Below are 72,089 nucleotides of genomic sequence, written 5' to 3' on the forward strand. Positions count from 1 at the left end.
ACACGAACTTGATTCGTTAAGAGGGCCTCGTCGCAGGTTTTGCTCGTTAAGAAGGCCTTTCCTCTACCTCGACAGCAGTTGGCTTCTTTACTTTTCTCGGTTTGTTAAGGGCTCTTTCCCCCGTTGGCTCCTAAAGTGGGTCTCTTTTTCCACCTCAAAGTGCATTCGGTCGATTGTAGGGCCTCTTCCCGTCGTACCAGAGATACATCCGAGTCCACGGTGGGCGAGGGACCCGACTCTTGGAACGGTCCAGGCCGACGAGTGCCGCTCAGCGGGGCGTCGGTTTAATGTCGTTAAAATGTAAATGTTTGTCCATTTTGTTTATTATAATTAAATAATTTGGCTCCGATAAATGTGACTGATGAATTATTTGAAGTATAAAACAGAATTGCTAGCTAGTGTCAATTAATCGATAATATTAAGGTTATTGTAATTATGATTAGTTTTCAGAACGTTTAATTGCAATCTAGTGCTTGATGTTTACAATTATTCTTTGCGTCGCCACAAAGACCATGATGAGAGAGTAAAATTTCGTCATTAAATGATAGAAATTACCAATTGTTAGAACTTGTGCACCACTAATTTCTGTGCTTATAAAAATGCACAGAAATTATCAGTGCACTAATTGAAATTAGAAAAATTTTGGTGCATGGTTATCTGATGATTAATATCCAATTTCTATGATGTGCAAATCCGTCTCAAAAATAATGTGAATAAGGAATGTAAATTGTTGCATTTCTTGTGGCCTCGCTGCACGGATCTTCATTTTTTAACTTACATTGCAATTAAATGCATACTTTTAACGTGGCGTCCCTGCCCCGTGGGAATTGAGATGGCCTTTTTTCACATTAGGGTGGCGAGGGATGGGCCCAATATCTTTGGAATGGGTTTTCCGAAAAAGTCTGGGTCGTTCGCTCGGATCGATTACGTGCCCCGAGCGGTAAGCCGAGGCCTTCACCGCCTCGCACGGTTATTGTTTTGTTTGGGATCGCTCCTATCTAAATACTTTTAAGTATTTAATAGTGTTTATTGTTTCTATTTTGGGACGAAGTTCCACTTTTTGTCACACACAAAATACAAAGATCTAAAAATTATACTTCATGGTAAGAAAATACAAAAGTTTAAGTGTTAAAATACAAAATACTCCATCGTTATCGATTCCATTGATTCTACCGTCGACCTTTTGTAATTATCTCTTATCGCTCTGCCGTTATCTAATTTATCGTTAAAGGACGATAAGGCATGGAAATGTAATTAGATACGAGTTAAGCGAAGCATTGCGCAACTAAGCTTTGTTATTATTTATTAAAAATATTATATTAATTTCGGTTGCGCGAAAACGAATATTTAAAATGTTGATAAGTGGAATGAAATTTATGAATCGAGCGCAAGGAACTTAAGCACCATTAACGACCCTTTGTATAAATATGTATAATGGTAATGAGTGACGAGTTGTTATGTCTATTGTTACTTTATGAAAATTTTGTCCCGATAATGCTATATTTAGCATTGAATTCTGTCACAATTAGAAATAAAAAAAGAAGGCGAGTTACTATTTTGTTAAAGTTCCAATTGAACGGCATCCAACTTCGTGCTTTATGATGACGAACGACTCTTTCTAATGGGTCTATAGTCAGAGGATTGTTACGCTTAAAACTATTTAATCGTCCCTGCTCTTCTTTTTTTTTTTTTGTTTAGAAAATTATGTTTTGCCGTTATAAATAACTTCAATGGTGGAAACGGACACTCTTGATTACGCTGGCGAGACTGCGGCTGGTATGAATCGTTATGTGACACTGAGTCAGTTGGGTGATGGAACGTACGGAAGCGTCGTGTTGGGTCAGCGACTGGACACCGGAGAGAAGGTCGCCATCAAAAGGTGAGGCGGGTGTTCCGGACTTTATTCCCTGCGCGTTCGGATTTTTGCATTTAAAAATTTATGAGACGATAATTGAAGATACCTCTCGAGCTATTTAGGTTACGGCTAAAAAAATCTTCGGGCGATTCGTGCCGATTATTCGTTATTGATTAAATGACGAATAACTTTGCATTGGAAAGGATTATCGTGTGACGTGTTTAACAAATGTGATCGGTCGACGGAGTGTAATTACTGTTTGTCTTACCGGTTAAATTACCCTTTATGACTAATGAGCTCGTAAGAATGCAAATTAAAACCAAAAATTCTGCGAAAGTAGAGCAGACGTCGACAAAATATCTTCAATTTCGTCTCGTAAAAGCATTAGTCCAAAAATTTTATATTTTATTGATTGTTTGCAATCTATTAAACAATATTTTTTTGGTAAATTTTGCGTGCTGGGCTCGTCGGATGCACGGCCAAAAAACGGTAGAAAAGCTTGAAGTAGTTTGCTTTTAAAATATTGTTAAGTAGATTGGAAGATATTATATAGTTAAATTTTTATATAAGCCGTTTCTTTTGCTCGTCTTCCTGCACTTCATCTCAGGTTGTGATTGCACTGTCTTTCCCAATGCACGTCGGCATCCGTTCTATGCACTGCGTGTACGGCACTATCTGACCCGCATGATATCGTCATGAATCAGTACAAGTTTCTGCAACAGATAGGTGACGGTACCTACGGTAGCGTCATTCTGGCGCAGTCTCTGACGAACGGAGAGAAGGTTGCCATTAAAAGGTAATGCCAGTTTCGTTTGCACTAGTGTATGTCGCTATAAATTTGCATATAGTTTTTAATATTCTGTGTTTGAGAATAAAATATGCTTTCAATTTCTAATTAGCCCGAACTTGGAATTGTAAATCAGAGTTATAACAGTTGGTTCTCGCTTACGACAGATTGATGACATTCTCGTTAAGGTCGCCGCAAACTAGATAATGTTGTTGCTTTCAACGTGACATCAGACGCAATTTTTATGGTCACGCGACCATTTTCTTTCAACAATTGGGCAATGTTCCCTTTTGTGATATCACTCCTGTGTAGTTCTACAAAACCAATGAACATTTTGTTTACTCCTCTATGAACTATTGCTTGTTAGTTTGTTTTATAAACGGAACGACAGTTTGCTCCTGTTAGCTTCAGCTGTCTGTTTGGCAAAATTTAATAAATAAATGAAAACAAAATGAGGGACCTGATAGATTTATAAATTTCAATAAAATCAATGAAATAATTTACAGTGATACCTCGGTTTTCGTCGATAATTTATCCGAAAACAATCAACGAAAATCGAGACAATTATTCCCATATGAATCAATGTAAATCCAATTAATTTGTTCTAGACACTCCAAAATACATACCAAAAGCATATTTTATAGAGCATAAATATTGTGTTTAATACTAAAAACAATAAGTAATTAATATAAAATGAATATAAAAGACTAATGTAAAGAATAAATGAACGTTAACGTAGCATTTAACATGGCATTCAAAGGGCTGCTGGCTCTGGAAACTTTCTTTGATTTCATGATGGAGCTAAAAGGAAAGGATGGAATTGTTTTGCTAGACATGCTGGTCAATGCCACACTGAACGGGAAAATGCGTGGGCCGTCCTATGTTTTTGCAAAATTAGCAGGAGGTCACGTAGACATGCCGACGAAATCCGGGGCACGTAGACGAAACCGAGACAGATTTTCCCTGAAAAAAATTGACAAAAACCAAAATCGACAATAACCGAGGTATTACTGTATATTTTTACATTATGAAAATCTATCAAACAGCTTTGTTTCATAATCTCAGCATAAGGAAGACATAGCTGAAACACAACAAAGATCACTGCACAAACATATGCCTTCTTTCTGGCCTATGGCGCATGCTCCTTTATCACAAACTTTCAAATGCATACGAGTGTTAATGATTGTCGCCCAAAAATCCAACTTCTTGGATCCGAGAGACATTAGACCATTCTACTTTCCGTCAAAGGGTACGACATAAAATGACATTCGATTGACGATCGAGCAGTCGATGGTCAACTGAGTGACAATCGAATGAATTTCGTCATTTGACATCACCTTTGACCAGTTTGCTTTAATATTGCCTAGTTTGCAGTGGCCTTTAGATGTGACATTCAGTGGTGTGATGTGCCTCGGTATGTGGTGCATTCTGGGAAGGCCGGATGACTCGACAAACGACACTTTTGCATTTGTCAATACTTTTTCTTCTTGTCATCGTGGTAAAAGTCTAGCTCGACTCAACTTGTAAATGTGTTCCACTTCTGCTACAGTTCGATGTATGTAACCACTATATCGTGGCTATGCCGTTCACTGTAGCAGATTCCGTCATAGCGAGAACCGGTCTTAACAATACATGTGCTGACATCATGCAATTGAAATTCATATGGCAAGACTGACAAGTAAGTTCATAAGCAACATCCTTGAATAATTTGGAGATCGAGTGCCGAAGTACGGCATCGAAACAGAAGGCTTTTAAGGACTCAGACTTAATTTAATCTCATTAGACAATGTATAAACTAAAGTCGGCAATGCTTATCGTTTTTTATATTGTCTGTTTTCGTGCATGGCCTTGTTACTTTATGTGCTAGATAAACAAACGTATCGTAACGCAAGTTAAATGATACAGCACCTTACCAATTTTTGTTTCTGTCGACAGAATGAAAAAAAAGTATTATTCCTGGGACGAGTGCATGAACTTAAGAGAAGTGAAGGTATTTGTTCACCATTCATTGTTTCACGTTAAATAATTTGTCCTTTAAAATTAAGAGAGATTTCTTTTATTTTCAGTCACTGCAAAAACTGAGTCATGCGAATCTAGTCAAATTAAAAGAAGTAATTCGCGAAGACAATACTTTATACTTTGTCTTTGAATATTTAAAGGAGAATCTCTATCAGCTTATCAAAGACAGGTAATACACGAAATGCACCCGTCACAAAACACGAAGTGTCCGTTGCAATTGTTTAATCGTATTAATGCTTACATTGACAGGGATAAGCCATTTGCAGAGCCGGTCATTAGAAATATACTGTATCAGATACTTCAGGGTTTGGCATTTATGCACAAGCATGGTTTCTTCCATCGGGACATCAAACCCGAAAACGTACTCTGCATGGGTCCGGATCTGGTAAAGATCGCAGATTTCGGTCTTGCCAGGGAGATCCGTTCCCGGCCGCCTTATACAGATTACGTATCCACAAGATGGTGAGGGAGAATTTTGTATTTGAGATGTTTCGGCATTAAAAACTCGAGCACGATTGATAAAGAATTGTTAATTTTAAAGGTATCGAGCTCCCGAAGTTTTGTTGAGGTCGACGAATTACAGTTCTCCCATCGATATCTGGGCAGTCGGTTGCATAATGGCAGAACTGTATACGTTGCAGCCGCTTTTTCCAGGAAGGAGCGAGATCGATCAAATATTCAGAATATGTTCCGTTCTTGGAACACCGGATAAGGTAGTTGAGATTTTTATTTTATATTTTTTTAAGGATTATTAGTTTTTTAACTATTCATATTTTTCTTTAGAGAGATTGGCCAGAAGGATATCAGTTGGCCACGGCCATGAACTTCAGATTTCCCCAGTTTTCGGAAATGCCGATGAGTAACATAATACGGAAAATAAGCAAAGAAGGTCTGATACTGTTGAAGGACATGCTGAGATGGAATCCTGCTCAGAGACCAAACACGATTCAGGTATGCAGAAAGTGCGACAGCCGGACCGATTAAAAACGATTCTGACAATTTGTTTATCTTGCAGTCGCTCCGTTATCCGTATTTTCAAGTAGGCCAGAAATTGGGTATTCAGGGAACTCACATCGTTTCTCAGCAACAAAAGCAATCTTACCACGACAATCAGCCGAGGCCTCTGGTTGAAAAGGAAAGAAATTTGCAAAACTTCATTACTAAGGTAAGTTAATTTGTAATTTTTGGATTTTTTAAGGCCAGTTTATAATCCAAACATAATGGAACTCTGCTGTCGTAGCACTACACCGTGAACTGATTCTTACGGAAGCAGGCTTAGTCTAAAGGCTAAAACAGTGTGTTAAAGAGCCTTTTTCATGTCCATTATAAATTTATCCTAAGCTTCAGTTAATGAGGGTTAGACCATTTGCATGTGACATGGCAATAACTGACAATGGCTATTGCCAATATACTAGCATCATGTGTAGATTTAAACCCCACTCCGTGACCGATCCTACTTCTAAGCATTATATATACGAATATCTGTCCATTTCAGGAAGATAAGCAGCCGCTACGAAAACGATGGGGACAACAAGCCTCCATAGAAGACTTTTCCGAAATGGGAAATCAGAACATATTAAAGCAAAGTAAACAGACCGAAGACAGGTAATGCATGTATAGTATATGTATATAAAAAGGAAACATTCACCGTATTAAAATTAAAAATCAAATTTTCATCTGCAGGATTTCGGAAAATCACTATGCAAGTAGGGTGGACGGCATACAAATGGAAATGCCGATGACGAGATCGAGAATGTCTGCCAAACAGCATTATTTAACGAAAGCTCGTTACATAGCCGGTCAGAATACGCGTAACGTCAATTATCAGGATACGAAGAAGGAAGATTTCAGTCTCGTTGGTAAAAGTATAGGTTAGTTTAGTTTAGTTTTGAGTTAGAAAAAAGGAAATTATCCTTTGGTATATTATCGAAAATAATAGCAAACACAATACTTGGCGATAAAATATGCTGTATGTAGTGTATTATGGATATCATTATGCATTCCTTTGTGACTTATTTTCTAATTTGCGTAAGTTGTGTGCTCACTTAATAGTATAAAACATTGCCAGTCTGCCACTTTGGATAGTTTTGGAAACACCGCATACAATGTGACTGTGTATAAATGCTGTCACGTCCGACACTTTGATAATACGCCAAAGGGTAATCGAAATAACATTGTTACATCATAATCTGTTTATACTTTAAAGGAAATTATGGCGGTTACATTCCGTCAATGTACGACAAACACAACCAGAGAAACCAGAACGCAGGAAACTTCGAAGGAGGACTGAATCAGAGACTTTCGGCCAGTCTACAGGGACGCGGCGGAAATCCCGGTTTCACTTTCCCCGGGAAAACCGACTGGGCTGCCAAGTACGTATTCTAAACTCTTTTTATACATTTGGAAAAGTTTCAGAGAAAACTGAACCAAATTTTTATTTTAGGTACCTTAAATAATCCAAAATATCTTCGGGAATTTTAAAAAAGTAAGAAAGAAAAACTCAAATTTTTAGATTTATAAAAACAACACTGAAAGGAGAAAGTTATTTTAACAAGAAACAAAGAAAAAAAAAAATACAAAAAATTTTCATTCTGTCCATTGACTAAAAAATCTCGTGCAACAATTTGGAAATCCATTCGAGAAAGCAAAAAAAAAAAAAACACATGACATTTTGTATCGAGACAGATATTTTCTAATCGGAAAGGTGCTAAAATAAATACTCGTGCCGTCCCTTTAAAAGGACTCGCCCAAACAAAATAAAGGACGTGGATTTGTATGCCATGAGAAGTACATTTTGGACACTTGCAACATGACGACTGCAGTGCCTTATCACTTTAATAGGACGTAGTATTTATTTTTTGCAAGAACCGGGATGGAAGACCGGAAGAAAGTTTGTGCGCTCGTCGTATTTACGACGTTTTTCCGCATCCGTCCATTTTTATTTACCGTCTAGGGTCATGCACAATTTTGTTTTACAGTTTATTTTAAATGTTTCTTTTTTTCCCAGATCTGTTTAAAGTTATTGTTTACTGTGTTATATATACACTATTTAATAATATAGAAGTTTACCGGATCGGAATTTGATATTCCGCTAAGGAAGATCTGATTTGTTTTACGACAAGGAATGAATTATTAAATATGTATTTTGAATGTTTTCGTATAAATAAAACGTGTAAATATTTAATGACTTCTACGTGAATTATCTTTTAATTGGAGTTAAGTATGTAATTTACACTTAGAACATGACCATCTACCGTGACCGATTGTCGTAGATTGTCGATCGAATTCCTTGCATTTATAATTACAAATACTTTTGCTTAACACTTTGTAGCTTGTTTAGATAAATGCTGTGTTTGTACACTGCGGCTAAGAGGCCGTTTTCGTTTCTGACATTGTCCTGGGCTCCGTACTGGAGTTCCTCGCCTCCCAGCGTTGTCATTCTTCCGCCAATTGCATTCAGGAGGGCATTTCCGGCGCACACGTCCCACTTCTTGATCAAGGTAATATGAATGTAAGCAGTTGCATTGCCTTGTATTACTTGTAGGGTTTTATAACCTGCAAATTCCATTTTTGAATACTAATTATAATAATTAGTCTCGTAAAACGTACGTATTACCTGCTCCTCCGGCGGAAATTACTTCCGTTCCTTCGCCAAATGCCTGAACGGCCACGTCCTTTACCTTCCCGGCATGTGACTGGGACACTATTATGACTGGCTTGTCCCTTTCTTGTTTTGATGCCACATACAAATTAGGGGATATGCTGTGTCCTACCCAAGCCCAAACTGTAATTAAAAAGATAAGTTTTTGAAATATAAAAATTGGGTATGAAAATTTGGTACAGTTGGGTATAAAAATTTAAATGATTTATGCAAATTTCTATACATTTAAATTCGCTGAGGGTCTGCTCGGAATGCTTACCAGTTTGACTGCCAAGACAGAGTGTAGTTCAAAAACATTACCCATAAAGATTCCAGTAATTTATCGGTCACTAAAGGACTCTGTCCGATCTTTGAGGATGGATTAACGAGTGCCATAATCATCATCTGCTGCCACCAACCACTGAGCATTTCCAAACAGACCATAAGAAGATACCTGGACTTAAAAAATAAGAGCAGAAATAAAGAATACAAATAAAACTTTGTCATAAATTAAGATCAGAAATCAAATTTTCTGATCATCTCCTCCGACAAAACTCGGAGGTACAGAAACACGAAGACATTTCAAAAGAACGAACTAACTTCTGCTTGCCCGAGACTGTCCGAAAATTGCGGCACAAAGTAGTAGTCAACTTTCTGTACAGGTACGCAGTAAATTTTAAAGCTAAAAGCAATTGCTTCCTTTTCAAAGACAGATGGGTATGTGATACATTAGAATAAAGCTAAAATTATCAGGTTGTCCAATATATGCAATTATTATGGAGTGAGTGAAACAGAAAATTGTCCAAATGCCACAGACTATAAAATATTGAATATCACTATGAATTGAAGATTCTCAAACATTGGTCATTACAAGAAACGAAACAAAAATTAAAAATGATCTCAATAGGCAGTTAGTTCAAAATACTCGACAAGTGAGAGTTGGAATATGACCAAATCACTATAACAAAACTGTATAGTGTATTGCCGATTGTACAGGTGGAGGCAAAATTCTAAAGCACCTTGACCTAAATGATCCGTTGTTCAGTGCGTGAGAGATTGTTTAAAAGAGATCAAAGATGTCACCTATCAGTAAAAGAAACTATTTGTTTTACATTATAATACTAAACATAGGAGGCCTCTTTGTGTCTGGAGCCCAAACAAATGTCCTCGTTAGCACTCCATTCATTTATATTTGTAATTTTATATTGTTTACAACGTAACTTAAAATTTTTCCTGTTTCAATTATCCAATATATAAGAGTCAGAATTAAAATTTGCCATTTATACATTAAATTAACTTAATTTACCCTTTCTATAAAAAGATGGATTTAGATGAACGAGCTTGCCGGTACGGTCGAGTTGTTAACGTGATATTTCAAAGTCGTCTATATTAAATATTGATAAGGAGAGAGATAATTCGGTATTTCCTAAATTGGATTTATACGAGCACCGAGCACCGTCGACTGAAATTTTATACAAATTAAACAATGTACTTATATTAATCGGTAGCTATGTTACAGAATATAGATTATATATAGACTTTGGACATCAAATATGAAATTTTAGATTATATATCAGCTTTAATAATGAATGTTTCTTCAAGCCGGCACATTCAAACATCTAATAAAACCTTATATGATGTATTTTATACAGTTTTAATAAAAACATAGTGATATTTTGAACAGTATTGGTGCAGACTGATCTTAAAGCATCGATAGTAAGTTAACTGAGAATAAAATTTTTATTATGTACTATAATGGCATAAATTATGCAACCAAATGGGTTCATTTTCCAATAATGCAGCTTTAACACAGCTAGATGAGATTAGTCTTTAGGGGCTGTTTATATATATATCACACTAAGGAAACAGGCAGGTATGAGAACCGTTTTCAGGAGGAGACATTCCTGCTGCAAAGCCAATTTATGTTTGCAGTGGACAAACATTTTCACTCCTTTTTGAATTAAAGTATTTAATCTAATATTTCGTTAACTTGTATTTGTTGTAATAGGAGATACATCGTAAGCTTCACTCGTAACCAATGTGCGAGACCTCGAATGGAACTGCAGTACCTGACAAATGCAAATATGCACCATTGTTTTTGTGAGAGTTTGCTACCGTGTTGAAAAGCTAGTTTTAATATTGTGCCATACGAAACCTTTTCACTATGTAAAGAATCTTTTGAACAGCCAAAAATGTAGCCCTTAGTGTTTGCTGATAATATGCCAGCAAGGAAGTACAATGGTGTTCAAACAGGTGCATTAGACAAAGAGAATTCAAGATTCTGATTAAGAATTTAGTAGCCAAATAGTTAAGAGTTGCGTGAAGATGACGGCATGCATTTAACTAATGTCATAGTTCTTATAAATTGTTCATCACTATATGTATTGTATATGGTAATAAGTAAATTAATTGGTCTGGAAGTGAAGATCAGAGGTCTGGATAGTGCAATTGGGAACCCATCTCCATGGTAAGTGGGAGTTGTGGTTTGGGTCCTGTTCCAGGCCAATCTTTACTTCCAGAATAATCTAAATAAAATTTATTTATTTAATGAGAAAAACATACTTAATCTGTCTACCTCAAGCTAAATTACTCAGTAATGAGCAATTATTTATTGTGATGTCGTCACAATGCAGGGCTGCAATTCTTTAGATCTTGATGCACAATGCTATTGATTATAGTAGTGTCTGCCCCTGTACATCATGTTTTTCCTATTAACGAGAGTGTCATGCTAGTCATCTATCTGACTGTTCTGGATAAAATTTTTGAATTGAAATAATGTGTTTGTGGTCAATATTGGAAGTTCACATAGTTAATCAAGACCTCCTATCCCTAAGCTTTCCATATCTGGTCTCGACTTTCAGCTATCTACCAATAACGTTGTTCTCGATATTAAGGAAGGACAGACAGCCAACAGATGCCAGTAGGTCTGCAGTTTTAAAATTGCAGGCCAATTAATATGCTTTATATAGCCTGATAGTCTGGCAGTTTGTTTTATATTTATAGAAATAATAATAAAGCATGAGAATCTTCATGTTTACATGCATTTTTAAACTATGTTTGTAACACATTAGCATGCTGTAGCTATAAAAACTGTACTCATTTATATTTATACACATTTATTATTATTATTATTAAAAATGAGTCATTTTTATTTTTAAATAATACAAATAGACAATAACATCATTTTGATTGTCTCCAGTTACAGTTTAAGCTAATATTTCCTTGTCCAGTTTCCAGTTACAGTACTTCATGTATTGATGATGTAGAAGTAAAAGGAAACACAATAATAAAAGAAAGATATGTTTAAAAAACTGTAAAATATTAATTAAAAATAGGTAGAATGGCACAATTAATTATGTAAATTTATTGTTATTTTTATTCATTTATATGTTAAGTAATTATATATATTTTTTGGTCCCTTTCTGCCCTATGGGCACTAAGAAGTCCTTTTAAATCATCCCATCATGGGTTCAACCAAGCCCATGAGTGAGGAAAGGGCCTAAATTATCTGGGACAGACTAGGAATGTTTTCACAGGCTGAGTTTTAAGACTGACTATCATCAGTAAACTATCAGACGACAATAATTTCTACTCGTGTCTAAGATGAAATACAGAAAATATGAATTTTGTCTTATATTACTATGCACAGGCATTCAAAATGTTTCCAGAATTGTACTATAGTATGTAAAGGTGGGACGTTTGGAAATGCATCCCTAATCGCCTCCAAAGTAGGACCTTTGGTATACACAACTGTCTCATCAATCCTGCCATTGTCATAAGCAATGGCAGGATTTGGGAGTTTGGCCATTGCATTTGATTTGATGTCCTCCACAGTTGCAAAATGCATCCCTTGGGACCCATTTTCAGTGTAGGGAATGGCCAAATGTCACTTGGAAGAGGTCCAGCAAGTATAGTGGTTGAGCAACAACAGGAAGTGTTTTACTGGCAAGGAATTGCTGCATGATAAGCCATGAGTAACTAGGTACATTATCATGATGCAGAAACTGCCCTCCTGCAACTTGTCACATCTTTTTCTCCAAACTGCATCTCACAACCTATGCAAAACTTTTATGTAGAAATGACCAACACCCTGTCCATCGTGGAAAAACATCAAATCAAAAGTAATGACCAAACTCCTGAATATTCCAAAATAAACCTTCCAATTCTGCTCCCAATGACAGCAGGGCAGTCGGAGCTACTGTAACTGCTACTGTATTTTAATATCCTTGAAAAAATTGTCCGCAGTTTTGTCTTCAAAATGTTCATAAATTGTCTCCTGCGACTCTTAATCACTTTTTCAAATATCTTCAAAGGGTTTTGGAAACATAATAATCACTGGGAGCCAGGTCCGAGCTGTAGGGTGGAAGGTCAAGCTCCTCCAACCCATACCTCTTCACAGCAGCCGTATACATTGGTGGATTGTTCTGCAAGGGGTTAACATGATACAAATTAATGCAACAAGTTCAACTGAAATGAATGTTTCCAAGTGACTAATGCAAATCGGCAGGAAAAACTGTTTTATTAGTTCGTGTAGAGATGGCGCCATCTGATACTATCGTCACTTTATTCCTACCATGTCTAAAATATGTCTGGAAACTTTTGGCATCTACCTTGTACTGTACATCATTATAATAATAAAGAACTATTTCAGGATTTTGTTTATTCAAAGTAAACACTTTCTTAACACTTATACAATGATATTTATATTCTCTAATCAACAATACATTAGTTTTTTTTATTTCAAATATCATATTATTTGAATCATTACTACTTAATCATTTATTCAGTAGTAGATGATAATAGAAACTTCAATAAAGTGTATTATTATAAAAATATTGTAGTCTAAATAAAATTTCTCTACTGTAAAGCATCACTTAGAAATGAGAAGACAATGTTTTTCAGTTGGATACACTGTACTAATGAAGTAAAGCATTTGCAGGATTACATATTAGAATAAAATTGAACTGGATAATTTAATAAAAGTACAGTCAAACCTGTTTTTATGCGGGGGATAGGGACCGCATTAAAAAAAACGCATTAAAAAAATCTCACGAAACTTCACGAATGGCTGTAAATAATAGTTTTCGCAACACAATTAAAAAAATAATTTTTTTATGCGGTCAACAGGGACCGCATAAAAAAAGTCTCACATAGAAAATAACTCAAAACCGTACGAAATAGAATTTATTGACAACAGATGTCAGCACTTGACTGCATCGTCTGGTCTATCGTCTGTTTTACATATTTTTGTCCAGGTGGTGTTTTGTTGACTTAAAAAGTAAATTATTTCATTTTTCGCATATTCGTGCAATAATATTACTATAATAAGTGCATTTATGCTATAATAAGTTTATTTAGCTATAATAAGTCAACGTAAGACATGACGAATCGCACGAGACTAGTCGCCAACTATACCGCACAAATTAAAAATTCGCATTAAAAAATCGCACAAATAAAAATCGCACATAAAAAGAGCGCATAAAAACAGGTTTGACTGTACTTTCATTAAATTTTATTATGGATCATCATCATAAACATACTCATTGTTAAATAACTTATAACCAAGAGGCATTGAAGTTGAATAAAATTATTAGTTTGACCATACTAATTGGTAATTACAGTACCATAGCAAAGGAACAATTTTCTGTGAAACAACAGTATGATTTAAAGCAACCTTTAGTACGTCGTCCTCCTCTTGCCTGGATGTGAGGTGATATGGTTGCATATGGAGCATATGCAATCCTACAACAGGGCTGCCGAAAGATGTGGTTTCAGATTCTTCATACTCATAAATTGGCTAAAGCTGGCATCCCACCTAGTCCCACAAATGCTCGGCGGTGACAAATCCGGATACTGTGCAGATGAAAGCAGTGTGGCAATGTAACAGCTACATTCTATGGAAACCATTGATATGTGCAACTGAGTATTATCTTGCTGGAAAAGGCAACACAAGGGATTTCCTGAACATATCACTGTGTAATCAATGTCTCTCACAGTATTGTACCTATGGGGACAATGTCTCTCACAGTATTGTACCTATGGGGACAGTGTCTCTCTTAACAGTAAAGGTGGAACTGAAGAACTCATCAATGGTTCACTACACTCCAACATAGTGATTACTAAAGACAAAACATTGCTAGTCCATGGCAATCTATGTTTGTCATGGCATGACTATAAATGAAGCCAAAGATTTTGATGCATTATTGGAAGGATGCACAGTAGCCACTATGTGTGCAAGTTTGCTTCTGTTAGTTGCTGCGTACAGAAAGATGATTTTATAGTTAGGCTTCTCCCGTCTCTGAATGGTGGACAAACACACCATTGCAGCTGTTTGTGTTAGTCTTGTACTCAGCTGATCATCTCTTCTGATGGTCTGTTGGGAGCATCCAGAGCCAGGCCATATATCTACTATTCCCAACATTTGCTCACAGTCAGGTCAGAATAACCCTGAAGGCAGACAATTCAAGGAATTGCCATTGTGCTTCTCTCAGCCTGATGATGTGGCCTTTGTCAAATTTCATCAGTTGTATATAATGCCTTTGAGTACATTGTATACATTGTACAGGCATGCTTGGCATTTGAATACCTTCAAATACACTGAAAATTCTGAATATAGTGAATCTTATCTGTCTGTACACAGGTAACTGGGGTAGCAATTTTAAGATACTCTGGTCACATTATCTAGCAAAAAATTGGATCACTACTGTAAGCATAAACATCTAAAACCCTATAGTTATATTTTAAAGCCAAACAATTGCTGAATTCTATTGGAAATTATTTGGCTATATTACTACTACTATTGATAATTAAATGCTAAGTAATTTAACACTAGAGATAGGCATTAGGTGCCACCTATTGCTAAATGTAATAATTACAATTAAATAAATATTTTAATAAGTAATTTAGAAGGTCTGACTAGTGTAACTGGCAATATGACCACAGGGTAAGTGGGAGTTGTGGGCTTGAGTCCTGCTTCAGGCCAATTCTTTTCTTCCAGAAAAGACAACAAAGAATAAGGACCAGTGCCAGAATTAGCTGACATCAAACTAGTAATTGGCATTTGCTCTAATCAGTTCTCTTTATTTCATTCTCTCATTTATAACTCTCATCTCAAATATTATTCACTAGGTTTTATGACTCAACTACTCTATTAAAGTATCCATTTTACAATAACGTATCTAATCATGAGACTAAGATTGCGTCCTGATTAAAACAGAGTACATAAGACGAAACTAAGGTTATTCTTTGGAAAATTTCTGCATGTGTTTAATTATAATTATAAATTTAGCAAGAGATGGAACTTAGTGGTAATAGAACTTAGTAGTAATATAGCCTAATATAATCTGGAAATTCTTTGACTTTAAGCATTTATATAAGTCCAAAAAATTTTTGTGCACCAACTTTAACAGTAATTGCACAATTCATCTTGGGTGCATAACTCTGTTGATAATGAGTGCATTTAAAACAGTGTTTTTCAAACTTTTTCTCATCACAGACTGGTAAAATTATGTTATAATTTTACTGGTGCAGTGGATTATGAATAATTTTAATAATATTAAGTAATTATAAGCAATTATACTTATGTACATAACAGAGTACATACAGTAACTCTAGCTTATTATTTAAATGTCACCCGTAATCAACTGCACCAGCTTCAGTATGGTCAAATACACTCATCAAAAGTAAAATTGCAACACCGTGAGGGAATGCGTGTAGGCACATACAAGTTGCAGAACCAGTAGAGGTAACAGAGATATGCAAAATGATTAAGTTTGTGTACGCATTGGGTCATGTGGTACCCAGTTTTGGACTACAGAGACCAGCTATCAGCAACAGTTCATCTTCTAAGCTTCTTCAGAAGTTCAGCAGCAGACAAACTTTTGAAGAAGCATAAAAAATGCTTCAGAGACAACAGTGAGCTGAATATCAACAGTCAAAGGCTGGTGAACAAGATTATTCTGAAGCTGCGTGACCTTGCTTTGTTGATACGCATAGCTGCCATGCTTCTTGGGCACAATGTGAGTTCTATGTAGCTATCTGTGACACATGGATGCAGGAACTTCTGCAAACACACTGAAGAGGGAATGGGTTACACTGGTGCACAACAGAGCACACAGACTGGCAGATTCATCGAATGGCCTGTCAGGACCCGTTCACCATGGCACATAACATCTGAAGCTGCCATCAACAGATACATCTGTGTCCAACCCAAACCATCTGCAATAGGTTGCATAATGTTAGGCTGAATGCACAGCAACTAGCAACAGGGGTACCATTAACCACTAACACAGGGCTGCATGCCTAGCATGGTGGTGTCATCATTGTACTAGACCAGTGGTCTTCAATTTAAGGAACCCTTACGAGTATAAAATTATTTCGCAGAACCCAGGATCATAAACAATAGAATATTCACAATATACGTAATACATATAAAGAAAAACGTTTTAATATTCTTTTATTGTATTATATTAAAAAGTATTACAAAATAAAGTTAATATGTACAAATAAAATTTTCAGTTTTAATGACTGGGATGAGCTTGCTTTGTTTTGCACAAAACTTTAAAATCAGGTTTTATTGTCGTTATTTGTAAACGCATTTCATGTCCGGCATCCAATTATTTCTGTATTTTGTTTTTGTTCCGACATATGTTGAAAACAGCTTTTCACACAAATATTTTGTAATGAAGGGCATTAACGTTTTTATAGCTTTTTCAGAAATTTGAGGATATTCCATGAAAATTTTTAACCAAAAATCAAGATCTTCTATCTTCATTTTAATGTAAAATCTGTTGATAGTTCAATCAGTCGTTCCTGTTCTGTCATTAATAAATTCTGATTATTATTGACATTTTGAAATGGATTTTTAATTCAGTCCCGTGACTCTTCTTGCTGAGGAAAGTAATCCCTGATAGTGGTTTTAAGTTGTAAAATATGCTCCTGAATTATGTCTTTAACATCTTTATTCAAATTTATTTCATTTTCGATTAGAAAATCACTTAGCTTTTCATAATATTACATATTATTATTTTTCACGTAAGATTCCCACAAATCTAATTTTAAAATTAAAGCATTGATTTTATCGTTGAGTTTAATGATATTAACTTTAAGGCCTCGAAGAGATTTATTAAATTCATTTAAAGTTGTAAATATATCTGCCAAATATGCCAATAGCTGTAACCATATTTCATCATTTAAATTTTGAGCATATTTATGTTTATGATCACTTAAAAAAAAATTCTAATTTCATCTTGTACTGCTTCATTCAAAATGTTCTTTAATGTTTTTGGTATTCTTTTTACAAAAAAGCATATCTTCTTGCATTGAAGAATTAAAAATGTAACGAACCAAAACGATCAAATTAGCTAAGCCAGCAACATCTGTACATTCATCTAATTGCAACGTAAAATGATGCGAAGAAGATTTTAAACAACACAAAAGTTTATGTTCACAGTGTTGTGCCATTTTTTATTCACCTTGCCTCTGTAGCATCATAAAGTGCTATTAATGTCTTTAATAAAATTATCTCAAAGTTTGCAAGAAATTACATCTATAAAACAAGGTTTTATTAATTTTTCAGCAATAGTATATGCTTTGCCCTCCCTAGCGATTTGATAACTAATTTGAAAAGAAGCCTCAAGAGTTGCTTCGTTATCGGAAAACATGCATTTAGAAAATGCCTTCTTTTTGATTATTAGATCTACATGTTTATGTTGAAAGTATTCAATAATTTTATTACGTAGATATGGATGATTCAATTCCAAATGTCTTTTTAGTTTGGCTGGATTTAAATTACTGTTACTAACAACTTTTTTGCATTCAACACATAATCCATTCAGTTCATATTTATTTCCTGTCCAAGTAAACTCTAATGCTACATAGTTTCCGTCATATTTCCGCTGTATGATGGCTGTATCCCAGGGAATGCTATATACACATACTAGCCCTTTTTGCCAAGTGTCACACCAGACCCACACTGGGCATCATGGTTTAAGGAGACATGTTCAATCAGTAGTAATCTGATAGTTCACCAGTACATCACACGAATTGTGAGGCCTGTGGTTTGGCCACACCAGACATTGTATTCCAACAGGATAATGCCCGAGTGCACGTCGCATGGTGAACTCTCACCAGCCTGAACAGAATTCACATCCTTCCTTGGCTGGCAGCCATGCCAGATCTCTCTCCCATTGAACATCTTTGGGACCTCATTCAACCTGAGGTGCACCAGGAACCAATACCACATACCATAGACAACATGAACATCACAATGGGCTCAGCTTGGCAAGGGATACCTCAGGCAACTATTACTCACCTCATTGATAGTAAACCTTACCATATAGTGGTCTGTATAGCTGCCCATAGGGACCATATTCGTTATTGAATAAACAGATATATGCAACAATATTTGTTTGTTGTTTTAATCATTTGCATATCTCTGTCACCTTACTAATCTTGCAATGTGCATTCCTTTGTAGTGTTGCAATTTCACTTTTGAGGAGTGTATTTTTTTGCAGACCAGCAGTTGAAAAACATTGATTTAAAATATTAACCCCAAGATCCTAAATAAGTTTTAAAACACCTTTCACTCTTTTTCTAGCAAATTCTTTAATAAAATAAGAGAACTAATGCTTTCAGCTATTTTAAATGTGCACAGAACCCTAAGATCCTAGTTAATGAAACTGAACAAATGCACTTGATTGAATTATAAAATTTTCTTTTAGTCTTATGTATAATACCTGAAAATAGTTTTATTAGTATAATTGCTAGTGTACTTCATGTTACAAATTTAGCGATAGATCAGTGTTCTCTCAAAATATATTATTGGTCAATAAAAACTGCCAAGAAAGATCCCTTTCATATAAATCACCTTATTCTATCTTTTACAAGGTCATTGACAACTTCCTAATTTGAAATAAGTTGTCCTATTGTTTTGGAATTGCTATTGTTATTTTGAGTTTTCTGTTTCTTAAAAGAAACTAAGTCTGATTTGACTTGTTTTAGCATTTGGTCTTCTTTCAATAGACAGCACTCTCTAAAAATAATAAGTGTGCTGTTTATTGGAAGAAAATAAGGTTTAGTTTAAACTGAATAATTGCTCAGTCTATTTGGCATTTTCACTCTTACTAATGTCAAAATAAAGCAAAAGTGTATCAAGTGTTGTGATGTTTAATGACTTTGAAACCATGTTGCGCTTGATTCTTGTTGACTATGAACACAATATAGTGCTTACGACGATCACTTGGCTTTTCTTCTCCCTGTTATTTAGTTGATTAACAACTAAATAACAGGTTGAAGAAAAGCCAAGTGATCGTCGTAAGCACTATATTGTGATCATAGTCAACATGTTGTGATGTTGCTCAAATAATAATAAAATTAAAAAGTTATCAGATTTATTTTGGTAATAGTCACTTTTGAATAATAGTTCTCCAATTCTCTAAGAACTGAAATAACAGTCACCCTATAAAGCTGAAAAAATTATAGACTGTTTATTACAATAAATATATTTCATACTATTCATGAAGTTTATCAATTGAACGACCAGAAAAGTCATCTGGGTCAAGCACCTGGCAAAAAAGAGAACCAGAACACTAAATACTATGTGATTCCTTGCATTATCAAATCTATAGAACTGTTTAATCATAAAATAATAGCAAAAAGTATACCATTGAAATTGTTTAAGAGTCTAGTTTCTCATTTAAATCAGAAAGACTAAACAATAAAATAATGTAATAAAAGACAATAGTAGAAATTGCAGAAAGAAACAAAACTACACCTTACATCACTCCAGGAAGTAAAATTAAAGAGCCAAAAATGCTTTTGATCCAGTTTAACGGATCTTCTTCAGTTGTCAAACACAAAAATGAAATAGAACATACAAAACGTATTGTACAGTACATCCATACTAGTATATTTCAAAACTCTTATCAATCAAAATTTTGTTCTGTATGTGTCTGTTGACCTCCTCTATATAAAGTTATCCACCTTCAGGACATTAACAAGGAGAGGTTTATACACATTGCACCAAGGTGCTTGACATCTTAAGTGAACTGTATTGCATCAGGAAAGTGGTGCTTCAACACAGTTATTAATTTAATAAATACCTTTAAAAAATGAAAATGGAAGAAGGATGACATAATATAAAAAAGTGGGTAATGTTAAGGTATTTTGCTACCTTATGCAGGATACTAAGGCAATTGCAAACCACAACAATCTGAGCTTCAATTTTAAGTGGAACCATACTGTTTTTACACTTTTATGTAATGACAGACTACCACAAGATCCTTCCAACACCTTTTGTGTTTATTCTACAACCAAACAAGATTACTGTTTCAACAAAGAAGTGAAATACATTAGCACAACCAGACAAAACCTCCCTAACAGGATGAACGTGAATAAAGGTTATACAAAATCTAGCTTATTTTAAATATTTTGATATTTATTATTACTTTACTTTAACATTAACATCCAATTTTGTGGTTGTTTTACCCATTTTCTCCCAGTTCTGTATTTGAATGTTTTAAACTTTAAATTTTGTATGTTTCATTTCATTTCTGCATTCGAAAACTGACTAAGATCAATTAAGTTGAATTGAAAAGTTTTTTGGCTCATTAGATTTTACTTGCTGGAATGATGTAAGGTGTAGTTTTGTTTCTGAGTCAAATAATAATATGGAAGCCACAAGGAAATATCCGTCTAGGAGAAAATTATATCATACTCCAAGAAAGGGTTCACACAAGCCAAAGAGATGCAATGTAATAAATTAAATTTAACAAATAACTTACTTGTATTTTTCGTAAAAGGCTGGTGAATAACACCAATCATGGGCTTGCCTTTGACAGCAACACAAACCATAGTTGTTACATATTGTAATAAATCTTCTGTAAAAATAAAAGCAAATTATTAAATTTTAGAATTTTAATTCAAAATATTATGATGTAGATAAATATTTCATATTAAAATTAGACCAGTATATTCTTTGGTTGCATCTAAAGGATCCACCCATACTGTAATATCTTCAGCATTTACAAATACGTCGTCATCCACAAACTGTTTCAAAAGGAAATGCTTCGGAGTTTCTACATCTTCTAAGTTCACTTTTCTATTGTCATGTTCTTCAGAAATAACCTGTAAAATAATTAATTATTATTTTATTTGTAACAATAATTCATACAAAATTTATAAAGTTTTCAAAGCATTTATCTTATAAGATAATTGGATACACAATATTTTTAGTATATTTCAATTAAAAACTTTCAAGTTGTTTACAGATGCCATAATTTAAATTACATATGGATGTGTGCCACTTAATGTGGGTATATGAATACAGTTTAGTTGGAGGCAGAAGAGTTTGATTTGCCCAAAATATTACATAAAAACACAAGCACCAATTTTTCATTTGCCATCACTAATTTCGGTTTTCTCTGTCTGACATTTTTTCATTATTGCTTTGCCCAAATATTCCCTACTCGTATGCCTATAACAGTGAACAGCAGCCAATGCCAACACCCATACCTTTTATTATGTTTAGATACATACCAGTAAATATTTATCATTGTGTTATATAAGTTAAATAGCCTATAGGAGTAGTAGATTATTCCATACAGGTTTGTCTCAGTATGCATTATATTTGTTTAACGATGTATTTCGCAGAATGTATCCTCATCATTAAGCAGCACATACCTGTATTCAGTTTCAATGATTATAATGACATTATTCAAAATTAATGGTATATTTGGCCATAAAATAAGAATTTGGTATTTGGCCAAATAGTAAACATGGGAATCAATTATTAAATTTCATCAATTATTGGTTGCTAAATCAGCCAGACAGTCACTTTTTGACAAATATAATACCTAAACACTATAAATAAATCAAGTGTAAAATTATAATCAAATAGGACTGACAGAATATGGCAATGCAACATTTAGGCAACTTGCCTAAGTGTTGCCAAGAGGAGAGTTTCTGCCAGGAAGACTTTTTACATAAACTGGTCCTTATTTAGATGTTAGACACACAAAGAAAACCCTGAAAACTCAAATGGCCAGTCCATTAGTGAAATGTGAATCAACCATCGACTTTCAGTGTTTGAATGCCTTTCGGTCACTGATGGGTATGTAAAATGATAAATTTTCATACTTCTTATTGAAAACTTTCTAAATTTACTATAATGTTATGTTTAAACATAAATCTAAATGCTCCTTTAAAGGAACATCAAAAATAATCTGTAAATATTTTTTACCGTATGCACACAGGAAAGTTTAAATGCATTTTATTCATTTAAAATTCTTTTATGGAACAAAATCTTCAATCAGCTAAATCCATCTAAATTCTGTAAACTTTAAATATTTAACCCTACCACATTCTATTTAATTAAATGTGATAGATCTAGATCATTTTATCAATAATATGTACTTTTGTTCATTACATAAATTTTGCAAAAATATTATAGCAAGATATTTGCAATAATGTTTTAATATATCTCTATAAATATCTACATCTGTGTAAGGTTGTTATAAGTGCATTTATGCACTTATAACAACCTTACACAGATGTAGATATTTATAGAGATGTATTAAAACAAACATTTTAACTTCTACAAACATACCTTCTACAAACATATTTAACTGTATGTTTTTGGCATAACTTTAAAGGAGTACCATAGGTTCACGAATTTTTAAGAATTAATAGTAAAAATCTTTACATGCTTAGAACCATTTCAGGTTCTTATATATATTCATCTTTTGCAGCTTTCGGAAGATGAGCCAAGGAAGGGAAATAACTGATACGATGCATTCCCGCAGCAATTTTCTTTTATCTTCAATAGACTGACTTGATTCATCTGCTGTAAATACCGTTTCTGATAAACCTGCCATTTTTCCATTTGATTCGTGCAGTTAGCAGTCAACCACACACTATATTCACTTGTGGCAGCTGTTTGTCGGCTGCTGACAGCAGCTGAAAATCTACATGTGGCAGGGAGCATAAGTTTGACAAAATCAAGATAGTGACATTGACAGAGGTTATATTTGGATGGCTGAATGGCCAAGGCGGTCAAGATATCAGGCCACAATTTTGGAGGACTGGAGAGTGAATCCAGGCAGCAAAAACATTTTATTCATCGTCTGATGATTCAAAATCTTCGATGCCACAATTCTACTTCATTTGGTCCCTCTCAAATCTGTCACTTTCCTCCATTTTATATTTTAATGTAAAAAACATATGATTTTATTCTATTCAAAACCATTAGGGAAGAGGAAAAGAGAGATATCCCTCATGTAGGAGCGTCATACTAGGTTTGTGGGGTATCCTTATATAAGACAAAAATTCAAATAAAAACACGGATCTATAGAAAACTCTTCACAAGATATGGTCCTCCGAATACATGTGTCGTGTAGTACTAAATAACTTTCAAAAGTTGATGAATGTTTAAATTCAAAATATTGAAATCAAATCTGAAAATAATGTTTTAAATTCACGTCTTCTTTACAAGAAGAAAATACAAATTTAAAACATTATTTTTTTTAGTCTTCTTGTACAGAAGAAACTAAAAATGCTATGATGTGACATGTATTATCAACATTGTATGGGGTGTGTCTGATAAGCTACTGTGCAGTGGAAAAGGTTTAAGTAAAGTTTTAATAAAAATGAAATTTTATGTGCATTATTTATTTCTACAATGTATATTTAATATGTAGTCTCATATGCAATGCTGTACTTATAACTTTAATATTATTGTAGATTTCTCACTGCACAGTACTTTCCATTGCTTTCCACACCAGGTCTTAAATTTTGTTTATCTAGTAGCATTCTTGAGATTAAGGAAAGACAGACAAGCAGGTGGACGACAGTGGAAATTTATAGGTCTACAACTTTTTCAAATTGCTGCCCAACTCAAATTCATTTATTATTGGTTATAACATCAAAAATTGGGGATGCTATAGATTGCACCTTATGAAATTTCGGGACTTTGAGTATATACTTGAACACAGGGGACCAAGACGAGTTAAGGATACCCTACTTTTGGACGAAAAATACAAAAGTTATCATACTTTTTTAATGCTATCATGCAGACGACACCGTAGCTGCTAGTACCACCATCTTGCAGTAAAGTCTGCAAACCACATTAAAAAAAGCACTGTGAAAGGCAAGAAATTGCATGAACAGTCAAACGCCACTTCCTTTTTATTCTTTTGTTCAAGAACTAATGTGAATTGAACGTGAGAAATTGCACGAACAGTCGAACGTCACCTAGTGGAAAACTAAAATGGCGTGGAATGCATTGTGAAAGGCAAGAAATCGTAAATATCACAACTTTCTTATTTTTCGTCTCCAGTCCAAAAGTAGGTATCATTGAACTCGTCTCGGTCTCCTGAGTTCAAATATATACTCAAAGTCCCGAAATTCCATAAGGTGCAATCTATAGTTTACCCCAAAAGTTTAATAAAGTAGTCTAAACACACAATATAAGTTTGTATGCATATTTATTTGTTAATAAATTAAAAATGTAGGTCACAATAAACAGAACATATTCTGCTTATTGTAACCTACATTTTTATTTCTGTTTCATAATAATTCGCACAAAAATATGTTCATTAATATTGATATATTATTATTAAAGCCAAAAACCAGATATAGTACTTAAAATAAATTATAGCTCAAAAAAAAGCATGTAAAAATGTTTTTAAATAAATGAAGAAATCTTAATTTAACAAATATTTGTAATGAAATTATGCTTTAATGGAGTAGTCTTTAAGTACTTACAATCCATTGCTTTAAAGAGTAAAATTCTAACTCTGAATGAGGTGATTGGGCCTTATCACAGCTGTAGACCATGTTTTACAGCTGTGATAAGGCCTAACCACCTCATTCTGAAGCAGAATCTGCAGATGCAGCCTGGGAGAGGTCCTCAAACTTTTTTCATTGCTAAACTCTTCAATGATTCCTTAAACTACTATTGGGTCAATATCGACTGCTCTGGCTACCTCTACTGTAGCCATTAGCACTGTGGATAAAGAGTAAACTCTTAGATATTATATACACTTAAGTGTATTTATCACTTTTCTTCCTGTCATGTATCTTTTCTTTATTTATAAAGTGGCCTCAGGCTCCCTGAACCCCTCTTTGATTACACTACTGGCAGCATTTATAGTATTCCTTGTATATAGTGCATATATACCATTACACAAAAGCAAAACATGCACTTGCCATTTACTTATCAACAACATTACATTTTCATATAACATCAAGCTTGATCAATTCTTCAAATTTCTTCAAAGAATTAGACATTAGTATGTAATTAGGGTAAAATTGCAGTTATGAATGAGTGGTTTGGACCCCACTCCCAAATTTTACACCCATGACCAAAGGAACCATATATCTAAGCACCCTCGGCAAGATGTTCACCTCCAAGTTTTCATGCTGACAGGCTTAATCACAATTCCAACTGCACCCCAGAAGTAGTCGGCACAACAGCATTTCTTGTGTTTTAAAAGTTTCCAGCCATCTCTAGTAAAGCTGAATGGATTTAAGCATTGTTTTGAGAAACAGTTCCAGCTTATAAATTTTACTCCAAATAGACTGTGCAATAATATATAGATTAAAAACTCTCTAACGTTGAAATTCTCCCAGCAGAGTGATAAAGGTTCTGCAAAAATTGTAACCCGAAACAGGTCTTAGACATAGACCAAAAGCATTTGTTATTTCCAGATTCATCACTCTTCTGGGAAAATTTCAAAATTAGAAGGTTTTTATCTGTAATTTTACTCCATTTTCAATTCTCCAAAATTCCAGACAGGCCAATTTCGAGGAGGATATACTGATAAGATTCAAGCTCTGAATGAGGGGTTTTGCACTCCCAAGAGTTGTAGACCCCTATACGAGCAAAAAGTCACAGAAATGATACCCGTACGTGCAACGTTTCATGAGATATTCGCCTCCAAAAGTCAGTTTTTAACATGTATCAGTATACTGCCTATTCTCCATGCTCCGCATTGTTGTGCACTTCGATGCAAGCGACAGCAAGCCCATCAGCTCCCAACAGTACAGTTAAACTCGACTTAGCAGAGTGATGCAACTCACAATCTTGTCCAACCCAATTTTGGGGGCCGTAACTGGCTTAAAGTTGCCCATAGAGATACGTTTCCTTTGACTTTTTTGCTCTTATGGGTATGCTATAAGGTTTCAACCATGTCATTCAGAGCTTGAATTGAGCCAATATATCTTGCAAAGAATCACATATAGGCTGTTGGTTGTACTCGTATCGGCACACTCCACGGCTCTAAGATCCCAACCGACTCATTCAGAGCTACATTTGTACTTGTAATTAGTATCAAAACACTGAAAGATTAATATAAATTCTGATAATTTCAACATTCAGGTTTATTAGTAATAATAAGTAAATTAGCTGTTACCTTAACATCAGGGAAGACCTTTTTAAATCCATAGACCATAGTTTCATGAGATTTAATGTCTCCTTCAGTTAAAGGATCATTGATTCCCTCTTTTGTTTTCCCTTTACTCCATTGTCTCAACTGATGCTTCTGCTTTACTTTACGCACTTGATCGCCCCCCATTTCGGCAATTCGAATGGAAATTTCTAAAACTTTCTTCAGATTAACAACCTTCGACTTGTTATAATTCACATGATACGCGTATATCGCGTACAAAATTACAAAAGTAAAAAATAAAGTAGCTAAATTCTTAATTTTAATCATATTTGTAACAATTTACTTTCACTTCTCGGTCAAAACGACAAATTAAACCATAATTTCACACACATTTTCCATAAGACAACCTAACCCTAAAAAGCAGACGACACTTTCGTCCAGCGACACCTTAAAAAAATAAATAATAATATTAAAACTCAACCTATATAAACTCTAATTACTAATTAATACATCTTGTTTAATTAGTAATAATAATAAAACGTTAAGAAAATTTTCCGTTTATTTAATTAAATAATTCATTTTAATTTTCTTTATGATTTTGTTATTTCTCAATATCTTTACGTCAAAGATCCCTATCGGTTAAAAAATGAACTGAGAAGCAGACGAAAGTTTAATGACGTTGAATTAATAAATATACAGTCCAAACGTTAACTGTTTGTAAATTAATACGTATTTTTAAAATATATAATAATTTAACCGTATATTTAAGTTTATGTAATTTACTTTTTCCAACATTGTTTGTTGACTTAGTGAGCAAAGATGGCGTCGATGCAGGTGAGTAGGAAATTGAATGAAAAGTTATTCTATGAGATATTATTTTTCTATTCGCGATTTCGTTATTAAAACGTTACGTAGAAGCTGGGAAATGTTATAAAATAAAGATTATAAGCTTTATTTACCCATATATATGCGTTTAGTGCTTTTTTTGTAAGTACAATTCGATATTTTAGAACAAAATATACAAATGATTTCACATTATATTGTATTATTAAACACAATCTTCTGCTTACTTTACACACAAAATACAGCGCAGTTTATGATTATAAATAGGTAAAATTATGTGGACTTTATAATGTTATTTTGTTCTGGTTTATTTGTTCAACAAATAAACTAGCCATAAATAAACAGTATCAAAGTTTAATTTGATATTTCATACCAGAAACCAATTAATAATAACTCGTTATAAATGCTGTTTTTGTTGTCTTAAATATGAAATTATGCCACTAAAATGTGCCCTTTACGTATGTATTTTTTAATCAACCTATGCAGAAGACAAGAAACCGGCAATAAACTTTGCCTTTTTGGCCACATTTCGTTGGACGTCGTCAAGCTGTACAATTGGAAAATGAATCCGTGCCGTTTGAATATTCGAATCTAATGCGTTTTCGATCTGGGCGGTTGTCAATTGGAGGAGAGATTTTTCATGTGTACTCGTGTTTTATGTGTGGTATATACTTAATCATTTGTGCTCTGCGGACATTGTGTGGGCTTTTCTTCTTAGGAGGTTTGGCTGTGCCCGTAATGATGCCAGAAGTCCTGATTAAAATTTGAGGGTTTAGAGCAGCAGGATGGTGAAGTGGTTTGAAAACACAAATCTGGATTGAAACCAGAGTTGTGTTCTGTACCTTGACTGGAAGATTCTGTTAATGGCTGGCACTACTGAGTTGGGCTCACCAGTGGCCAGGCAGTTCTATTTCCTGAATACTGGGTTTGCATTTTTCCAGGACGGGCTGGCCACATGGAGTTTTCTGGGTTTTCTCCACGTCTGTAACGTTTGAATAGGGGCCAGTTACCCTTAAAAAAAACCTCCTGGAAGGCAGATCACCCAAGTGTTGTGTTGCCATAACTTAACAGACAAACAACACTACCGAATTGAATGAACAGATTTCTAATCCTCCAATCTCAGTGGCTAACAATACAGTGGCCAGATGTCCTTGATTACTGTCTCCAGTTTTACAATATTTGATTGTAGAATCAATCTTCGAATAGAGAAATTTGATTAACATGCCAATATAATATCACCAATTTATAGATCAGTAAATAAATGAATTTTAAAAATGATCAAAGTTCAATCACTGTTTTAGACCTTATTTTTACTGATTCTGAATTGTGTTCTTGGTTGGATTGTAAATGATATGGTCAGTCCACTAACAGAATTACTCAGACATATTCTACTTGTCTGACTTAAACAGCTTCCATCTTGTATTCAGACAATGTTAGAAATGTGTTTTCTTTCTTTCTCTGCTAGCTGAGTTACTGAACAGGGCACATGTCAAGAAACCTCAAGAATATTTGGAGGTTGGTCTGTCTTGGATACATCAGCCCCTTGCCACTAGCCACCCCATTGTGGGTGTGATTAAAAGGTTTTCTTAGTGCCTACGGGGCAGAAAGAAACAAAAATCATGTATTTATTGTCTTATCATCCAGCCATCTTTACAAAAGAATTAATATAATACCAGAGTTTACTTCTCATTCATTCAAAATATTTTGTCATTAACTATTAAGGTTGATATTTAGTAAAGTGTGAGTTAGTTTCAAGTGTTCCAAAACACTTGAAATCACATTTTCTTTTTTAATGATTATTTTGTGCTTTAAGTCTGATTTTAAATGTTTGTTTATGTATATGTTATGGACAAAGTAATTAATCGGGCATTATGAATAATGACCGAAAAAGGGCACGCAGTGTGATAAATATTGATTAATTTATCAAATTGACTGGTCATTATGACTGCCGCTATCATCTAGTCGGGCAAAGTGATGATAATATGTTGAGGAGTAATCATCCAACATATGCTAGCCAATTGGTACTCTGAGTTGCTGATTGTATCGCGCGTTTAGTACGGAATTTTAAATTGTGTGACATTTTAATTTGATTTAAAAAACTCCACTTATTTCATTTAGAAATATTTATTTTTTGTGAAGTATTTTAAAAAGAAAATACAGTAGAGCATCGATTATCCAACTTAATTGGGGACTGGGGTTGGTCGGATAACTGAAAAGTCGGATAACCGAAAAGTATGAAAAAATACATTATTAGTATAGTGTATTAGGCCTGGTTTAAATACTAGCCTCCCTTTCATGGTCGAGCCAGTGCTACCGGCTAAAACATGCAAAAATTTAACAAAAATAATATTAAAGTAGCCAAGACATAACCGAATATTGTAGCGCCACGTCACTAGCGGACATTTGAATTTGCCGACTAGAACGCAGTCAGTTAACCGATAAGTTGATTAATCAGGGGTCGGATAATTGATGCTCTACTGTAGTACTTAGTTTTAAAAGATTACATCAACTATATTAATTAAATGGTAAAATTTTACCTATGTGCACTATCATGGCGGTGGGTCGTAACAGTTTGTGCTGCCAATGGATTCAGGCTGCCGATTGTTTAACATCACTAGATATTGATTCATGTGTTCAAGAACTACCGTGAATAAATAACTAATGACGTTAAACAATCAGCATCCTGCCGCATCTCTCCTCCGGGAGGAATCCATCAAGAGCACAAACAGTCGCGACCGCCACCAAATTCGTTACTAAATGCAATACGCAAGCGCAACTCAGATGCGAGTGCTGATTGGCTAGTGTATGTTGGATGATCACTCCTCAACATATTATCACCACTTTGCCCGACCAGATGATAACAGTATTCATAATGACTGGTCAATTTAATAAATTATTGGAATTTATTACAATGCCCGATTCTGTTGGTCAGTATTCATAATGCCCGTATTAATCACTTTGTCCGTAACATATACACTGTTCAAACACTGTTCATTCATTGAAATTATAATAAAGCTATATTTATAAATTTTTGATTACAGCCAACACTGTTTACTTCTAGTTAAAACTTCATAAATAGTTTAATATATTCTTATAATAAGTGAAATTAAAAAGATCTGGCATTCTTCCACTGGAGAATTTCATTCTTTTCATATATATCAATATGTCAGTATGATATTGTCAATTATCTGACAAATAAAAGTGAAACTATAAACTATAATTTTAATTCTATTTGCACAGCAAATCTGTTATTAAAAGTGTATAGGTATGACCTTCAGTTTTTAAAAGTATTAATTCGACAATATACACAGCAGTTAACTTTTCATTTATATTATCTTTGCAGAAATTGTATTTAATTGTGATTCAAATAATTAACATGAATATTTTGAAAAAAATGTGTAAATAATTCTTACAAAATCTCAGAAAAATTTGATTTATTTTAATTTATAGTTCTTTTTGTGTTTTATTATTATTCCACGTTACATTGATTACGAATACCTTCATTGTCTATATTCATTTTAATGAATAAGCAACTGCTTTATTTGGTGTATCACCGTTTTGTTCTTAAGCTTTCAATATAACAAACAGTCTTTTATTGCTTCTACCTAACAGGCTAGAGAAGGCCTTTTTTCCTTGCTTGTTAGGGATTAAGAGCCGAATAGTAAGGAATTCTGGGGTTTTTCGACTGCTCGGATTCAATTCCCAGATTCCAACCATAATGTTAGTACCTTAAGGGTGCGACTATGCAGATGCGAATTTAGAGCGAGCGAGAGGTTGTGAGCAATTTAGTTTTCGCAAAGAAAAACCATGCACAAGCGAGAAGCGAGAAATAACGCTGGCGAGAGCGAATTTCTGGTTCTCGCACATATCTGACAGCTTTTGATATTTATCGCGTCTCACCTTTTCTTGCCGCATATTCTCGCTCGTGTCTGCATAGTCACACCCTGTCTGTGCTGTCACACAAAATGGATTCAGAAAAGTTAATTTTTATTCGGGGAAGCAAAGTTCTAGACTTTTTTGTAACTCTTCAAATTAATAAAACAAGCTTAAAACAGAAAATTTGAAATGTTTTTATTTCTGTTTAATTATAAAAGGACTGTTTTGAAGTTAAACTATTACATACAGTGAACCACCTTACAGTATGGGAGAAATATTTTGCATTATAGGAAACCATGTTATAAGAACCACTTGTGTTATGTATGAACAGTGAAAATTGATCCCTAATTCATAGTTCATACATAACATGTTCTTATAATGTGGAATTATCCTCCATGTACAGGGGTTCACTGTCTTTATATAGAAATACTGGTTCAATCAACATTTTATATTGTAATTTGATATTATTCTTTAATATATTTCTAAAGAAACTATAACTTTGATAAAGGTAGAATTTTGATACAAACATTTTCAAAACTTTAATTGCAATTACTGTAGTTTCATTATTATAAATAGAATTAATTGTTCGTCTAATATTTATAAAACTTTAATAAACAAAACAAAAAGGCATTTGTTTGTTTTGCATCTAGGAAATAAAACTATTTACATTATTGCACAATGAGAATAAAATGGTTTAAACTGGAATCCTGTTATGCGATTAGTTTCTATCGGGAGAGTATTTTAACATTAGATAAAATTCTGATACAAGATTACATTTAAATTTATTTGTTTATAATCTGATAATATGCATGAGCTGCTGCTTTATATTTAAAAAAAAAAATGTCAGCAACTAATCTATACACCACAAAACAGATTATAAAGAACGGTCATAATTATATTATGCATTATTATATTTTACATAAATACAGTTTACTATATTCTGATATTGTTATGTACATTATCAGAGTATAGTAAATTGTATTTATGCGAAGACCAACAACTGCCGAATTATCGGGCTAGCAAATGGCTATAGAAATATTAATAATTTAAGTAAATTTGTTACTAGAGTTAGGCGTTAGGCATCATCTCTTGCTAAATTTAATAATTAGAACGGCATTGTAATGACCGTCGATGGTCGTACGGTAATCTTATATCAACTGGAAGGGGAGATCGGACCGAAGGTCCGGGTAGCGTAACTGGTAACATGTCTGCACGAATAGCAGTAGTTGTGGGTTCGAGTACCGCTTCGGGCGGATTCTTTTCTTCCAGTTAGGCCTAAAATTTATTTAAATTATTTAATTAAAATTCTAATTATTAAATTTAGCAAGAGATCGCGCCTAACGCCTAACTGTAGTAACAAATTTACTTAAATTATTAATATTTCTATAGCCATTTGCTAGCTTGATAATTTGGCAGTTGTTGGTCTTTATATATAACAGGTTAGTTGTTGTTTATTTGTATTTATGCGAAACCTTGAGATCAAGAATTAATTAATAATTCCAGTCGTAAATTTTTTATCGACGACTAACATTTTCGATCTTAAACGGATCTTCTTCGGGATACAGAACCGAATTAGAATGCGAAATAGAACATGCTAGTTTAAAAAATTGAAACAACCAATAAATGAATACATAATGTAATTAGGTATAAAAAATTAAATATCGGTAACGATTTTTAAAAATTACAAAAAATTAAAATTAAATATAATGCACGAGTATAATCCATGTTTATAATCTATGTTTATCGTTTATCTGTGGGGGGTAATTGTTTTTCACATAAATATTGCCATGCTTTAGATAGAGGCTGTTCTTTGATAGAATGTTTAGAAACACATGATTTATTCTATGATTTAAAGTTGTGTTTGTAAACATTCTATTGTCACATTACTTGCCACCTAACCTAATTCTTTTTGTCTATATTTTTGAGAATTAAATAAAACAGTATTGTTCTTCCTTAAAATAGCAGCAGGTTACAACAATAGTTATTTAAATTAATAATTTTTATTTACATAAGAAAATTAATTAATATTAAGTTTTAATTTGCATTTCAAAGTGGTATGATAATTGCCTTTATAAACCTGCCCAATGTTTCATTATTTCTAAGATAAAATAATATGAATTAAACCTAGGCAATTATAGATACGATTTTGATTAAAAGAAAATTTCATTATAACTGAAATAATCCAATGTTATGCACGCATAATTTTGCTTACGAACATATGTTTTCTACTACATTATCTATATGTTTGTTTAATATAACAATGAAAAATTTGTATAATCAATTTAAACAGGTTTTAATTTTGACATGTACACTTATTATTCTTCTGAAAAAGATTTGTTAATAACCTTCAAAACTTTTAGCGGCGCAACTATGATCCTCTCGTGTCACACCAATGTGCCTTGGCACACCGGTCAAAAATCACTGATCTAAATTACAATATCTGTATGAAAAACAATTACCCCCATCAATTGACAAGAAATGTGGATTGTAAACGTAGATTATATCTGCATATTATATTTAATTTTAAATAATAATTTTATATCTAATTACATTATGTATTTGTTTATTGGTTGTTGCAACTTTTTAAACTAGTACGCACTAGTATTCGCATTCTAATTCAGTTGTGTGTTCAGACCTGAAGATGATCTGTTTAAGATTGAAAACGTTAGTCGCTAATAAAAAATTTACAACTGGAGATACAAAGGTTTTGTGGATGTTTTTTTATTACAATTAGACCCGGTTCGTTTGTATTGCTGTAGAATTATTTAAAATTAATAAAACGGCAATGAATAGGCATACAGTTAATTATTTAAATATTGTTTACATAAATTTTACGATGACTTTGCGCTATTTAATTTTAATGAAATATTAAATTAAATATAATTTTATTTGTACAGCATTGAATAATTTCAATGATTTTATAAATATATGAGCTGCTCGTTTGCCAAATGAATTAACTCCACAAAACAAAAATAGATAAATTAGTAAAATAATTAAATTCCTTTTAAATTTTAAATATAAGTAAACATTGTAGAATGTATTATCACGAGCGTAGCTTTTACCGACGACATAAAAAATTCAATGATAAATGCTCTAAATTTATGAAATTCTCAAATCTTTTTCTCACTTAGTTCCTTTCACATACCATCTAGAAATAACAGTCTCGTGGCAGAGAATTTCTGTAAATTTTCTAAGATTATACTTATTGTCCTGACCATTTTATCAAATGTAGATAAATGTTCTGTCACTATAATAATTATTATTAGTTTTAAGTATTAATAATAACACCATCAACCTATCATGTCAATTTGTTCTTAAGATTTTATAACAACTATATTTAATAGGAGAAATAAATTTCAACAGGTCCATCACGTCTCTTTTCTTTTCTCTTGTCACGGTTCTGCCCATAGAATATAAGAAAGACTGGTCTACATTTTTTAAAACTGCTAGTCTAACTGCTACAGACTTTTTAATATTAGCGGCACCAAATTCTGCATCTTTGTTAATCAATTTTTGGATAATCGATGCTGTATTGTATACGGATATACAGTGTCTTCCAGAAAGAACACTACCATTTAAATTATTCTATGTTAATTATTGTGTAGAACATCATAATGTATATTAAAATGTTTGAAAACCACCAGTTTCACATTTGTTTGTCACAATTTCTCAATGCGTGCACGTTGTGTTTTGTAACATATAGTAATAATACAGTACAGTAACTGTCCAGAGTGCATCTAATACTTCTCGAGTAATAGTTAACGTAATTACAACAATTTAAAATGGTAGGAACTCATTTCGGAAGACCCTGTATACACACACCTAAAACAGTGATTTTTACATATTATATATTTCAAATAGAAAGTGTCATCTTATATTTCGTTATTTTCAAATTCAATGACAAATATTTCCTAGAAAAGTTGACCTTGTAATTTTATATTTCTGTTTTATGTAATTTCATACTTTGATATAAAGTGTTGGCCAGAAAAATAGAAAATATCAATTAATGATTCGTTTATGATGTAACAAAGAAAAAAGTCTATCGTGATCCAAGATATTCATACAGAAACTAATTTCATGTAATTGAACGTTGCAGTATACAGTTTAGAATTCTTTTCTTTGTTTCCAGAAGTGACGAAAATTGATATATCTTAACAAACATTTGTGCGTTTGTACACATGCTGTTTAGTAGGATGTTAACCGGATAATTTACTGAGGTATACCCTTGTAATTTTACACTTGCGAGTTTCTTCTGTAGTTCAAATATTACAGATTTAGAATATGACAAAAATAATTTAAGCAATAGCAGTTACAACAAAATGTTTTTTTCCAATTAGAAAAGTTGTTTGTTTTTTTAAATCATCTATCTAACTCAAATATAGAAACTATTTCATTACGTATGATGGCATAAGAAATTTATGAGTTTAAAATATATATATATATATATATCATTATCTATACTTGATACTAATTATACAAATTATGAAATGCTATTTTGAGAATTTGAATAACAAATGAGTGATAAGCATTTTTATTTTTCTATTAATCATTGCTTAATTTTATATGAAACTTTTGCCAGTATTTTTACAGCTTCTGGAGGCATTGTTGTAAGCCATCTTTTACAACCATCCATAATGCCTCCTGCAATGCTTTTACTCCATTCGTTTATTCCTGAGGGTAGAACAGTGAACGAGAAGCATTATATGGACATTTATATTGTTTGTGTAAGTCCATCTGCAGATGTGGCAAAATGGACAATGTTACTTGCCTGCGCATTGGTTCATAATGATTTTGCCTAAGTGGAACTGTGGTCTTGGATAAAGTCGCTTCAGAATATCGTGCTTGATACCTAACCGAAAAACCATCAATTGTCACAACCAAAACCTTGTGAGAATACTCTCTAACATTGTCAGCTGTTGATACAAGAACATAAACATAGCTTTTTGTTCTACAGGAGGGAACTTCCTAATGTTAAACCTTTACATGTTCTTTGCTTGTAATTCAATTTTTGTTCATAACTGAAAGCTTTCTTATTTTTGAAACAAAACTGGCAAATAAGACAGGCAGGAAATCTTTTTCATTCATATTCAGCAGAATTTCCATAAATAGTGCAAATGTTACATTCACAATCTAGACACTGATGAGCTTCGCTAATTTCTTTTTAAGCGTACCAGCAAAGGAAATCTTGTTCTGGCTCCAGGGTTGATGTTGAAACTTATAAGCACTGTTCACAAACTCTTCATTCTCTCATTGCTGCCTCTTCATTTAGTTTCTCTTCATACTCATTATCCTTTCAATATAATCCTTTTTTAAATCTGTTTGTTATGTAGTTCAGAATTTCTTGTAGCAGAGATGATGTGTTCAGATGACTTTTAATTGGCAGCTGAACCTCTACTAAACAGCTCGCCAACTGCATTGCTTTTGTCTTCAATTGGCTCTATACCTTCATTACATTATACTTGTATAATAATTAATAATGATGAGATATTTTCTTCATGGTTTTAGCATTATCCACTTTCTCTTACTAGTACATTTTATCTTTCATTTGTGGAAAAACACTGCTCTCGCAGAAACATGCCTGTTTTCTCTACTGTTGCAAAGTCTCCATCTCAACAGATTAGCCAATCAACTTTAATTAATTTTGATGTACTAATTGATTGGTATTAAATTACAGGCAACGACGAATGCATTTCATACATTGCGCACATTGTCAAGAGGACGAGTCTGTTTTTATGTGAAAGTAGACGCTGTTTGTCTTGTAGTTTCTCAACATTTAAGCAGCCATTATATAGAACACCTAGGCAAACTATGTCATATGATTTATTTCATTCTTTGCCAACTGACATCTGTGGAATGCCTGAATTTGATAGTTAGCTCATAACAGTATATGGCTGCTGTTTAATTTACTAAATTAAATCATTACTTAATTATATTTTAATCGCATCTTTATTCATTTCTACTATTAATACAGTGACAATGCGATTTAACATATGAATAAATACTTTCGTTCCTTATTAGAATCAAATTTGAAAGTACTTACAAAGTAATTTACATTTAATTATTTTCACGGTAACATTCGAAAATAGAATCAGAAATTTACTCGAGTCCGATTCGAATCAAATTAACTCAATATTTATTCGTATCGAAGCGAATTATAGATACGTGAATTGACTTTTAACGAAGGAGTTTATAAGCCAAATTTTACATTGTTCACGGCACTCTCTTGTTAAATCAGTGTAAGGAATAGTTTCATTATATTTAGACTTAAGGAATTGAAAATAAATTGTTATTTTAATTATTTATTTAGTAAAGTCTTAATTGATACCGAGAAGTTTATTGCCTACGTTTGTAATGAAAATTCAAATTACTCCACTCTCTCGGTTACTAAAGACCTTTCTCCATTTTAATTCCACACATTAGCAAAAGTATTTTGTTTTGCATCTTCGAAATACATAAACAGGATATCAGTTAATGTTTCAAATGACAAGTTATGTTATTACTTTTTTATTTTGTTGGCAACTATACTTAATATAGATTGTTTAATTGCCAATTTATGCAATTAAAAGTGGATTTTTTTAATTTGATAATTAACAAGCAATACTACATCACTGAGGATTACGACCATTGGAAAATATAGATACAAAATCAATATTATTTATTTAAAAACCTTATTTTTGATCAGTCACAGATCATCAGAATTATTATAACAACAATTAATTATCTAAGTTACTGAAGAAACGTAGAAGTCGAGTGCCAAGTAATGGAATCAAAAGAGCCAGTCTTCGAGTAATGGTGGCTACCCGAGGCCAGCAATTTGAATCCGTTGTGGTCAGTTGCTTTTTACATCATCTAATTACCTAAACTGTGAATTAATTGTCTTACTAATAAGTTTTAATTCTATAGAAGCATCAAAATAGTAAAGATACAAACATATTTACATCACAGTTTGCTCAGAAATAATGAAATTAATCTATTGTCTACTTCAGTAAAGTTGCGATTTAAATGTATATTTGTTATTTAACTGTTAGTTTCGTGAATAATCAATGATTTATACTTTATAATCCATTATGTGATCAAGCTTTTAAATGAATATTCAAAATGCTCCAAGGCTTCGGAATGCTTCTTTGATGACCGAATGTGTGTAGGATCCGACGATGGAACATGTAGTCCTAAAAAGAGTTTTGTCTAAAGTGAATCTTGGACCTTGATCTATACTACTTACTTTGCTTCGTACCACTCATTGAGGGTCAATTTGCTTAAATAAAATAATAAAAACATATAACTTATATCGTTTCTACTGTTATATAAATGTGATATTCAGTTGTTATTGCTATCAAGCACATAGACAAATGCCAATGTGTAGCCATCAAAAACAGTTGTCACACTGTAGTTGCATGCAGTTAATGTGATATTAATCAATGAATTTTAATTGATAATTGACTTCACAAAGCTCATCCTGTTTATAAGTAATATGAATAATTTTTCTAAATATTGTTTTTAAAATTGGTTTAATCCATTTATCTTCTATCGGTTTAGCTTTTTTTTCTTTTAGAAAACTTTTTTGGATTGACCTACTTTTTTCTAACTTTCATTGCCTCCTTTTATCTTCTCTTTGGTCTCTTATTTAATTTTTGTGAATTTATAATGAATCTCATGTTAACATATAGTTTCTTCTCTTTTTATATGATGTGTAAATCATTATAATACAGCCACACGTCTTTCATAACCTAAACAAGTGCGCCAATACATAAGTAAACTTTATCTATCGTGTGTTATTTCTTTAATATGCTAATTTCGATTAAAACACTTAGAGTGATTAGACCAATGAATGACCATTTGAGGCAATTTTTCTAATAGTTTCACCCTAACTGTGTAATTTCTTCCCTTGCATTTCTTGATCTTACGGCACTGCTCTGAACTATACGGTAGTTTGCAGCACCCCAGTCAGAACCACTGATTTAAGATGAGGTTGTCATTCGGAATTATTTTGTACAGCTGCTATTTTACCCTAATTAGTGAGATGTAACCTGTGTGTATGCTTAAACTACATTGTTTCTATGGAAAGGTGATGCTTATTAGATCCAAATCGAAGGCAAACAAAGTGTCACTAACCTTTATCTTCAGTTCTATACATTAACCTCAAATGTTTAGCCTTTTTAAGGGCAACATCGGTGAAAGATTTTCAAGACACACAACTAAACGCACAACCGATACTCTGGGACAGGTATTTGAATTTCCAGATTGTGTGTGTTTAGTTGGTCATTTACTGGTTGAGTCACCCTGTAAGAAAATACTTAATACTTGGATTCTTATGCTTATTTACTATGAAATAATGATGTAAGAACTAGTGTTTTAGGTAAATATTTCATGTTATAGCATTGAAATGAAATGTTTTTCCTAGTTACAACTTTTCTTTCGGGCATTTCTCAGTAAAGTCAGTTTGAAAATTTATAGTAGTTGAAAAATCAAAATAATTGAAAGAGTTTATAGAATTATTTCTGAATTTCTTATTAAAAAAATAGAAAATTGTTCTGTTCTTCAATATTACTATAATGCAGGGATGGGCAACCTTTTTCTACGTAATGGCCACATTTCAAAACTTTTGAACTGACGCAGGCCGCATACAAGAGAAAATAGAAAAAAAAAATGCCAGTAAATCACAATTATTTATTCATGTATAATTATAAATTAGCACAGATATACTTAATTTAGCTTCTGGAACTGATATAAATGTAATATATTGGAAATATTTAACCAAATTAAGCTAGCAATGACTAATTTAAGCTACTAAAGCTAGCATTGCTAGCTTTAATAGCTTAAATTAGTTTTGATGTGTCTGTTAGCCAGTTTCTTGTTTGAATTTTTGCTGCATACTTCCTTAAGCCGGGAAACTGATATATTTATTCGTATTTTATATGACGGGCTGCAAAAAGTATTAATGCAGGCCGCGAGTTATCCATCCTCCTATAATGGACCAAGTATCCAGCAACTTCATACCAACCAGAAGAGTCCACATACAGGCTAAATATATTTAATAAAAATTGCCGGGACCAATATAACATTCACAGAAAAATATTTCTATTTTGACTATACATACACAGATGAGTCTAGTTGATTTCTCCCTTCACACGCCGTACGAGGCAATAACAATTCCACTGGCGAAGTCGACCTTTTCTTGTAGGCTACCCTATTTTTCTGTGAATGTTATATTGGTCCCAGCAATTTTTATTAAACATAATTATTAATTTTAATTGTGCTGTGCCACCACTAGAGGACTTTTTTAATTACTTTACATTTTGCGGCGAATGGTAGCCTACAAGAAAAGGTCGACTTCGCCAGTGGAATTGTTATTGCCTCGTACAGCGTGTGAAGGGACAAATCAACTAGACTCATCTATGTATGTATAGTCAAAATAGAAATATTTTTCTGTGAAGGCTAAATATATACTTAAAATGAAGTAAAGAATGAAATTGTCTTTAACACAAAACTGATTAACGAAGAAAGTTTGCTTATTTTCAAATGCAAGTTTATGGTATGGATGCATTGTGAAATATTATACAATATATGTGATAGGTAAGACATTGTGAATACAAAGAAATAAAGCATTTCATAATTCTAAACATTAGTAGGTTTAAATTACGAGATATGAAGAGAAGCAGAAGCATGCAATGTGTCTTTATGCTCTCTCGCTTCTCGATCTTATGATAAAAATCAAGGCTAAAGCTACAGTTTGAATTAGATCCCTTATTTTGTAACAGTGTCTGGCTCAAAAGTGCTAATTATATTCACAAGATCAAAGTCGAGTACTGATTGCAATATACTCTGTATTTATAGATCAAAAACTAAAATAATGTGTAGAAAAAGTAGATTTTTATCTCTTAGTCAATGTGTTGAATACTAAACATTTGTTTCCAATTCATAACTCTGCCAAATTTAGAATTTGAAAGTAGTAATCACTCCAATAAATTTACACATAAGCAGTTATAGAAATTCACATAATTAAACAGTAAATACTTTGTGAGTTAAAAGAAGAAAGTTAATGAGAATTAAAAAGAAATTACATTCGATAATTATGTATGTGTATAAATGAATGAGTTATGCATTTGCCAAAGTATATCAGTAGTTTTTATGCTGAAAGTATAAATAATTATTGATTTTTCTCATTAGTTATACAAAACAGTTATCTATCGAATTAAATAAAGTCCATGACCCGAAAAACTGGATTTCAAATTTTTTCAACCGTTGTTTTGATTACAAATTAAACGTCTGTTGAACCAGTTTACGATAAGTTTGTTTATGTTTTGCAATATTTTAAATGAAATTAACATCAAATATCGAAGTGGTAATCATAGAGGCATTTATTCTCTAATTATTTATGTAATGCCCATATTTGGAATTAATATTACACAAAATATGTTGGATATTACCATAAAAATGTATGAATAAATTTAGTGCAAGTGAAGTTGTCAAGAGTGGATGATTTAAGTCGCACGTCATGTTTTCTCTCCTGGAAACTTTCGGTGGACTAGTAACTGATCGCTTACGGACTGGCACTTACCTACTGTAGATGACCGGGCAGTAAATTTATGATTCTGAAAAAGATTTTTTGGGTTGAATTTTTATTCTACTATGCTGGATCTTTGATCATACTGTATATACAATTTCTTTTGATATTCTTTTGTTATATAATTGTTTCTGTTGGGGTTGTAGAGTCGATAGACCAAGCCTCCAACTCTGACTCCTGCTTCTGTATCTCGGGGATCGTCATGGCATAAGACTATGCGTTACAGGAGACTCCTACCAGGAGCTTAATATAAAGTAAATAATAAAAAAACTGTTCCTTAAGAATGTTTGCACAATGCATTGGATGACTTTTGAATCATTCCAAGCATACACATGAGCATTCATTTTGCTCACCAGTAGTGAGAAAGTTGCAACTTGTTAAATTGAGATTGCCAATAGGTCACAAGTTTGTTTATTTTATCAGTTAATTTGTTGTTTTTTTAATATGTAAATTACACAAATTTGACAATTTTATATGTTTTTATAACGAGCACTTATTCAAATGATTTATTTAATTTTTCCTTTACATTTTTGACTCGGTATGCATGCTATTCTTCTCATTTTTCTAAAAGAAATCCCTAGAACTGTCATTTCTTGTAATAAAAGTAGAAAACTTGCTTTATAAAGATGAAAAAATAAGAAGAAATATATAAAAACATTTGTTTACAATTCAGAATTGTTTAAGTTGATCAAATATAATTATGAAACTTAAGAAATTCGTATTTAATATATCAATTATTTTCTGATCTGTAATTCTAAACATATTCTAACTGTAAATATCCATGTATAGAGAGTAAAATGTTAAAACATCTGAATGAAATTTTTATTAAAGAACATAATGAATTATTTATTTTCCTGTAAAAGAAAGAAGGTACAAATTCAATTTGACTGTGTGTAAATTCTCAAATACAGTCAAACCTGTTTTTATGCGCTCTTTTTATGTGCGATTTTTATTTGTGCGATTTTTTTAATGCGAATTTTTAATTTGTGCGGTATAGTTGGCGACTAGTCTCGTGCGATTCGTCATGTCTCACGTTGACTTATTATAGCTAAATAAACTTATTATAGCATAAATGCACTTATTGTAGTAATATTATTGCATGAATATGCGAAAAATGAAATAATTTACTTTTTAAGTCAACAAAACACCACCTGGACAAAAATATGTAAAACAGACGATAGACCAGACGATGCAGTCAAGTGCTGACATCTGTTGTCAATAAATTCTATTTCGTACGGTTTTGAGTTATTTTCTATGTGAGACTTTTTTTATGCGGTCCCTATTCACCGCATAAAAAAATTATTTTTTTAATTGTGTTGCGAAAACTATTATTTACAGCCATTCGTGAAGTTTCGTGAGATTTTTTTTTTAATGCGTTTTTTTTAATGCGGTCCCTATCCCCCGCATAAAAACAGGTTTGACTGTATACTATTTTGTTTTTTGAAATTGTGAATCATATATCCGTCAACTAGAGCAGCATGCTTTAAACTCTCTGGCTACTATAATTTATTTATAAAAAACTTAGAGTTGCAATTTAAAGAACTGTTTAATATCTTATATTATTTACATTACTTAATGATTATTAGTTAAGAATAGCTCGGTTGTTTCTTCACACCAGAAGTTCCAATTGTGCCTAGTGGTTTAGCTTAATATAAGCTATTGTGGTCTGTTAGAATAAGCTTCATATTGCGTTAAAAAGCATCACATTTAAAGAAACGGATAATTTTCATCAAGCTGAGTGAAACTAGGATAAACTACACTAAGCTGATAGTAATAAATTGTAATTTACTATACTATGTGGATCTGAATTTATTACTTTCAGTCTGATGCATGAATAAATTTAATGTAGGCCTGTATCTAATTTTCAGCAAATATTCAAGACGACAAATTCAATTTTTATGCTAAACAAGGACAGAAATCTTTGAACTTACACTTCCAAAGATTAAATTTTCCTGTTTTTGTTTTCTTTTATGCTTTTCATTACGTTTATTTATTTTTTATAGTAAACAAGGTCGTAAATCAAAACTTTCTTTGTTCCATATTTTCATTTTCTAATTATTCATTCAGTGTCAGGGATTTTTATTCCTGGAAAGTAGGTATCTATTTGCTGTACGTTTACATGTATTAAAAAAATAGAAAGATAAAGGGAACAGCCTTAGGTACCGTACAAAGCATAGGGAAATCTAATTAGTTTCGATGTCGGGAAGACCTTGAATTGCAGTTCTGAAAAACGTTTAATAAAAGGAATGCCAGATGCTTTACTAAGCGAGTTGCTATTGATCCACTACACCAGCACCAATATAATCAAAGATAATGTTCGACTAGGAGAAAATTATGAATTCGTTATCTCCTCCACACCTAACGACTTTACACATAAATCTTTACACACTCTCGACACGGAACTTGCGGTATAATATAACTTTTCTGATACTTTTCAGTATCTAGGTCAAGAACTACAAGTTAAAAATGAAGGTAATTTATAATTTCGAAGGAGCTAAAAATGAAACACGTGAGTCGTACGATTGATTGTTTCTATTAAAATTCTCATAAAGTAACTGAAAATTATAGGAGAAAAAAAACTGTAAATCGCGTGTAAACACTACGTGATTAAATACGAATTTTATTTGTTAGAAGCGCTCTAGCCCGGTGTAGACTTTGTTATTGTTATCGAAGTATTTTGACGTGAATTTTTCTTAGAAACACGCGAAAAATGTCCATAAATCGATAGAAGTTGCACCCAAAACAGTCAGTTTATAAACGTTTCGTAAACAGTAAAAATGTTTGGTGTATCGACCTTCATTGATTACTTTCGGTCCAGATGTTAAATCCCCCTTTCCCTTATCTTCTTTTTTATGTACAGTACAGACCTCTCTATAACGTAACTTCCAGACCATTTCACTGTAATTCGATACACGTAAACCTATTTTACAGTCGTGTGTAGCTTTGACTAGTTTCTGATGGCCGAGATAACGCGTAATCTTTTAACATTGAACAGAATTAAACTATACGTTCGAGAGTAACACTGTGTTACTCTCGATTTACTCGTGGTTTAAATATTTATAAACACTGCGTATTTTGCCATTGATTTCGTTAATTCGCTCGCTGCTTACTCTTAGGACTCGTATAGAGATGTTACTAACAACGTAACGATCGATTTATCATCTGTGAAAGTTTTTATCATCTTCATTCATCTAGAAAATGATGATTTGGTTGATAAGGTGTTGTTTGTGTCACGAATACTCGATAAGCATTAACGTTACATCCAACTTTTTTCACAAGTCGGCATCGTTGTATGTTTTCTACATCGGGGTATCGATTCAGAAATCAATAAATTGCTTGATATTAAGAGGAAAACATCGAATTAAATTGCGATTTACAAAAAAACAAAAAAAAATAATTCCAATTGATCGTTTGTAAAAGATTCAATTAGATAAAACTGATCTCTTCCTCCAATTCTTTTTGTTTTCCCCTCGGAAATGCTCGCGTAGAGGAAGAGGTCTGATCGATTAGTTTGGCTTTTAAAGGAAAATTTTTAACTCGTTTTAACGCCAGTTGACAGCTTTGTATAACCTTTAAAGTGTTCGTCAGATCGGAAAAAAACCGCAATGTACAGGAAAAATACAGAAAAATCAGTTAGTATTGTCAACAGCTCTTCAGAACGCTACGAAAATTTATGTAAAGAACAGTTTCCCAGACGACTACACCGAATCCTTTCAAGCAATACTCTATCGAATTAACTGGAAATCCTACGATGTCTAATCCCGGAACGGTGAGACGTTCTAGTTTAAAAAAAAAGTTAGATTTATGTAGTGTTAAATAAAAGTGTTTATTGCAGGAAAGTTGCTGTAACTAGTATTTTCTCGGAACAAATACGTTAAATACGTATACATCGATAAACACTCAATAAATCGCCGTTACTGTAGCGCGCACACTGACTTTGCATATTAATAATTCTTGATGTACAGTTATGTTGCCGGAGTGTTTATTCTTGATATCTTGTTTGTGTTTTTGAAAAACCATTGACTTTCATTCTGTAATTATCGTAGTGTTTGTATTTTAATGTGAAACGTCATTTATTTAATTTCAGAAACGGCTCCAGAAAGAGTTAATGGCCATACAGAAGGAACCACCACCCGGTGTTAGCGTCAATCCAAACAATATCGGTCCAAATCTAACCCAGTAAGTAGGATTTTCGATTTATAATAATGTAAAGCCAAAAATAAGTCTAGAAAATGCTCAAGTTCAAATAAAAACCTTACCCACGACAATCCTAGCGTAGTTGTTGACATTACTCGGATGATTAATAAGACTGTTGTTTCTAAATTACAGATGGGTGGTGGACATGGAAGGTGCTGCAGGAACCCTTTACGAGGGCGAAAAGTTCCAATTATTATTTAAATTTAGTCAGAAATATCCATTCGATTCACCGGAAGTGAGTAAACTTTTAAGTAAGTTTATTATATTATATACATCGGCAACAGTAACGATAATGATTACGTTACAGGTCACTTTCATTGGGCCAAATATTCCCGTACATCCGCACGTCTACAGCAACGGTCATATCTGTCTATCGATTTTGACAGAAGACTGGTCACCCGCTCTCTCGGTACAATCCGTGTGCCTCAGTATTGTTTCTATGTTGTCCAGTTGCAAAGAAAAGGTAAGTCAAGTTCTAAATATTCGTCACGAGCATGTATATTGGTGATGATGTCATCGAGTTCGAATTACCGTTACAGAAACGTCCACCTGACAATTCCTTATACGTGAAAACGTGTAGTAAAAATCCCAAGAAAACGAAGTGGTGGTATCACGGTGAGTTAGTTACTCGTCACAGTTACGTTTAACATCACTACGATAGTAACCCATTTCTTATATTAACAGATGATTCCGTCTGACATCAAAGAATTTAGGCATTTGCGAGAGATTCCATATGGCACCAACACCGAAAAGTCAAAAAAAAAAGTAAAAGTATATATATATATGGACGATAATTTTTTATTTCAGTCACTGGCACCAGCAAAATCTGTTACCAAAGTTTTATTTCTTCATCGGTTTGTCTTTTTATTATTACATTGTTCTTTTAAAAAATAAAAACAGAAAACACGTGTATGTTTTACTGTACTGCTGAAAAAAAACGGTGATAAAAATTGCCGTATTGCTGGAAAACCGGCGATAAACTTTGCTGTATTGCTGGAAAACGGTGGAAAAAACTTACTGTATTGCTGGAAAACGAAAACGTGAATTTGATGTGTTGCTGGAAAACCGGTTTAAAGTTACTGTATTGCTGGAAAACCGATAAGAAATCCAATCTGCTTTATAAACAATTTTTTTTTGCGAGAGCGCTCCCTCTAGGGACGAAAAAACGAAGTTTTTTTTGTTGTTTTCGCACTTCACGTTCCTCTTATGAAGTTTTATTATTGTTTACTCTCGACACGAGAGAATTAAAATTAAAAAAAATAAAATGAAAAACAGCACTTAAAATTGTATAATTCACTTTCAATTCTTCAATGATTCCTAATTCCATCGTAATTTGTGGATTCAAAGAAAATAAAAAAAAAGGTTGGTATAAAAATATTATATAAATATACAGTATATATATATACTTACGATTATGTAAATACATTATTATGCAAATGATTTCTACGTTTTGAAGAAACAAAGTTCTATGTATCATTTTATTTATCTTATATTTATCACAAGAAGTCGTGTTATGTCATATAATAACTATTATTATTATTATTTAGCCGTATTTAGTTTTAGTGGAATTATTTTCTTTACCCACTGACGTTTACAAAAATCGTAAAGATCTAAGAAAAAAATAAATAAATAAAAGATTGTATTTTAATTAAAACACTAAAATATTATTAATGTATTATGAAAAAGTTAATAATAATAAAAAAAAACAGTCTTTCATTATAGAGTTGCGAAGTGTATTGCGTGATGACATTAAAGAAAACAAATACGATTTATAAAATTTTATTTTTGTTTACGAAAATGCCGAACGTATTTTCTTAATTTGTGAAGGAACCGGGAGGTTACCATTTTGTTTCGTTTACTTGTAATACGTCATAATAAAACGAAATCGAAACATTTATTCGTAGTAATTTTGTTCCGTTCGGGTGTGGATGAAACGCAATAAAAATTCAAGTTTAGAATTTCGTAACGAAGTGGTTTCTATAGCCGCCATTTTGAAGCGGAAACAATAACTTTGTTACGAAAATTACGTTTTAATTGTTTACCGAAACAAATTTCGTTCGCTAGTTGCGTATTTTCTGAAATTACCCCGATTACACAAAAAAAAAAAAAAAACTCAATTTAACGGACGGACAAGCCATTAGAATTCATAAACGATTTTCACAAGAAATAAAATACATTTCGACATGTTGCTGGAAATCTTTCAAAATTTATTATTATTATTAACACCAGATGGAGAGACGTTCGATCGCGAACAAAACGAGGTAAAAAACAAAAAGTAGCGCCATCTAACGTTCGAAACATTATTTAAAAATAATACACAGGCTTGTAATTTGGTGCATAATTTAATGAACTTTTTCTCATTCATTTCATCAATACTTTTTTTTTTTATTATATGTTACATGATTTTTAGGATGGATGGTTAACATTGCATGCAAAACCATTACAATGAAAAGTATAAATTTCCTCATAAAATGTTGCACACACAAAGATTTAGGAAAATAAATGAAAAATATTTACAATGGATGTTAAGACACACAGTGAAAAAACGTCACCAAAAAAATGTCTTTATATAATATATATATGTATATATATATAATATATATTTTTTGAGCCCTTCGATTAAATGTGCATAAAAATCTTATAGGAAGCCAACAGCGTTTTATTATTATTAACTTTTATGTATATATATATCATGTGTATATAATACATCCGCTTCAAAATAATGATACACCCAATCGGCAATTGTTTTGCGACAATACATGCAAATATATTAAAAAATATGTGAGAAAAATATTGGTCATCGAAGTCAAGGATGCAGCTGATCATCATTATCATCACCATGCAGTTTAATGTTGAATTTGTTTTTTTTCCCATGATGTTGCCTACTATCTATTGTTTTCTTAAGGTTACACTTACACGTTAAGCGTTGCTAAATTTGGGGGGATGTTTTTTATCATCTAAAAACTGACACGCAAATAATCTAAATACTGTACATACAATAATATATATATATAATTTATATATTTATATATTCCACCAGTTCCTGGAATACTTTCAGAAAAATATCTAAGCAATTCTTTTACCGTTTATTGTTAACAATGACTGCGTAACTTCGCACCCTTCGTAACTATTTAACATTTGGCACGCTACTAAGTTATCATCTATGTATATATAAATGAAAACCGTAATCGTTTGTTAATTAATTAATAATAATAATGATCATCACATCATCATCACCATTGTGTCATCATTTATCATCGTTATGTGTATTTTTGTTTAAGTCGTATACGAAAATAAAAAACCGTAAACAGTTTTCATTTATTATTATTATTTTTTTAGCGCAAACTTAACAAACTTGTGTTAGCCGTTACTTTTAACAATTCACTCGTTGAGCTCGTTTAACATTTCACAAACTTTGTAACCTGTACAGTAAAGTGTATTATTTATTTATTTATTTTAAGTAAAGTGTATTATTTATTTATTTATTTTAATTAATATTATCATCATCATCATCATCATCAGGTTAAACCGATTGTTCACCACGTACACAAATTCGTAGACGGGAGGGGGAAAAAATAGACAAAAAACTTTGCACACGTGTACACAAATTGTAGAACGTTAAAAATGGCGAAGAAATTAAACACGTAAAGAAATGGTTATTTATATTATATGTAATATTATTATTATTAGTATTATTATTAATTGTATAGAATCATCATCCTCCAATTTAAAATGCACGATATGTTAAACCACTACACAGATGATAGCACCCGAGAAAAGTTTGGACTTTTGTTTTTTTGTTTTTTTTAAACACTTTCCTGTACACTCTCTGCCCCTCTCTTCTCTATTATTTTAATTATTTTGGACAGCTTTGAGCACTTTTAGGGATTTTTGATTCCTCACTCGCGTGTATCTTTGGTGTGTCTACGTTATAGCTGCCACACGACGCACGTATACACACACGCACACACATACGCGTTACACTTGTTTAATTAATACTGGATTTCTCAGGGATTTTTTAGATGGTTAAACTTTTTTTTTTTTTGTTAAACTACGAAGAATCGGAAGGCTAAAAACGGAATATTTTACAAGATGCTAATTAATCGGGTAAAACAAATGTTGGATTTTTCTATCGATGACAACACTCACCTGCTGTATTTAGGAGAGTATTATGGACTCTTCGGAAGGTTGACATCTTAGCACGTGTCTCTGCGTATCCTCTCTCTGGTTGAGATTCTCGTCTTGGCCGATAATCTCGGATGTTTGGGTGAACATGTTGGATGATTTGATACCAGATTTCTCTTGATTCAGTTTGTTGAGATTGGCCACGTCGCTCGAGTCCACGTCATCGATGCTTACAAGAGGGACTTTCAGAGGAATGTTGGAATTGGCATGCTTTGATGTGTCGCTTATGACGGAAGAATACTCCATGCGATTGCCACAAAAGCATGTAGCTTCTGATTGTGTACAGTGCGATATCTGATTATATGTACAGGATAGATTTGTACAGTGAAAGGGTAACGAATATGAAGGAAGTTCTGATGTCCATCCCACGTTTTCCGTTTCGGAGCCACGTTGGAGGGGTCTTTGGCTGACGGATCCGCTGATTCTCTGTGGGGGTGTCTTCCTAACGGACGACATGGCGGGGCTGAGCAGCTGCGACGAATTATCTTCTACTCCCACGAATTTTATGGGTTGGGCGTGAGGTTTGGGGCCCGTTTTCGGTCCTATGGCTTTTAAGGGTTGTTTGCTGGTGGCGGATGACTTGACAGCCGGTGACAGTAACACTGAGGTAGAAAAGGATGTGTTGTTGTTGTTTTGCAGGTTGTCATCCGCTGCCTTTTTCATCTTCCTAAGAACAGTTTTTGAAATCTGTTCTGGAGTCGATTCTTCTTTATGTCCGTTATCTGTTTTCTTCAGGATCGATTTCTTCTTGCTTATGTCCGGATTGCTAATCTGACTCTTCTGTGGAGAGTCGGTGAGTAATGGGCTCTTGCTGCCCCGACCTAAAATGATACTTATTATTCAAAAACACGTGTAGAAAAATACAAGGACTTACCTGTCAACCAGCAAGAATAATCCATAATTTTTTTTTTCAAGAAAGCTACTTCTTAACATAAGTAAACATTCTCAAAATGCGTAAATAAAGAAAACTTGGCTTTGTTCTATCAGCTTAACCATTCCTAAGTTTTATAACTATTTCAAAATACATGGTGTTCTCCTCGAATGTCTAGTTTTGCGGATTAATTTTGGGAAAAGAAACGTAGTATAGTATTGTAGACAATAGTAATACAAAAGTGAATCTAAAATTTAGATATTACATTAAATCAGTAATTTTCACATACGTTCCTGACTTGACTACGTTAGGATGCATGTTGCATCCCAACAGAGCCAGCATGTTAGAAGTCATGATGTTAATGACATCTGAAATTCTTGTACTTTTGTAGCATACACACGATCCTCGACGTGTCCACAAGGAAAAAAAAATTCAAACAGATGATACCGGGTGATAGGGCAAACGAAAAAATAGAGCCCCAGCAATCTAGACCGTGAAGCGGTAGAAACCCTTTCGAGCTTATTGATCAACATTCCCCAACATATCTGAACAAATGGATATTACAGAACAGTTTAAAAGTAGGGATGTTCGAAAGGAACACCGCGTGTTTTAATTTAATTTTGGTACTAGCAATACTGAAGTAGAATTGAAATATTTCACGTAAATGAACACGGTGATATTTTTAAGTTCTAGAGTTATATTTGACAAGAATTAACGGACTGTGAGCTGTTACACTTCAGTATCTGCAGGTATATCTAGTAACATAAAAGATTTTTTCTGATAAATTTGCTTGACCTATTTCTTACAAGAAACTTCCTATTTGTACATTTATATTAACCCTCTTCAGCAATTCTCGAGATTAAACTAAGGCACATCTTGTTAAAATACTTATCAGCGACTGATTAGCGTTATTGTGATGGGAATCGATTGCGAAAATGAAAGAATGGGAGATAAACGAGAATCGATCACGGATTTATCCATTGACGCAACCGAAAATATCATTTCGAGAACCGCAGAGATCTATATAAGTAAGTTTACCTTTAAGAAATAAAACGTTCCACAACGTTAAAGAAGAAATAAATGCGCTAGTATCAAAGTTGACGTGCAGTAAATCAGTTACGCTAGAATGCACCATTTTTCGTGCGATCTCTAAAAAATTCTGCTACATTTTTAGTGCATTATTCGCAGATTATGGTACTAAAAATATTTTTTACTCGATAGTGAAAGGAGAAGTAACTATGTGGAAGTATGCCTGTCTGTTTAGAAGGCTTCGAAACGGATCTGTATCATCCTATTTATATATATACTGTATATACTTTAAAAAAAGCAAGAGAAATTGCCACAACACTTGAATAGGGCCAGTTTTCCATAGAGAGCCCTTCCGGGAAGCACGTCGCCCACTCGCTGCATTGTTCTCTCTTACTCCCCATGGGTGTACATAAAAATCCCTCTTAGTGCCCACATGACAGAAAATATAAAAAGTATTTTTTATTGCAGAAATAATAGAAATGTTAAGGCCTACAAATATAATTATTGCATTACGTTACTAGAAAGTAAAAACAATTTATTCCTGTTTAAATCTACACACCAATAATGTGTAACATCGTATAATCATTCTGTAAAGAGTTTAGATAATTACGTTGTTTGTAATAAAATGGCGGCGTGGTTAGTATAGTAAAATGCAAACTGAGTTGAGCAATGTAGAAACTAAGACGAAAATTTGCATGAAATTTAAAAAAGGAGTTTCGTCTTTCGAAAGTGTATACACACTTTCCATCAATGAACAGCTTTATTCTCTGAATGAGCTAATTATCTAACTTATAAAACAAAAATTCCAATATCGTGTGAACAAGAGAATATTTTACACGCATATTATCTATATTATACAAACATGATTTGCACAACAGTTTCATTAAAGTCAATGCAAAATTATTGGTGTTTTTATACAATATTACTAGCTACATTTATACTAAAACACGTGGGAATATCGATCCTGCAGAGAAGTTTCTATCTGACACGTCCTTACTCCTGTATGTCAAGTATATATCCGATAAAAAGCCACGAAAATATACCACGAAAAAACTTATATTTTATCCAATTCTGTACTGCACGCTTCCTTCTAATTCCAACTGTGTGTTAATGTTAGTCAGGCTAATGCAATCTAAAATATGAGTAATCAATTTAATCTCCTTTCTTAACCTCATCGAGCAAACTAGAATGCACTCGGGATTCGTCAAGCATGTAACGTAATTCCCAACAAAATAAATAATATCAAAAAATAGCTTAATAAATAGTCGAATGGCGAATAAAATCCGATTCTGTAATTTATAATTCGAGTAAAAAGGCTCTAAATAATGTAAATCTATTATAATTATATAATTGTTAATGGTAAGTAATACGTACCTTAATTTAAACGTTAATGGTTTTTTTTTTTAGAAGTTTCATTGTTTAAGACGTGGGATTTTAATTTATTAAATTGCGAATAAACCGAACAAAAAGTATTATTTTTCGGAAGAAATAAGTATTATATATGTTATTCTTTCTTTTCCATTAATAGGTCAAAATCATTAATCTTTATTTCTGTGAATTTTTCGTGTATCGATTCACATTTTCAGTTTCCTCCCCCCGTTTTCCAGTCTTCTCAGAAATCGTTTCGTTTCTTGTTTTTATTTATATTTATATATATATATATAGGGTCTATATAGCCTATATGTAAATGTTTTTGCATCATAATACACAAAATTTGTCCTCGTTATCTATAAAACTTAAGGCCTTTATCAGGAATGTTTTCTTTTTACATTTGTAAGTAATCCAGAGAATACGAAGTTACGATATTTTATTTCTATTGTGACATTTGCCAGAATTCTTGGTAATATTTTTTTTCAAATTATACTAGCCATAAGCAACTTGTGTGCGAATGAGGTCCATAAACAAAGAAAGGTCCTAGCCTAGGGACACTTTTTTTTATGGATCTGTCACACATAAATCCGTTTGTCAATATTTGGTTTGGCCCAGCGTTAGGAATCCAGTATCCCGACAGATCTCGAGGCTCTTGTTGCAATAAATCCTAAGGATCGCCCATTATCTCATACGACATTTTTTTTATTGTAAACAGGTGCTTCATTATTTTTTTACAATAATGTTTATATTTTAATAATTTACTTGATTATATGTATTAAAAATCACTCTACGAAGTTTGTATGGTGTTTTTAGGCACTTTATCAAATATAGAATATCACTTGACAGTGGCCGATTACCAAATTGGTGTACTGGGCGCGCGTCTAGGGCCTCAAAAATTACATAGAAAAAAGATAACATGCCTGTAAGAGTTATGTTTCGCATCTTGAGAAGAACAGTGACGTAACATAAAAAGACAGTAAAATAGTCATTTTAATATTTCAAAGAAAAATACATTTTTACATAAAGGACCTTATAATAAAATTTGCCTAGAGCTTCGAAGGAACTTAATCCGCTACTGTCGTTTGATACGTGTTTTACATAACAAAAAATTATATACAAGGGTCTCAGAATTCCAACTTTGCCTCACACAACTTGAAATCTTCACTGATCTTTAAATATTAATACCAGATTTAAACATACGGAATAGATATTTCAGTTTCCTTTATGCTCAATTAATGTGCCAGTTCTTAAAAAATAAGTTAGCAAGTCTAATTCTTGGATGAAGAATTGTTAAATCCGTTTTCTGTACAGTACCTACGCATTTCACTCGTAATCATTTAGGTGGTGATTTAGCGGTGGGAGGCTATTACATACCACGCTGATGATGTCTCATTATTCATTATTATTTCATTTACTAGATAATAAACTGCTAGACCGATCTATCTCTTAGTAACAAGGAGTTTTCCCCCCGTTAATAACGTTCTCGAACTGCTACGTATTACGAATTATTTCAGAATAATTAGCTTAGTTATAACCCGTTAAAAGCGCTGACAATTTGCAGATGGTCATCATCAGACTATCGCAAACGGTTTGATGATGTCACCGTATGCCCATCTGCCAAATAAATATCATATCTGCATTTCTTGGCATCGGCTACTTTCTCCTTTAACGCGATATTTATGTAGCGGTGATGCAATGCGCTTTAATTTCGATAGAATTAAATGAAATGCCACTCTTCCACTTCCGGTCGTTTCGCCAATTAAAAAGGGCGACGTTAAAGATAATTTCGGCGAATGCTTACCATCACCAGAGTATCCTGCAATTGGAAATACTTGGCATCAATTCTGAGCAGATGTGAAGGAGAGTTTGAAAGGGACTTCACTCCTCCAACGACTTTTATCTATTGTGGAAATCCATTTAGACGTTTCTTACTTTCATATCATGACGTTACATCGCGCTGTGTGCGTTTGGAAAGCTATAAAGCGTTTGATTTATTTCAGAAATGTCACCAAACAGTTCACTTACTAAGATATGATCTAATATTCGATTGATAAGTCAGATAAAATACGTTTTTTTTTTTTTTTTTTTTTTCCAAAAGTAAACGCACGATAAAAGATTTTATCGGGTAATAGATTTTAATGTTTTTCTGGTTTAAGTGAAATCGTCGTTGCAGATAATCTTACAATAAATTTCACGTACGCTACATTATAAAAGCTGAAACTATACACATTTACGGATTAATCTTCATAAATTCATGACTAAGTAGCTGTCTACAACCGCTGTTAAGTGAATAATAAAGTGAAATTCGGGTCTTTACATACTTGTAAATTGTGTTATAGAGAGAAACTTTCATTTTTTGAAACATTTTTTCGATATTTCTTCCATTCAAATACTCTTTCTTGTCAATTTTTCGTTACAAATTTGCTATCTTACGAAACTTTATAAAGGAGTGTTCAAGATGTTTTTATAAATTCGTTCTCTGAATTGTTTTATTGAAATATTTCTGTAGTTCGTCGTTTTATTCTCGTAAATGCCTCTAAATTTATTTTTCATTACAATCGAATAATGGATAAATATTTAAAGACGAAATAAATAAAGAAAATGTTGTACTAGAGTGTGGAAAATTAAGACAGATTACGAGAATTAATCTCAAGAAAAAAAATATATAAGAGCAAAGCCAAGTTTAACAACAAATTGTCTAGGTTACATGTATCATTGTTTAACTACATAAATCACATACGTAATCAATAATCAAGCTCTCATTATTTAAAATCTTAGTTTAGCTTAGCTTTTATCTAAGTTTATTTCATTGTATTTAAAGAATGAACTTACCAAAACGTCCGAGAACTGCATGAAAACAAAAGAAAATTTCAGCGGTTTTAAAACCAAATTTAAAACAAAGTTTAAATATATTTGTTTGGTTTTTTTTAACCTTAAAACGGTTTAGAACTTTTAACATTATTTATTCTATAAATTATTCTGTAAAAAGACTGCTGTAAAATCGTTGTATATAACCCGTCCCTTGTGCGAAAACTTTATACTCAACTGCAATGAATAATTTTCGACGTGTTGTTATTGTCTAGGCCTGCGATTAAATATTTACACTTAATTTTTAGTCTAAACATTAATTATTAATTTATAATTACTGAATATATTCTGTGAAAAGAGTAGGATGGTTTTAGCGTCTAGCCCTGTAAGTGCTAGTTAAAGCTAAAATTAAATTGTAGTGTACTAAAAACGTTTATTTGTTTGTAAGGAACTAAATTAGATAATACTTTTAAAAATAAGGCAAAAATATACTTACTTAATGAAGAAAACGGTGTTTTAATTCCGACTTTTGATTTTCCCGTCAGACTACCGGTTGTACTTATGGAATCGAGGGATGATAGTGAACTTTGCCGATTACCATCGAATCTCGGCCTTTGCCTGATGGCTTGAAAGAATCTGGGTTTCTTAATGGGTGGTGAGAAATTATTATGAATATCCTGCTTTGTTTTAAAGTCCTGCGAATGAGAGAGTAGAGGTATGCCGGTGTTGGCATCGTCCTCCATTTTATCTGTTGGTTCTTCGTAATTTTCACTATCTAACGAGGAAGAACTGTGAGATTTGTACATCTGAGATTGTGGTAGAACGTGGTGCTGTATGGAAGATGTGCTGGAGGTGATTAGTGCCGCGATGCTCTTACCAGAAGGTGCCGTATAGTCCGTTAAAGGATTAACATATAGATTACTGTTATAAATGGGACTTGCAAGTTGTTCTTCAGCAGTGAGATCGCCTTGGGATTCGAACAGATGGGTGTTGCAACTCAAATAAGTATCTGAACTTTCTACACTTCCCACATCCCATCGGTTGATAGTTTTCATTTCAATATTAGCGTGATAATCGTTCGGTTGGGATGTAAGATCTTGATCCATAAAGTCTCTGATGTCCTGCAAGAATAAGCATAAATAATTTTATCACTGCGCAATACGTGTTTATAGAGTGTATAATCAGTGAAAGCGTGTGCTGTAACAGTATTATGATCATTTATTTTGCTTCTGCAAAGCAAAGATGTTAAAACATGCCTAAATATGTGCTTAAAATTGAATTTATGCTGTGCGTGATTATTTATATTTTCGTGTTAATCTTGTTACCTTGCATCTTTATATGTGCTAGAATTTTAATTAATTAATTAACATGTGCATATTGCGTGTAATTGTGCGTTAGTTTGTGTTACGAAGTTGACAGTTTAAGCACACAGTCAAGCATACATACGCTTGTAGATGAAATAGATGTTAATCACTTCTTCTCTGGACAAAATACGAATCGATATGGATATGTAGGAATTTTTTTTTTCCTTTAGTAAATAAATTTATGCACAATAATCTAATTTGAATAAATCCAATTACATAATTATTGTCAGTTACATGCATAATAAAACACAGAAGAACATCAAGAGAAATAGGATAACAATGTGGCTAGGAAAGATTAATAGGAAGTCATAACATAGAAGATGTAAGTCTGCATACACACACTCAAACACACGTTCAAGCAAACACATCTGAAGTCTTGTTCCTCATACTTCTGTTAAGAAATAAGAACATCAGTAAACTGTTGAAGGATTAGTTGCAGAGGTAGACTCGTAATAACCTGTGTTAAGAAGGAAGTGAAGTGCACAAAGTGAGAAGCAGCAGGCAGGAAAAAAGAAAGAAAATAACTGATGCCATCGGTACAATACCTTCTCCTAGATGTCTACCTTGTTAGACTGTCACTCCAAGCTCCAGGAGCGACTAGTGGGGAGCACTGCGGGCACGTCCCACCTGGAAACAGCGCCAAACTCTGTGCACTACTACATCATACAATATTTTTATATAAGTAAAAAAAAAATCCTAATTTTAAACTATATACTCGTATGGAATATGTGTAGCAAGATTGCACTGTTGTTTAGGTAACCATGTGTAACATTTTGCACAATTTTGCTACTTCTACTGATTTAAAAATGCTAAATATAAAAATATAAAATAGTAAAAGAGTGTTCAAAATTAATATTATATTAGCATTAGGCAATTATCATATGATCTAAGTCACCATTTTTTTTTTTCCATGTAAATTATGCGAACAGACATATCGAACGGGCCTATTGGTCTAACGAGGCTCCATCGATTTTTGCATAATTCAGCAAGGACGAAAATTATTTTGAGAGAGAGTTAAATGATAAAATAATTGCCTAATGTTACACAAAATAAATTCATATATAAAGTATAAAAATTACAGCAAATTGAATTAATTGAAATGAACTCAAACTTTGTATAATTGTACATAACCTGCCGGCTTTAACTTCTATCAATAGAACAGTTAAAAGTATTACTATTCCACTAGCACACGAATAAATCATGTGACATGTTCAGTGTAAATCTCGAGACAATTGGAGACGTTACCGAAATCTAAAATGATCCTGCAGCCAATACTAAAGTGCATTCGATTATTCAGAATCACTCTAAAAGTTTCTTCGTTAATTTATTTATAATTAATGCGACGGAATCAAATTTGACTTTCCTCGAATTTATATTTCGTTTCTTCGCATGCTGTTAATTAATTAATAATCGATTAAATGATCTAGATACATGACATTGGCAATGTTAAGCAGAAAGCCAGCTACTAAGGTATAAAAATTCTGATAATGGGGTGTTTGAGGCTGTGAAATTCGTACATAAATTCAAAAAATAATTATGTTTATCAACGTCACTGAACATTTTCACGTTTTCTTCAGAGGAAAAAAAAAACAGCTAACTTCCTCAAATATAACTTTTATGCGGAAACATTTAAGCCATTTGTATTAATATATTCGGTAAAAGTCACTTCCTGATTGAAAAATGAAGAGAACTGAGAATAATCCATAACTTGGATCAGATCGAGAATCAATCAATCGCACAGAATTCTGATCACGTTAGAATTTCTATTGATGATGCTATCAATTTGACAAATGTCTACAAAAGTTCAACGTCACGTTAAAAAATTCTAGTTCCTTCCGAGATTTTTCAAAGATCAAGAAGATTAATCAAAAAGCGTGCAGTCGATTCTATAAGATCCATTATTTATTATAACATAATACGCATTTTACCGAATTCGAAACAAAGAAACTTTCAGAACGATTCGCTGAAAATCAATTAGTAAATCGTTAATTAAGACTGTTCTAAAGTTTGAAAACGTTTTCCTTCTTGACACACTCACGCATGGGCTGAAAATAAAATCATTATATTTACAATAGTTAAATTTTACAAGTGTTTACTTACAGGAGACGAAACACCCAAAAGATTATTAGTTTCTCCACCTGAAACTCTCAATGGATTAAGATCTGTCGGATTAGTATCGATTTTGTTTTCTTCGGCACCCGTGATGTCTACTAGATTATTAGTACTAGGATCTACTGCAGATTGGCACTCTGTACCTTGCGACGACTTACGCAAGTTTATGCAACCCCGTTGCATTATATGTTCGTGATTCTTGAAGCAACCGGTTCCTGTATGCATGTGTGCACTGTCTCCCCCGATGCTTCCGGCATCAACCTGCAAAAGTGACAAAATAAATTAGTTAAAATTAAGGTTAATGACCGAAAATCCATTCCTGCGATACCGTGTGAACCTGACAGCAGCAATTTCAATTTTAAAAATTTGGCTAACTTAACTTTTTCCTTTCTTAATTTGGTACGCTATTAAAGTTTTATAATCGCTCGAACATTTGAATGTTAAATTTTAGTTTAACTTGTCCTCATTTCAGAAGTTATTTCGGTGAAAAGAAATTTATATATATGGAAATAAACTAATAATAAGGATTGCTAACATTACGTACTTCCGGAATATTTGAAACAAAAGTCTCTATTCGTTCTATACATGAATTAATTTAAAATTATAATATGTATAAGGAAATGTCATGAAGCGTCATGAATTATTATCTTGATTATCTGAAATAATACTTTAATGTATGTTACGAAACTCCCATCAATATTAAACTACATATTTAAAACTGTTTCAATTGTTCATCCGAAAAGATCAGCAAAGCATTCTAAGAAAACTATAAAAATACATATTATCGTCGTATATTAATTTAATACCCGAGTAATTTGATATTGCTATATAATATAATCAATATGAATGTTGTATTAGGTTAATGGCCGACTAATTAAAGAAAATTAATGAAATTTTGCTGCTGTGAATATAAAATTTCTCACTCAACCTTTCTGTAATTTCTCACTAGTTTGCTGTTTTGTTTAAATGAAGCTTCAAGCAATTTTCCACTCAATTTTTCAAATTTTCATACGAAAGTATGTATTGTTTCCTATCGAATTTTAAAAACTGTTTGTATAATTTATCGTACATGAAAAAATTACTTACTTTAGTCGAATTTTGTTTATTTTTCAAAGAAAGAAAAAAAATCTTACTTACTTGGCTTACGTTATGTCCGGTTTCCGCTAAAACGTCGATCAGATCCATACTTTTAGCAAAAGCATCTCTAAGGTTAACATGGCGGAAAGCAACGATACTTCCTTCCTTTTTGGCTTTCTCCAGTGCATCCCTTCGCTTCAAAGCCTTCTCACGTCTCATCTGATTCTTATAAAATTCAGCAAAGTTGTTCACAATTATAGGAATGGGCAGTGCAATAACTAACACACCACAAATGCAGCAGACCCCACCAATAATTTTACCCAAAGGAGTGGTAGGACAGATATCACCGTACCCGACAGTTGTCATAGTGATACTTGCCCACCAGAACGCTTCTGGAATGCTAGTAAACGCTGTGTTCGTCTCGTCTTTTTCAGCGAAATATGCCAGGCTAGAGAATATCATGATACCAATAGCGAGGAACAACATAAGCAAACCTAGTTCTTTATAGCTGTTTTTTAAAGTAAAACCTAAACTCTGAAGTCCCGTCGAGTGTCTTGCCAATTTCAATATTCTCAAAATTCTCATAATTCTGAAGATCTGCACGATCCTTCTGACGTCTTGGAACTGGTCCGTGTGCTTGTTCGACTCGATTAGAAATAAAGATACAAAATATGGCATAATGGCTAACAAGTCTATAACGTTTAAGACTCCTTTGAAAAATTTCCATTTGTTAGGAGAGGATATAAACCTCAGAAGGTACTCCAACGTGAACCATGTTATGCATACAGCCTCGACCATGGCTAGTTTGCTGTTATCTTGAGTATGTTCTGCATCCTTTTCTTGAAGCGCTGGCAAAGTGTTAAGTGTCAGTCCAATTGTTGATAGTATAATGAACAAAATGGAGAGCACTGCAACTACCTGGAAAACAGTGGGTAAACATATGGAACCTCAAAAGCACTCAAAAAAAAGCGTGGCTACTACGCTGGGTACTACTCTACTTCACAAAAAGGTACTACGTTCTATCAATAAAAAGCTGTAAAAATAAAAAATAATAATAAGTACAGAGAGAAAGAGGAAAGGACAGTAGGAAAATTAGCTTCTAAAGCTATTTTTCTTTTTTTTTAGCTCTGAGCGAGTAGACTTGTTTCCTGCCACCGCTTCCACGACATGCAAGACTGCTTCCATCCATTGAACTTCGGTGCCGAGTGCTGTCTGCACATGCACAAAGTTGGCAGTGCTGCGACATTGCAATGTGCAGTTGTCACACTGCCCATTCCCATCATTAAAGGCAGAGAAGCACAAGCATCACAGTAAGCATGGAGGAGAATAGAAGAAGCTAGATAGAATTAAGATAGAAAATCAGCATATGTTATAAGTATAAGCAAATACTTTGTGGTATAATATATACTATAAGAGAATAGCATATCAATTCAAGTTGTATAAAGTATAGGCTGGTTAGTATCTCTCTTTAAATTGTGCTGAATTGCACGTATTTCAATTTTACATCCCTCTTCTTTCGGTATTTATAAAAATTTCGAAGATACGTGCTATCAGGTGAAGTTACTTTAATGATGGAAATCATAATAGGTTTAACTTTTTTATGTGTTCCCCATTCTTTTTATCTATTATTTTATAGCGGGCGACATTTCTGCCAACTTTTAATCATCTCGATGATCTTAAAACAAAAAAAGTTATCATCATAAATGGGTCAACTGATATTTAATTGCTGTCAGATGCTTTCGGCAATTAGAAAGAGCTCAAAAAATTAATATTAGTTTTTATTCGAAACGCGAGAGAGGAAGGGAAAAAAATCAGAATGCACTACAGTTTTTCCATTTATAACTTTCCGGTTAATGAAAATCAACTTAGTGATAATTAAAAAAGAGTGGTACTGTTTTAACTGCTCTGATTAAAGTTTTTTTAAAAAATACATGTGGGAGGGCCATTGATAAACTGCCAAGTTGAATCTTTCTACTTTGATATGAAAGCATCGATATGCAAATGATGACATAAAACATAGCGCTACTGTCTAGGACAGATATGTTTTTGACAATCTACGACATAATAATAGTAATAATAATAATAATAATATCAATAACCATATCTTTACTATAACTTAGTGTATACATGCAAAAATTTCTGCACATTAAATGTTAAAGTCTACACAATCGTCATAGGCGTTAACTTTATATGCGATTTTCCAAATTTCCATAAGTTAAATGTCGATTTGTGGTCATAGTTTATGAACATGATTGCTCGCTAATCACGCACACACAACATTGAATCATTTATCATCATCTGAATACGTTATCTTCCCGCAACTGAATTTAAATTTTACAATATATCGTAATTCCTTTGTAAGTAGATGAAGATGTTGGTCATATTTATTTTCTTAAAGTTAAAGTTATGTTAGCTTAAAACAAATTTATGACTAGTGAACCAATAAACACAAATGCTCCTTTAAACAAACATTCCGTCAATGTCAAAAAAGCGGATATTTTAATTAGGTCTACATAATAAGGGGATTAAAAAAAGAATGTCGGAGAGAAATATTAGCTTGGCCATTGATATATTTTATTTCGTATGAAATTCGTATGATATTGCGTGTTAAACGTCACGAAAACGTAGAAAACTTCGCATTATTGAACCAGTGGAAACTAGGCAGAACCCGGTTGGCCCTACTTTACTACAACACGAAAATCGACCCATTGATGTAAACATATATTACTAAATTTCTTGAACGTACAAGTACGGTTACTGAAGAAAGGACACGTTAAGGTGATAGTGACCTGAAAAAAGAAAATCAATTAAATATACAATTCAGACCTTAACCGATTTTAATTTTCCTTTATAGGCCTATGGGAGTGGCAGCAATCAGGTATTTTTACGACACTAATTTAAAGTCGGTTTTTGAAAAATGACAGGATACGACTCTTTTCTGCTCGTTTTAAAACTATTTTCACACTTGTTGACGTTGAATATATTTTAAATATTTTATTTTTAGTGACATAAACACGCGCGTATATATACTGTATATATTTATACACACACATTACATGTGTGTGTGTGTGTGTGTTACAGAATTTCCTACTGGTTTCAGGATTGCGCTTGATAACCGCAATCGACATAAATCTACGAAGTGAAACGTCATTATCCGGATGTTTATTCCTTCTCTGCACAATCTGGAATTCGTATGTTTTAGTTTTAACCAAACTTTCTAAATTTGTGTTTCTAAATTTGAAACTAGTCGACATTTACTATTGTATCCCGCGTTAAATTTGGAACAATACGTAATATAAGAGCCACACGAGTCTCTCCTTCCACTGTAAAAACCTCCCTATCATTGACAGTTAGCAGTTGTTATGGAAATAAATCTAAATTTGATTATCAAAACGGAAAAGAAAACAAATAAGTACAAATTTTGATTTATTATTCTATAAGCGAGCGTGGTTTAGTTTACTACCAAAATTAGGACAAAATGCCATTTGCGTAATGGAGGAATGATTATATTAATTCGTGAATAAACTCTTTAAAATTGCATTTTACGGCTTAACTTTCTAAAAATAAAAAATAAGATACCGGCAGAAATGGGTAAATAAATGAATCGTTGCTGTTTTTAGCAATAGTAAATAACGATTTGTTTCGGTTTAATCTGTGTTACTGCGCGCTTAGTGTATTTTTACAGTAATTAAATAGTTTTATTACTTCCCATTCTGTTTAAATGTCTATGAGCATGCAAGAATTCGATTCTTCCATTTCCTTAGCAATAAAATACTGTGTATATATATATATTCGAATATCCTACTAATAAACTTACTATTTAAATCTTTCTTCATATTACAAGCATTCAATTCGAATTATAATTAGTGGTGTAGACTAGAGAAATAATTAGAGTATACAGACAAACACACTTATCAACCTCATAAAGTAACGCCTAGAGCGAACCTTTACAAATTTTAACAAGAGGTGATACACAATCTTCTTTCCATTAACTCTAATTAATTACGTCAATTTATTGCCTATATCCATATTCATAAATGCTATTCCTAGTCGTAAAGGTCACCCCCGCCGCGAAAATATCTATCTAATAATCCAAGCATGCGGCGTGTTCAGAATTCGAATTTTTGCCAGTTCACTATACAAGAGAGTCACTTGAATGCAATATCTCTTACAGGGATGATAACAGGAAGAATAATAAGAAAAACCTTCCATTCTTAGAAGAACATTAATATTAAATATGACATTTTTTTCCTCCTCCTCCATCTCTTAAAATGGTAATAACGTACATGCCATGAGGAGGAAATAGTCAATACCAACAGTAAAAAACTGAAACTTGAGATGAATTAAACAATAATTTAATTTGGGCTAATTATTTTAAAACTAACGATTAAATTAAGTTTATTTATGTTACGATGAAGTAGTTGCTGGTCTTATGTAAAAATCACAGTTAATCAATTAATTTTCATTAAGATATTAACAGATAACACGAATTTGAACTGTTCTGGCTGCTTTCCGATTGCTAGAAACCCGAAAATGTGTTTACATAAACCAGGAAGAAGGCATCAGAATATGTTGCACAGATTCGTTTTTCAAAGTTTAATATAAATCTGGCAGAGAAGTTTCATGCGTGAATTATTAAATAACTCTACAATGCAAGTTTATATATAACAATAATATTCATAGAGTCAATATTCAAATGGCACAGTAGCACTTGAATATTATTCAAGTGGTAAGAAATATTTCCACTAATTAATCAGACATATACAGGCTTAGATTTGAATTATAATATTTGAACGCTTTCTATTAATAAAAATAGAATTTATTTTATTGTGACACAGTCACTATGTCAAGCAGCAATTTTTAATCGTGTGTTAATTAAAATCATGTAACTTCTGGTCTAAACAGGACGTTTACATATAGTTATTAGCTAAGCCTTCCATATCTGTTCCTCGATTTTCATCTATTTAACTCCGTTCTTGAGATTAACGTAGGACGGACGGACGGACGACCGACGAAAGTGGGAATGTATACGCCTGCGATCTGAAAATTGCAGTCCAATAAAGCTTACCATTACGTCTTACGAATCTCAAACTATTCTTTTAAAATACTAAAAATATAATGTTACATTCTACTTCTTAATACTATAAGCGTTATAGAAGGAAGAAAAAATGGAGAATTTGATAAATAATTCATGTTTAAAAATAGAGCTGTGAAAGCCAAGCGTGATTACAAAAAACTTTGATCGTTAAGTTCCAAACCTGAGGATAAAGCTAAATTAATCAGTAATATACTTTTAGGATGATCAAGAAAGAAGATAAAAGATAATTTATTAACTGCATAATCACTCTCTCCATTGAGTGAACTATCGATCTGTAAGAAATCACCATTTATTATGCAGGTTCTGGTATGGTGTAGTACAATTTTTTAAAGGACTAAACGGATCTAATTCCAATTAAGTAACTAACTAAATTGCATTCCTTAATAGATTATACTAATATCGATTGGTGCAAGTGGAGCAACAAATGTTTCTTTCCTTAAAAACAGCAAACCTCCGCCAATCGATCGTTTCGGACGAGATTGGTATACAACAATTATATTTAATTGGACAGGAATTCTACAAAAATTGTTTTCTTTCCTTCATGGCTTGGGATATTATTTGTGGAAAGGAAAATACATTTTTCCTTTTCTTTTTATTTTAGTAAACAGAATAAATCCTATGGAGTGGCTATGCTAATCCATTCGGTTAAATGCACGACACAAATGCACCTGTGCATTTTGTAGTCACGTAAACTGAAGGAAGAAACAATTTTTTATCCAAGCAACAGTCAAAATAACAACTTCGCTCCAAACAACAATTCCAAAGCAATTTTAAAATAGTAATAAATATTTCAACTAAGTGCTGACTAAATGCCACCTTTTTCCTCTTTTTTAAATTAATATTTTAAAAGGTGCAACACCGTGTTTGGCCATTAAGTTAAAAGCAATTCAATTGCTTACAGAAATATTAACCTATCGACAGATTTAAAATATACATTACCGACTTTTTAAAGTGTTTACACAAATTATTCAAATTTGACATAAAAAAGGTCGTTAAAAACGGAAGAAAGAGAAATAATCTTTCACGCTTATAATGAATTTTCGTGACGTTTCTAACACGTAATTCTTGCATAATAGAAATTCCAATCCACACACACAGTGAAAGCGAATTTTTATTTATTTATTAAACGGTACGCTTAAGATTGGTCGACGAAAAGGAATGATTCTATTAATAAATTACTATTAACTGACCGTTTAACACTAAATTATTCCTTATAAACGATTACAGAAGCTTAATGCGAAAGAAAACTTTGTTATAACCGAGAACTGGTATACGCTATAATAGGATTCTACTGATGTTTTGATTTTAGAAACACTTTATTTAGCAAAGCATTCCTCCCCTCCCTTACATTGTAAGCCAAACTTTAACGGTGTGAGGTAATGTTTATTGTAATTTACACTAAGAAATTCTGTTATATTTATACTGTACAACGAATATCGTGAAAATAATCCATTCACACTTTTCAATAATGGCAAATATTCAAAGAATTCGTTGCCTTATCGCATTAGTGATTAAATATTTGATTTCGTAAGTGAAAGTTTGTTCCAAAAGTCGACATCTAACTGCAGAAAATGTTATTTATAAACACAAATTATCTGTTTATTGGATGGAATAACTAAGTTAAAATTTTGGTAGGTCAACAAACGTCCTTTGATTTTATTGTCGTTGTCGCGGATCGATAATGTTCGAGACAGATGACGGTCGAATTCAAATTCGATATATGAATTCAAATATAATTCAGCACAGCTTTATAATTCGAGCTTCAAGCCTTATAACAGTAATTTAACTACGCTATAACTTATCCAGAACATTGTGAATTTTATAAAAACCGCTATAAAAGCTCAAATTTTGTGTATGTAATAATTCAACTCTGTTCAATAACACAATTTAAATAGTAAAGTATATAATATGCGCGTTAACTAACAGTTACCAAAACGTAACGAATGCGAAATTTAAATTACTTCGCTGTAAACCTGTAATAATTACTGTTAATAAACAGATTTTTCTACAGATTCTAATAAATCTATTGCTTTAAATAAACCATAAATTTATTTCATGTATAGTTGATTATCATAACTGTGAGTGGCATTAAACAATCTCCTTATAAATTCGCTGTAAGCACGAATTCATACGCCATTTCAACTTAAGGGGGAGGGGGAAAAAACTATTCAAAATTCATGAATTTATTTTCTGACTCATATATTACAAACTGTATCTATTCGAATACATTTAAATATATTTATTTATTCAAATTTCGAATAAATTTCCTTTGAGTATATATTTACCTGAAAATCTGGAACAAATTCATTTTCCTTTCTTTTTTTCCATCCATTTCTTTATTTTTATCGTAGTAACAAATATCTAAGAACAAAAAATACGCATTCTAAAATTAAAAACACAAAAAAAAACATCAGCATTACAAAGTATTTATGGATTTGTAAATAGCTAAATCTATTCTTAGTAAATGGGTAAAACAATATCATTTACATACATTAAGCTTCGTTTATTTGTTTCCATTAGTCAACATATTTACACTGAATTAAAAATTGCATCGTTTAAGTCTAAGAAGATAAAACTCTGCGCCCTACTTTAAAAATTAATTTACTAATTATTATTGCAGGCCTGTACATTCTTACTGTTTTACGTCCGTCCGTCCTTCGTTAATCTCGAGAAAGGATTTGACAGATGAAAATCTATACCAGATATGGAGAGCTTAGCGTGACTTCCGGTTCAAACTGTAGGTTTGAACCGGAAGTCACGCAATTCCAATTCAAAATTTTAACTATATATATAAATTTGGTATAAAATTAATCCATACGATAAACTGATTCGGCGTCAAAAGTAATATTAATTTAAATTAAAAAATGATTAAAAATTGCAGCTTGGCATTGTGACGATGTTACAATAAGTGATTTCGATTTTCACAACTAAATTTCCTCTATGTTTAAATCCCTAGTATATCTGTAACTTAGCAACGTTTAATTAGGGCATTTATACATAAATGTTTTATTTTCTTATGACGGTAGACTAGACAATTTATTTACTTACTGTTTCAAGTATAGCCTGTAATACGTAGGCTACTTCTGCATTTCTACACGTACTGTACGATTTATAACAGAAACTAGACAAAAATTATAAAATATTGAAAATTAATTTATTTTATTAACCACTTCATTTAAAAATTTTACTATTAATTGCAATCATGACCTTACTATAAATATGTCGTGTAATATTTATTAATACATTAATGTTAAAATATAAATAATTACACTAATTAATACTTTATATTGTTTGTTTTAATGGGTTAAATGTTTAATTTTATGGAGGATAAACAATTTTCATTGTACAAAATAAATAATACATAATAAATTTTTAGGGGGGGTTTGTTTTCCGTGCATTTAAATGAATATTCTTTAAATTTAAATGCTTAGATTTAAGGTATAAAACAACTTTTTAAATCTATATATCGTGATACAAGATACGTCATAATTACGAAATAACGTACAATACAACTTACAGTAAATTAAACTCAATACGCAATAGGGTTAAGATATTAATTTAATTGCACTTCAATAATATGTAATAATAATAAGACCCTGTATTCTGATACCTGTACAGTACATCGCACGAAACATCATACTTTCCCGTACAAGTGTAGCATGGAGATACAATAGTCACTATAATTTTAAAACAAATGTGTTTAAATGACATCAAAATAAAATTACTAATAAACCTATTGGTAAATTCGAAATATTTGAGGGTTTACGTTATCATTACAAGCTTCATTATACTTCAATAGTTAGATTTTCAACATATCCGGAAAATTCAGGATGTGTTGCAACACTAATCAACTGTTTCCAACAATCTAATCTAAATATTTCACTTTACAAAATTCATTTAACTATTTTTACTACCTGAATTGAATATTATTATGTGATTCTGATCACATAATAAATCATTTATATTCATGTGTTTTATAAATCTATATTTTACTCATTTTTTTATCAGATATTTAACTAAGTTTTCTTATAAAAGTATTTTAAAACACTGGTCAATTAATTGAATTAATATCACAAGAAGTGCAGTAGACAACTTATATATAGAGTGACAATTCAATAATTATTCATTACTGAAAATGCCATCTGAGGACTTTTTCCTATGTATTTAGTCGCGCCATTTTCGCTATCTAATTACAGCCACTCATGCATATGTCACACTTACATGATTCTAATGCTCATAAATTGTGACGCGCGGATGATCACCATTACAGTTAGATTACTTTGATTTTAAGAGATGTTACTTGAGCGCTGATAAGCAGAAAAAATTTTAGCATATTTAAATAAAATTTTAAAAATTTACACCACCGACCGCATAGTTTGGATTATGTTTGCGGTTTTACGATCAGGTCAATATATCTGAAATATGTGGAAAATTTACAAATACATTTCATTACAATTTGTCATAAGCTATTTTAAATTACGCAGCTTATTAACAATAACTACCTTAAAATAAGGTTATATTGATTCAAGAGAAACGAGCTTTGTCATACTAAAATTTCGAAATTATTCATCACATAAATGAACGACAATGTTGAACTGTGACGTATCGATTTTCCGAATGGTTCTCCCTTTCTTGTTGGTTCAAGGCTAGTTTCGAGATGAAGAAGCAACGCTGTTCATTACATCCATCGAATAATGTTTTAATAAAGTATACCACAATTGTGATGAACTTTGCTTAATATAAAGTAATTCACATCATTGTGACACATCAACTTAAAGCATTACATCATGGAAATTTCATTTTGTTTTATGGAATAGGGCAATACAACACGAGGGCGTTCTGCCAAAGAGGCTACCTTTCGGGAAGATTATCTATACTAAACTGGCCTCTCTATTTAGGCGTTTGACACGTGAAGAAAACTCCGAATACTCCACGTGGACAGCCCGTTAATGGGGCACGAACGCACGACCACCGCTTCAGTAGTTTTATCCACTCGGCCACTGGTGGGCCATAGAGATTCAACTGACTATTACTACTACTACTCGGCATTACAGCCCTTGGCTTCTCTGACAATCGCAGCCCAATCTTGACGATCTTCTGCACGTTTCGTCCAATCACCGACACGCATCTTCCTCAAATCATCCTCCACATCATCCAGCCATAGCTTCCGTGGTCTTCCTCTACATTTACCACCCGGATTTCCTCTATAGATCTTCTTAGCAGCTCTATCATCTGACATTCGCTCAACATATCCCAACCATCTACCGTAGTTCCACCAATTCACTGTTTTTCCGCATCCTCCGTTGCCCAAAATATCTTCCTTAGAAATTTCCTCTCCCATCTTCTCAACAGTTCCTTCACTGACTCTTTATACGTAATAAAAATTTGATAATCTGTTTAAAATTCCACTTGCGTATTCTCAAGATTACGCAATATCAATTATTACATTAATTTGCGTAATTAATTCTTGTAAAAAAACAGCCTAATTCCCCAAATTTAATAGGCTTATTTCCAGATACTCGCACCTTTTCTTCCACACAAAAATCAAAAAAAAAAAAAAAAAAAAAAAAAAAATGTAGTAAATAAACGCTGACATTAACAAACTTCACAGAGTTTCAATGCCTGAATGCACAAATCATCCTTCATTACGGTTTTGAGAAAAGTTTTATCGCTACTGAGCTACAATGGAAACAAAACATGGCAAAATGTGCCAAGTATGTCAACACATTTTGCCAAATCCCAACTCATCTTTATAGCGGAGTATTGCTATAGGTGGGCTACTGCCAAAAACACTATCTCTTATGTTTTTTCCCCCCTCCATTTTAATTTTTTCTTACCTCAGTTCCGGTATGCCTACAAAAAGAGGAGGAAAAATCAAATTAAGAAGGAGGAGAAGAATTTTTACCAAAATGGCGGCGAGCCAATTCGTTTGTTGTTCGTCGACCAAATCTGAAGAGAACCTCTCATTGTCCTAGAAGTTTCAAATGAAGACAAACGAGTCTTTCCT

The 72,089-nt window shown here is 32.7% G+C and overlaps 4 protein-coding genes across 7 annotated transcripts in view; 2 read left to right on the forward strand and 2 right to left on the reverse strand.

Annotated features, from left to right (window-relative positions):
• Window positions 1–1,739: 1,739 nt before the first annotated feature.
• Window positions 1,740–7,845, forward strand: LOC136970551 (serine/threonine-protein kinase dyf-5-like). Its single transcript, XM_067264995.1, has 12 exons — window positions 1,740–1,879; window positions 2,463–2,651; window positions 4,578–4,632; window positions 4,709–4,830; window positions 4,911–5,123; window positions 5,203–5,374; window positions 5,445–5,612; window positions 5,677–5,826; window positions 6,157–6,266; window positions 6,345–6,532; window positions 6,868–7,033; window positions 7,105–7,845. The coding sequence occupies exons 2-12, from the start codon at window positions 2,551–2,553 to the stop codon at window positions 7,115–7,117; spliced, it is 1,458 nt and encodes a 485-aa protein (XP_067121096.1). The 5' UTR covers window positions 1,740–1,879; window positions 2,463–2,550; the 3' UTR covers window positions 7,118–7,845.
• A 4-nt stretch (window positions 7,846–7,849) lies between these two features.
• On the reverse strand, window positions 7,850–27,118 carry LOC136970552 (putative inositol monophosphatase 3). Its single transcript, XM_067264996.1, has 5 exons — window positions 26,712–27,118; window positions 21,267–21,426; window positions 21,084–21,179; window positions 8,278–8,445; window positions 7,850–8,216 (listed from the first exon to the last, which is right to left on the reverse strand). The coding sequence occupies exons 1-5, from the start codon at window positions 27,012–27,014 to the stop codon at window positions 7,963–7,965; spliced, it is 981 nt and encodes a 326-aa protein (XP_067121097.1). The 5' UTR covers window positions 27,015–27,118; the 3' UTR covers window positions 7,850–7,962.
• Window positions 27,119–27,325: 207 nt separating this feature from the next.
• Window positions 27,326–48,064, forward strand: LOC136970555 (ubiquitin-conjugating enzyme E2 W). Its single transcript, XM_067265001.1, has 7 exons — window positions 27,326–27,385; window positions 27,498–27,521; window positions 46,058–46,149; window positions 46,300–46,402; window positions 46,475–46,630; window positions 46,707–46,782; window positions 46,852–48,064. Exons 2-7 carry the CDS (start codon window positions 27,507–27,509, stop codon window positions 46,863–46,865), a joined length of 456 nt encoding a protein of 151 aa, XP_067121102.1. The 5' UTR covers window positions 27,326–27,385; window positions 27,498–27,506; the 3' UTR covers window positions 46,866–48,064.
• Window positions 48,065–49,954: 1,890 nt separating this feature from the next.
• LOC136970553 (potassium voltage-gated channel subfamily B member 2-like) overlaps window positions 49,955–72,089 on the reverse strand; it is a 44,821-nt gene continuing 22,686 nt past the window's right edge. For 2 of the 4 annotated variants that reach the window (XM_067264999.1, XM_067264997.1), the window contains exons 3-6: window positions 61,045–61,902; window positions 59,896–60,168; window positions 56,924–57,552; window positions 49,955–51,184 (exon numbers count right to left, since the gene is read on the reverse strand). In XM_067264999.1, coding sequence (XP_067121100.1) covers window positions 50,326–51,184; window positions 56,924–57,552; window positions 59,896–60,168; window positions 61,045–61,902 — 2,619 coding nt within the window. In that variant the 3' untranslated portion in view covers window positions 49,955–50,325. Of the gene's footprint in view, window positions 51,185–56,455; window positions 56,471–56,923; window positions 57,553–59,895; window positions 60,169–61,044; window positions 61,903–72,089 lie in introns of all 4 variants that reach the window. The other 2 variants (XM_067264998.1, XM_067265000.1) reach the window with 2 other exon arrangements.

This window comes from Centruroides vittatus, unplaced genomic scaffold (assembly GCF_030686945.1).
Source record: "Centruroides vittatus isolate TY-2023 unplaced genomic scaffold, ASM3068694v2 contig_202, whole genome shotgun sequence".
In the NCBI taxonomy this organism is placed as follows: Eukaryota; Metazoa; Arthropoda; class Arachnida; order Scorpiones; family Buthidae; genus Centruroides; species Centruroides vittatus.

Bases quoted from the DNA above. Each gene is read 5' to 3' on its own strand.
- LOC136970551 (XM_067264995.1), top strand. From the start codon at position 2,551: ATGAATCAGTACAAGTTTCTGCAACAGATAGGTGACGGTACCTACGGT. The intron at 5,124-5,202 runs GTGAGGGAGAAT...TTAATTTTAAAG, and splicing joins GATTACGTATCCACAAGATG to GTATCGAGCTCCCGAAGTTT. The intron at 6,533-6,867 runs GTTAGTTTAGTT...TATACTTTAAAG, and splicing joins TCTCGTTGGTAAAAGTATAG to GAAATTATGGCGGTTACATT.
- LOC136970552 (XM_067264996.1), bottom strand. From the start codon at position 27,014: ATGATTAAAATTAAGAATTTAGCTACTTTATTTTTTACTTTTGTAATT. The intron at 8,446-21,083 runs GTAAGTTATTTG...TTTTAATTACAG, and splicing joins GCCTTTTACGAAAAATACAA to TTTGGGCTTGGGTAGGACAC. The intron at 8,217-8,277 runs GTAATACGTACG...TGGAATTTGCAG, and splicing joins AATTTCCGCCGGAGGAGCAG to GTTATAAAACCCTACAAGTA.
- LOC136970555 (XM_067265001.1), top strand. The intron at 46,403-46,474 runs GTGAGTAAACTT...ATTACGTTACAG, and splicing joins ATCCATTCGATTCACCGGAA to GTCACTTTCATTGGGCCAAA. The intron at 46,631-46,706 runs GTAAGTCAAGTT...TTACCGTTACAG, and splicing joins TGTCCAGTTGCAAAGAAAAG to AAACGTCCACCTGACAATTC.